Source organism: Phyllobates terribilis, unplaced genomic scaffold, assembly GCF_046119375.1.
Source record: "Phyllobates terribilis strain yellow unplaced genomic scaffold, ASM4611937v1 Scaffold_2__4_contigs__length_985480577, whole genome shotgun sequence".
Classification (NCBI taxonomy): Eukaryota; Metazoa; Chordata; class Amphibia; order Anura; family Dendrobatidae; genus Phyllobates; species Phyllobates terribilis.
Genome location: NW_027362762.1, coordinates 7,155,007 through 7,227,095, shown reverse-complemented (window position 1 = coordinate 7,227,095; position 72,089 = coordinate 7,155,007).

Genomic DNA, 72,089 nt, shown 5'->3' with positions numbered 1-72,089 from the left:
AGATACACGGCTCAGCAGATAGTATCACACAGGAGAGGATTAGATACAGTTGTTCAGCAGACAGTATCACACAGGAGAGGATTAGATACACGGCTCAGCAGATAGTATCACACAGGATAGAATTAGATACACGGCTTAGCAGACAGTATCACACAGGATAGGATTAGATACACGGCTCAGCAGACAGTATTACACAGGAGAGGATTAGATATACAGCTCAGCAGATAGTATCACACAGGATAGGATTAGATACACGGCTCAGCAGACAGTATTACACAGGAGAGGATTAGATACACGGCTCAGCAGATAGTATCACACAGGAGAGGATTAGATACACGGCTCAGCAGATAGTATCACACAGGAGAGGATTAGATACACGGCTCAGCAGACAGTATCACACAGGAGAGGATTAGATACATGGCTCAGCAGACATTATCACACAGGATAGGATTAGATACACGGCTCAGCAGACAGTATCACACAGGAGAGGATTAGATACACGGCTCAGCAGACTGTATCACACAGGAGAGGATTGGATACACGGCTCAGCAGACTGTATCACACAGGAGAGGATTAGATACACGGCTCAGCAGACAGTATCACACAGGATAGGATTAGATACACGGCTCAGCAGACTGTATCACACAGAAGAGGATTAGATACATGGCTCAGCAGACAGTATCACACAGGAGAGGATTAGATACACAGCTCAGCAGACAGTATCACACAGGATAGGATTAGATACACGGCTCAGCAGACAGTATCACCCAGGATAGGATTAGAAACATGGCTCAGCAGACAGTATCACACAGGAGAGGATTAGATACACGGCTCAGCAGACAGTATCACACAGGAGAGGATTAGATACACGGCTCAGCAGACTGTATCACACAGGAGAGGATTAGATACATGGCTCAGCAGACAGTATCACACAGGATAGGATTAGATACATGGCTCAGCAGACAGTATCACACAGGAGAGGATTAGATACACGGCTCAGCAGACTGTATCACACAGGAGAGGATTAGATACACGGCTCAGCAGACAGTATCACACAGGATAGGATTAGATAGACGGCTCAGCAGACAGTATCACAAAGGATAGGATTAGATACACGGCTCATCAGACAGTATCACACAGGAGAGGATTAGATACACGGCTCAACAGACAGTATCACACAGGAGAGGATTAGATACACGGCTCAGCAGACTGTATCACACAGGAGAGGATTAGATACACGGCTCAGCAGACTGTATCACACAGGAGAGGATTAGATACATGGCTCAGCAGACTGTATCACACAGGAGAGGATTAGATACATGGCTCAGCAGACAGTATCACACAGGAGAGGATTAGATACACTGCTCAGCAGACTGTATCACACAGGAGAGGATTAGATACATGGCTCAGCAAACAGTATCACACAGGAGAGGATTAGATACACGGCTCAGCAGTCAGTATCACACAGGAGAGGATTAGATACATGGCTCAGCAGACAGTATCAGACAGGATAGGATTAGATACACGGCTCAGCAGACAGTATCACATAGGATTAGATACACGGCTCAGCAGACAGTATCACATAGGATTAGATACACGGCTCAGCAGACAGTATCACATAGAATTAGATACACGGCTCAACAGACAGTATCACATAGGATTAGATACACGGCTCAGCAGACAGTATCACACAGGAGAGGATTAGATACACGGCTCAGCAGACAGTATCACACAGGATAGGATTAGATACACGGCTCAGCAGACAGTATCACACAGGATAGGATTAGATACACGGCTCAGCAGACAGTATCACATAGGATTAGATACACGGCTCAGCAGACAGTATCACACAGGAGAGGATTAGATACACGGCTCAGCAGACAGTATCACACAGGAGAGGATTAGATACACGGCTCAGTAGACTGTATCACACAGGAGAGGATTAGATACACGGCTCAGCAGATAGTATCACACAGGAGAGGATTAGATACAGTTGTTCAGCAGACAGTATCACACAGGAGAGGATTAGATACACGGCTCAGCAGATAGTATCACACAGGAGAGGATTAGATACACGGCTCAGCAGACTGTATCACACAGGATAGAATTAGATACACGGCTTAGCAGACAGTATCACACAGGATAGGATTAGATACACGGCTCAGCAGACAGTATTACACAGGAGAGGATTAGATATACAGCTCAGCAGATAGTATCACACAGGATAGGATTAGATACACGGCTCAGCAGACAGTATTACACAGGAGAAGATTAGATACACGGCTCAGCAGATAGTATCACACAGGAGAGGATTAGATACACGGCTCAGCAGATAGTATCACACAGGAGAGGATTAGATACAAGGCTCAGCAGACAGTATCACACAGGAGAGGATTAGATACATGGCTCAGCAGACTGTATCACACAGGAGAGGATTGGATACACGGCTCAGCAGACTGTATCACACAGGAGAGGATTAGATACACGGCTCAGCAGACAGTATCACACAGGATAGGATTAGATACACGGCTCAGCAGACTGTATCACACAGGATAGAATTAGATACACAGCTCAGCAGACAGTATCACACAGGATAGGATTAGATACATGGCTCAGTAGACAGTATCACACAGGATAGGATTAGATACACGGCTCAGCAGACAGTATCACACAGGAGAGGATTAGATACATGGCTCAGCAGACAGTATCACACAGGAGAGGATTAGATACACAGCTCAGCAGACAGTATCACACAGGATAGGATTAGATACACGGCTCAGCAGACAGTATCACCCAGGATAGGATTAGATACACGGCTCAGCAGACAGTATCACACAGGAGAGGATTAGATACACGGCTCAGCAGACAGTATCACCCAGGATAGGATTAGATACACGGCTCAGCAGACAGTATCACACAGGATAGGATTAGATACATGGCTCAGCAGTCAGTATCACACAGGAGAGGATTAGATACATGGCTCAGCAGACTGTATCACACAGGAGAGGATTAGATACATGGCTCAGCAAAAAGTATCACACAGGAGAGGATTATATACACGGCTCAGCAGTCAGTATCACACAGGAGAGGATTAGATACATGGCTCAGCAGACTGTATCACACAGGAGAGGATTAGATACATGGCTCAGCAGACTGTATCACACAGGAGAGGATTAGATGCACGGCTCAGCAGACAGTATCACACAGGATAGGATTAGATACACGGCTCAGCAGACAGTATCACACAGGAGAGGATTAGATACACGGCTCAGCAGACTGTATCACACAGGAGAGGATTAGATACACGGCTCAGCAGACAGTATCACACAGGATAGGATTAGATACATGGCTCAGCAGTCAGTATCACACAGGAGAGGATTAGATACATGGCTCAGCAGACTGTATCACACAGGAGAGGATTAGATACATGGCTCAGCAAACAGTATCTCACAGGAGAGGATTATATACACGGCTCAGCAGTCAGTATCACACAGGAGAGGATTAGATACATGGCTCAGCAGACTGTATCACACAGGAGAGGATTAGATACACGGCTCAGCAGTCAGTATCACACAGGAGAGAATTATATACATGGCTCAGCAGACAGTATCACACAGGAAAGGATTAGATACACGGCTCAGCAGACAGTATCACACAGGAGAGGATTATATACATGGCTCATCAGACTGTATCACACAGGACAGGATTAGATACACGGCTCATAAGACAGTATCACACAGGCGAGGATTAGATACACGGCTCAGCAGACAGTATCACACAGGAGAGGATTAGATACACGGCTCAGCAGTCAGTATCACACAGGAGAGGATTAGATACACGGCTCAGCAGTCAGTATCACACAGGAGAGGATTAGATACACGGCTCAGCAGACTGTATCACACAGGAGAGGATTAGATACACGGCTCAGCAGACTGTATCACAAAGGAGAGGATTAGATACACAGCTCAGCAGACAGTATCACACAGGAGAGGATTAGATACACGGCTCAGCAGACTGTATCACACAGGAGAGGATTAGATACACGGCTCAGCAGACTGTATCACACAGGAGAGGATTAGATACAGGGCTCAGCAGACTGTATCACACAGGAGAGGATTAGATAAATGGCTCAGCAGACAGTATCACACAGGAGAGGATTAGATACACGGCTCAGCAGACAGTATCACACAGGAGAGGTTTAGATACACGGCTCAGCAGACTGTATCACACAGGAGAGGATTAGATACACGGCTCAGCAGACAGTATCACACAGGAGAGTATTAGATACATGGCTCAGCAGACTGTATCACACAGGAGAGGATTAGATACACGGCTCAGCAGACAGTATCACACAGGATAGGATTAGATACATGGCTCAGCAGTCAGTATCACACAGGAGAGGATTATATACACGGCTCAGCAGTCAGTATCACACAGGAGAGGATTAGATACACGGCTCATCAGACAGTATCACACAGGAGAGGATTAGATACATGGCTCAGCATACAGTATCACACAGGATAGGATTAGATACACGGCTCAGCAGTCAGTATCACACAGGAGAGGATTAGATACATGGCTCAGCAGACTGTATCACACAGGAGAGGATTAGATACATGGTCAGCAGTCAGTATCACACAGGAGAGGATTAGATACATGGCTCAGCAGACAATATCACACAGGACAGGATTAGATACACGGCTCATAAGACAGTATCACACAGGAGAGGATTATATACACGGCTCAGCAGACAATATCACACAGGAGAGGATTAGATACATGGCTCAGCAGACAATATCACACAGGAGAGGATTAGATACATGGCTCAGCAGACAATATCACACAGGAGAGGATTAGATACATGGCTCAGCAGTCAGTATCACACAGGAGAGGATTAGATACACGGCTCAGCAGTCAGTATCACACAGGAGAGGATTAGATACACGGCTCAGCAGACTGTATCACACAGGAGAGGATTAGATACACGGCTCAGCAGACTGTATCACACAGGAGAGGATTAGATACACGGCTCAGCAGACAGTATCACACAGGAGAGGATTAGATACACGGCTCAGCAGACTGTATCACACAGGAGAGGATTAGATACACGGCTCAGCAGACTGTATCACACAGGAGAGGATTAGATAAATGGCTCAGCAGACAGTATCACACAGGAGAGGATTAGATACACGGCTCAGCAGACAGTATCACATAGGAGAGGATTAGATACACGGCTCAGCAGACAGTATCACACAGGAGAGGATTAGATACACGGCTCAGCAGACAGTATCACACAGGAGAGTATTAGATACATGGCTCAGCAGACTGTATCACACAGGATAGGATTAGATACACGGCTCAGCAGACAGTATCACACAGGAGAGGATTAGATACACAGCTCAGCAGACAGTATCACACAGGAGAGGATTAGATACACGGCTCAGCAGACTGTATCACACAGGAGAGGATTAGATACACGGCTCAGCAGACTGTATCACACAGGAGAGGATTAGATAAATGGCTCAGCAGACAGTATCACACAGGAGAGGATTAGATACACGGCTCAGCAGACAGTATCACACAGGAGAGGATTAGATACACGGCTCAGCAGACAGTATCACACAGGAGAGGATTAGATACACGGCTCAGCATACAGTATCACACAGGAGAGTATTAGATACATGGCTCAGCAGACTGTATCACACAGGAGAGGATTAGATACACGGCTCAGCAGACAGTATCACACAGGATAGGATTAGATACATGGCTCAGCAGACAGTATCACACAGGAGAGGATTAGATACATGGCTCAGCAGACAGTATCACACAGGATAGGATTATATACACGGCTCAGCAGACAGTATCACACAGGATAGGATTAGATACACGGCTCAGCAGTCAGTATCACACAGGAGAGGATTAGATACATGGCTCAGCAGACAGTATCACACAGGATAGGATTAGATACACGGCTCAGCAGACAGTATCACACAGGAGAGGATTAGATACATGGCTCAGCAGACAGTATCACACAGGATAGGATTAGATACACGGCTCAGCAGTCAGTATCACACAGGAGAGGATTAGATACATGGCTCAGCAGACAGTATCACACAGGATAGGATTAGATACACGGCTCAGCAGACAGTATCACACAGGAGAGGATTAGATACATGGCTCAGCAGACTGTATCACACAGGAGAGGATTAGATACACGGCACAGCAGACAGTATCACACAGGAGAGGATTAGATACACGGCTCAGCAGACAGTATCACACAGGAGAGGATTAGATATATGGCTCAGCAGACTGTATCACACAGGAGAGGATTAGATACACGGCTCAGCAGACAGTATCACACAGGATAGGATTAGATACATGGCTCAGCAGACAGTATCACACAGGATAGGATTAGATACACAGCTCAGCAGACAGTATCACACAGGAGAGGATTAGATACATGGCTCAGCAGACAGTATCACACAGGATAGGATTAGATACACGGCTCAACAGACAGTATCACACAGGAGAGGATTAGATACACGGCTCAGCAGTCAGTATCACACAGGAGAGGATTAGATACATGGCTCAGCAGACTGTATCACACAGGAGAGGATTAGATACATGGTCAGCAGACAGTATCACACAGGATAGGATTAGATACACGGCTCAGCAGACAGTATCACACAGGAGAGGATTAGATACATGGCTCAGCAGACTGTATCACACAGGAGAGGATTAGATACATGGCTCAGCAGACAATATCACACAGGAGAGGATTAGATACACGGCTCAGCAGACAGCATCACACAGGAGAGGATTAGATACACGGCTCAGCAGTCAGTATCACACAGGAGAGGATTAGATACACGGCTCAGCAGACAGTATCACACAGGAGAGGATTAGATACATGGTCAGCAGACAGTATCACACAGGATAGGATTAGATACACGGCTCAGCAGACAGTATCACACAGGAGAGGATTAGATACACGGCTCAGCAGACTGTATCACACAGAAGAGGATTAGATACACGGCTCAGCAGATAGTATCACACAGGAGAGGATTGGATACACGGCTCAGCAGACTGTATCACACAGGATAGAATTAGATACACGGCTTAGCAGACAGTATCACACAGGATAGGATTAGATACACGGCTCAGCAGACAGTATTACACAGGAGAGGATTAGATATACAGCTCAGCAGATAGTATCACACAGGATAGGATTAGATACACGGCTCAGCAGACAGTATTACACAGGAGAGGATTAGATACACAGCTCAGCAGATAGTATCACACAGGATAGGATTAGATACACGGCTTAGCAGACAGTATCACACAGGATAGGATTAGATACACGGCTCAGCAGACAGTATCACACAGGAGAGGATTAGATACACGGCTCAGCAGATAGTATCACACAGGAGAGGATTAGATACACGGCTCAGTAGATAGTATCACACAGGAGAGGATTAGATACACGGCTCAGCAGACAGTATCACACAGGAGAGGATTAGATACATGGCTCAGCAGACTGTATCACACAGGAGAGGATTGGATACACGGCTCAGCAGACTGTATCACACAGGAGAGGATTAGATACACGGCTCAGCAGACAGTATCACACAGAAGAGGATTAGATACACGGCTCAGCAGACAGTATCACACAGGATAGGATTAGATACACGGCTCAGCAGACAGTATCACACAGAAGAGGATTAGATACATGGCTCAGCAGACAGTATCACACAGGAGAGGATTAGATACACAGCTCAGCAGACAGTATCACACAGGATAGGATTAGATACACGGCTCAGCAGACAGTATCACCCAGGATAGGATTAGAAACATGGCTCAGCAGACAGTATCACACAGGAGAGGATTAGATACACGGCTCAGCAGACTGTATCACACAGGAGAGGATTAGATACATGGCTCAGCAGACAGTATCACACAGGATAGGATTAGATACATGGCTCAGCAGACAGTATCACACAGGAGAGGATTAGATACACGGCTCAGCAGACTGTATCACACAGGAGAGGATTAGATACACGGCTCAGCAGACAGTATCACACAGGATAGGATTAGATAGACGGCTCAGCAGACAGTATCACACAGGAGAGGATTAGATACACGGCTCAGCAGACTGTATCACACAGGAGAGGATTAGATACACGGCTCAGCAGACTGTATCACACAGGAGAGGATTAGATACATGGCTCAGCAGACTGTATCACACAGGAGAGGATTAGATACATGGCTCAGCAGACAGTATCACACAGGAGAGGATTAGATACACTGCTCAGCAGACTGTATCACACAGGAGAGGATTAGATACATGGCTCAGCAAACAGTATCACACAGGAGAGGATTAGATACACGGCTCAGCAGTCAGTATCACACAGGAGAGGATTGGATACATGGCTCAGCAGACAGTATCAGACAGGATAGGATTAGATACATGGCTCAGCAGAGAGTATCACACAGGATAGGATTAGATACACGGCTCAGCAGACAGTATCACATAGGATTAGATACACGGCTCAGCAGACAGTATCACATAGGATTAGATACACGGCTCAGCAGACAGTATCACATAGAATTAGATACACGGCTCAACAGACAGTATCACATAGGATTAGATACACGGCTCAGCAGACAGTATCACACAGGAGAGGATTAGATACACGGCTCAGCAGACAGTATCACACAGGATAGGATTAGATACACGGCTCAGCAGACAGTATCACACAGGATAGGATTAGATACACGGCTCAGCAGACAGTATCACATAGGATTAGATACACGGCTCAGCAGACAGTATCACACAGGAGAGGATTAGATACACGGCTCAGCAGACAGTATCACACAGGAGAGGATTAGATACACGGCTCAGTAGACTGTATCACACAGGAGAGGATTAGATACACGGCTCAGCAGATAGTATCACACAGGAGAGGATTAGATACAGTTGTTCAGCAGACAGTATCACACAGGAGAGGATTAGATACACGGCTCAGCAGATAGTATCACACAGGAGAGGATTAGATACACGTCTCAGCAGACTGTATCACACAGGATAGAATTAGATACACGGCTTAGCAGACAGTATCACACAGGATAGGATTAGATACACGGCTCAGCAGACAGTATTACACAGGAGAGGATTAGATATACAGCTCAGCAGATAGTATCACACAGGATAGGATTAGATACACGGCTCAGCAGACAGTATTACACAGGAGAGGATTAGATACACGGCTCAGCAGATAGTATCACACAGGAGAGGATTAGATACACGGCTCAGCAGATAGTATCACACAGGAGAGGATTAGATACACGGCTCAGCAGACAGTATCACACAGGAGAGGATTAGATACATGGCTCAGCAGACTGTATCACACAGGAGAGGATTGGATACACGGCTCAGCAGACTGTATCACACAGGAGAGGATTAGATACACGGCTCAGCAGACAGTATCACACAGGATAGGATTAGATACACGGCTCAGCAGACTGTATCACACAGAAGAGGATTAGATACATGGCTCAGCAGACAGTATCACACAGGAGAGGATTAGATACACAGCTCAGCAGACAGTATCACACAGGATAGGATTAGATACACGGCTCAGCAGACAGTATCACCCAGGATAGGATTAGAAACATGGCTCAGCAGACAGTATCACACAGGAGAGGATTAGATACACGGCTCAGCAGACAGTATCACACAGGAGAGGATTAGATACACGGCTCAGCAGACTGTATCACACAGGAGAGGATTAGATACATGGCTCAGCAGACAGTATCACACAGGATAGGATTAGATACATGGCTCAGCAGACAGTATCACACAGGAGAGGATTAGATACACGGCTCAGCAGACTGTATCACACAGGAGAGGATTAGATACACGGCTCAGCAGACAGTATCACACAGGATAGGATTAGATAGACGGCTCAGCAGACAGTATCACACAGGATAGGATTAGATACACGGCTCATCAGACAGTATCACACAGGAGAGGATTAGATACACGGCTCAACAGACAGTATCACACAGGAGAGGATTAGATACACGGCTCAGCAGACTGTATCACACAGGAGAGGATTAGATACATGGCTCAGCAAACAGTATCACACAGGAGAGGATTAGATACACGGCTCAGCAGTCAGTATCACACAGGAGAGGATTAGATACATGGCTCAGCAGACAGTATCAGACAGGATAGGATTAGATACACGGCTCAGCAGACAGTATCACATAGGATTAGATACACGGCTCAGCAGACAGTATCACATAGGATTAGATACACGGCTCAGCAGACAGTATCACATAGAATTAGATACACGGCTCAACAGACAGTATCACATAGGATTAGATACACGGCTCAGCAGACAGTATCACACAGGAGAGGATTAGATACACGGCTCAGCAGACAGTATCACATAGGATTAGATACACGGCTCAGCAGACAGTATCACACAGGAGAGGATTAGATACACGGCTCAGCAGACAGTATCACACAGGAGAGGATTAGATACACGGCTCAGCAGACAGTATCACACAGGATAGGATTAGATACACGGCTCAGCAGACAGTATCACATAGGATTAGATACACGGCTCAGCAGACAGTATCACACAGGAGAGGATTAGATACACGGCTCAGCAGACAGTATCACACAGGAGAGGATTAGATACACGGCTCAGTAGACTGTATCACACAGGAGAGGATTAGATACACGGCTCAGCAGATAGTATCACACAGGAGAGGATTAGATACAGTTGTTCAGCAGACAGTATCACACAGGAGAGGATTAGATACACGGCTCAGCAGATAGTATCACACAGGAGAGGATTAGATACACGGCTCAGCAGACTGTATCACACAGGATAGAATTAGATACACGGCTTAGCAGACAGTATCACACAGGATAGGATTAGATACACGGCTCAGCAGACAGTATTACACAGGAGAGGATTAGATATACAGCTCAGCAGATAGTATCACACAGGATAGGATTAGATACACGGCTCAGCAGACAGTATTACACAGGAGAGGATTAGATACACGGCTCAGCAGATAGTATCACACAGGAGAGGATTAGATACACGGCTCAGCAGATAGTATCACACAGGAGAGGATTAGATACAAGGCTCAGCAGACAGTATCACACAGGAGAGGATTAGATACATGGCTCAGCAGACTGTATCACACAGGAGAGGATTAGATACACGGCTCAGCAGACAGTATCACACAGGATAGGATTAGATACACGGCTCAGCAGACTGTATCACACAGGATAGAATTAGATACACAGCTCAGCAGACAGTATCACACAGGATAGGATTAGATACATGGCTCAGTAGACAGTATCACACAGGATAGGATTAGATACACGGCTCAGCAGACAGTATCACACAGGAGAGGATTAGATACATGGCTCAGCAGACAGTATCACACAGGAGAGGATTAGATACACAGCTCAGCAGACAGTATCACACAGGATAGGATTAGATACACGGCTCAGCAGACAGTATCACCCAGGATAGGATTAGATACACGGCTCAGCAGACAGTATCACACAGGAGAGGATTAGATACACGGCTCAGCAGACAGTATCACCCAGGATAGGATTAGATACACGGCTCAGCAGACAGTATCACACAGGATAGGATTAGATACATGGCTCAGCAGTCAGTATCACACAGGAGAGGATTAGATACATGGCTCAGCAGACTGTATCACACAGGAGAGGATTAGATACATGGCTCAGCAAACAGTATCACACAGGAGAGGATTATATACACGGCTCAGCAGTCAGTATCACACAGGAGAGGATTAGATACATGGCTCAGCAGACTGTATCACACAGGAGAGGATTAGATACATGGCTCAGCAGACTGTATCACACAGGAGAGGATTAGATGCACGGCTCAGCAGACAGTATCACACAGGATAGGATTAGATACACGGCTCAGCAGACAGTATCACACAGGAGAGGATTAGATACACGGCTCAGCAGACTGTATCACACAGGAGAGGATTAGATACATGGCTCAGCAGACAGTATCACACAGGATAGGATTAGATACATGGCTCAGCAGTCAGTATCACACAGGAGAGGATTAGATACATGGCTCAGCAGACTGTATCACACAGGAGAGGATTAGATACATGGCTCAGCAAACAGTATCACACAGGAGAGGATTATATACACGGCTCAGCAGTCAGTATCACACAGGAGAGGATTAGATACATGGCTCAGCAGACTGTATCACACAGGAGAGGATTAGATACACGGCTCAGCAGTCAGTATCACACAGGAGAGAATTATATACATGGCTCAGCAGACAGTATCACACAGGAGAGGATTATATACATGGCTCAGCAGACTGTATCACACAGGACAGGATTAGATACACGGCTCATAAGACAGTATCACACAGGCGAGGATTAGATACACGGCTCAGCAGACAGTATCACACAGGAGAGGATTAGATACACGGCTCAGCAGACAGTATCACACAGGAGAGGATTATATACATGGCTCAGCAGACTGTATCACACAGGACAGGATTAGATACACGGCTCATAAGACAGTATCACACAGGCGAGGATTAGATACACGGCTCAGCAGACAGTATCACACAGGAGAGGATTAGATACATGGCTCAGCAGACAATATCACACAGGACAGGATTAGATACACGGCTCATAAGACAGTATCACACAGGAGAGGATTATATACACGGCTCAGCAGACAGTATCACACAGGAGAGGATTAGATACATGGCTCAGCAGACAATATCACACAGGAGAGGATTAGATACATGGCTCAGCAGTCAGTATCACACAGGAGAGGATTAGATACACGGCTCAGCAGTCAGTATCACACAGGAGAGGATTAGATACACGGCTCAGCAGACTGTATCACACAGGAGAGGATTAGATACACGGCTCAGCAGACTGTATCACAAAGGAGAGGATTAGATACACAGCTCAGCAGACAGTATCACACAGGAGAGGATTAGATACACGGCTCAGCAGACTGTATCACACAGGAGAGGATTAGATACACGGCTCAGCAGACTGTATCACACAGGAGAGGATTAGATACAGGGCTCAGCAGACTGTATCACACAGGAGAGGATTAGATAAAGGGCTCAGCAGACAGTATCACACAGGAGAGGATTAGATACACGGCTCAGCAGACAGTATCACACAGGAGAGGTTTAGATACACGGCTCAGCAGACAGTATCACACAGGAGAGGATTAGATACACGGCTCAGCAGACAGTATCACACAGGAGAGTATTAGATACATGGCTCAGCAGACTGTATCACACAGGAGAGGATTAGATACACGGCTCAGCAGACAGTATCACACAGGATAGGATTAGATACATGGCTCAGCAGTCAGTATCACACAGGAGAGGATTATATACACGGCTCAGCAGTCAGTATCACACAGGAGAGGATTAGATACACGGCTCATCAGACAGTATCACACAGGAGAGGATTAGATACATGGCTCAGCAGACAGTATCACACAGGATAGGATTAGATACACGGCTCAGCAGTCAGTATCACACAGGAGAGGATTAGATACATGGCTCAGCAGACTGTATCACACAGGAGAGGATTAGATACATGGTCAGCAGACAGTATCACACAGGATAGGATTAGATACACGGCTCAGCAGACAGTATCACACAGGAGAGGATTAGATACATGGCTCAGCAGACTGTATCACACAGGAGAGGATTAGATACACGGCAGAGCAGACAGTATCACACAGGAGAGGATTAGATACACGGCACAGCAGACAGTATCACACAGGAGAGGATTAGATACACGGCTCAGCAGACAGTATCACACAGGAGAGGATTAGATACATGGCTCAGCAGACTGTATCACACAGGAGAGGATTAGATACACGGCTCAGCAGACAGTATCACACAGGATAGGATTAGATACATGGCTCAGCAGACAGTATCACACAGGATAGGATTAGATACACGGCTCAGCAGACAGTATCACACAGAATAGGTTTAGATACACAGCTCAGCAGACAGTATCACACAGGAGAGGATTAGATACACAGCTCAGCAGACAGTATCACACAGAATAGGTTTAGATACACGGCTCAGCAGACTGTATCACACAGGAGAGGATTAGATACACGGCTCAGCAGACTGTATCACACAGTAGAGGATTAGATACACGGCACAGCAGACAGTATCACACAGGAGAGGGTTAGATACACGGCACAGCAGACAGTATCACACAGGAGAGGATTAGATACACGGCTCAGCAGACCGTATCACACAGGATAGGATTAGATACACTGCTCAGCAGACAGTATCACACAGGAGAGGATTAGATACACGGCACAGCAGACAGTATCACACAGGAGAGGATTAGATACACGGCTCAACAGACAGTATCACACAGGAGAGGATTAGATACATGGCTCAGCAGACTGTATCACACAGGAGAGGATTAGATACACGGCTGAGCAGACAGTATCACACAGGATAGGATTAGATACATGGCTCAGCAGACAGTATCACACAGGATAGGATTAGATACACAGCTCAGCAGACAGTATCACACAGAATAGGATTAGATACACGGCTCAGCAGATGGTATCACACAGGAGAGGATTAGATACACTGCTCAGCAGACAGTATCACACAGGAGAGGATTAGATACACTGCTCAGCAGACAGTATCACACAGGAGAGGATTAGATACACGGCTCAGCAGATGGTATCACACAGGAGAGGATTAGATACACGGCTCAGCAGATGGTATCACACAGGAGAGGATTAGATACACTGCTCAGCAGACAGTGTCACACAGGAGAGGATTATATACACGGCTCAGCAGTCAGTATCACACAGGAGAGGATTAGATACACAGCTCAGCAGACAGTATCACACAGGATAGGATTAGATACATGGCTCAGCAGACAGTATCACACAGGATAGGATTAGATACACGGCTCAGCAGTCAGTATCACACAGGAGAGGATTAGATACATGGCTCAGCAGACTGTATCACACAGGAGAGGATTAGATACATGGTCAGCAGACAGTATCACACAGGATAGGATTAGATACACGGCTCAGCAGACAGTATCACACAGGAGAGGATTAGATACATGGCTCAGCAGACTGTATCACACAGGAGAGGATTAGATACATGGCTCAGCAGACAATATCACACAGGAGAGGATTAGATACACGGCTCAGCAGTCAGTATCACACAGGAGAGGATTAGATACACGGCTCAGCAGACAGTATCACACAGGAGAGGATTAGATACATGGTCAGCAGACAGTATCACACAGGATAGGATTAGATACACGGCTCAGCAGACAGTATCACACATGAGAGGATTAGATACACGGCTCAGCAGACTGTATCACACAGAAGAGGATTAGATACACAGCTCAGCAGACAGTATCACACAGGAGTGGATTAGATACATGGCTCAGCCCAGTATCACACAGGAGAGGATTAGATGCACGGCTCAGCAGACAGTATCACACAGGATAGGATTAGATACACGGCTCAGCAGACAGTATCACACAGGATAGGATTAGATACACGGCTCAGCAGACAGTATCACACAGGATAGGATTAGATACACGGCTCAGCAGACAGTATCACATAGGATTAGATACACGGCTCAGCAGACAGTATCACATAGGATTAGATACACGGCTCAGCAGACAGTATCACATAGAATTAGATACACGGCTCAGCAGACAGTATCACATAGGATTAGATACACGGCTCAGCAGACAGTATCACACAGGAGAGGATTAGATACACGGCTCAGCAGACAGTATCACACAGGATAGGATTAGATACACGGCTCAGCAGACAGTATCACACAGGATAGGATTAGATACACGGCTCAGCAGACAGTATCACATAGGATTAGATACACGGCTCAGCAGACAGTATCACACAGGAGAGGATTAGATACACTGCTCAGCAGACAGTGTCACACAGGAGAGGATTAGATACACGGCTCAGCAGACAGTATCACACAGGAGAGGATTAGATACACGGCTCAGCAGACAGTATCACATAGGATTAGATACACGGCTCAGCAGACAGTATCACACAGGAGAGGATTAGATACACTGCTCAGCAGACAGTGTCACACAGGATAGGATTAGATACACGGCTCAGCAGACAGTATCACACAGGATAGGATTAGATACACGGCTCAGCAGACAGTATCACATAGGATTAGATACACGGCTCAGCAGACAGTATCACACAGGAGAGGATTAGATACACTGCTCAGCAGACAGTGTCACACAGGAGAGGATTAGATACACGGCTCAGCAGACAGTATCACACAGGATAGGATTAGATACACGGCTCAGCAGACAGTATCACACAGGAGAGGATTAGATACACGGCTCAGCAGACAGTGTCACACAGGAGAGGATTAGATACACGGCTCAGCAGTCAGTATCACACAGGAGAGGATTAGATACAGTTGTTCAGCAGACAGTATCACACAGGAGAGGATTAGATACACGGCTCAGCAGACAGTATCACACAGGAGAGGATTAGATACACGGCTCAGCAGACAGTATCACACAGGATAGGATTAGATACACGGCTCAGCAGACAGTATCACACAGGATAGGATTAGATACACAGCTCAGCGGACAGTATCACACAGGATAGGATTAGATACTCAGCTCAGCAGATAGTATCACACAGGAGAGGATTAGATAGACGGCTCAGCAGACTGTATCACACAGGATAGAATTAGATACACGGCTTAGCAGACAGTATCACACAGGATAGGATTAGATACACGGCTCAGCAGACAGTATTACACAGGAGAGGATTAGATACACGGCTCAGCAGATAGTATCACACAGGATAGGATTAGATACACGGCTCAGCAGACAGTATTACACAGGAGAGGATTAGATACACAGCTCAGCAGATAGTATCACACAGGATAGGATTAGATACACGGCTTAGCAGACAGTATCACACAGGATAGGATTAGATACACGGCTCAGCAGACAGTATCACACAGGAGAGGGTTAGATACACGGCTCAGCAGATAGTATCACACAGGAGAGGATTAGATACACGGCTCAGCAGATAGTATCACACAGGAGAGGATTAGATACACGGCTCAGCAGACAGTATCACACAGGAGAGGATTAGATACATGGCTCATCAGACAGTATCACACAGGAGAGGATTAGATACATGGCTCAGCAGACAGTATCACACAGGATAGGATTAGATACACGGCTCAGCAGTCAGTATCACACAGGAGAGGATTAGATACATGGCTCAGCAGACAGTATCACACAGGATAGGATTAGATACACGGCTCAGCAGACTGTATCACACAGGAGAGGATTGGATACACGGCTCAGCAGACTGTATCACACAGGATAGGATTAGATACATGGCTCAGCAGACAGTAACACACAGAAGAGGATTATATACACGGCTCAGCAGACAGTATCACACAGGAGAGGATTAGATACATGACTCATCAGACAGTATCACACAGGAGAGGATTAGATACATGGCTCAGCAGACAGTATCACACAGGATAGGATTAGATACACGGCTCAGCAGTCAGTATCACACAGGAGAGGATTAGATACATGGCTCAGCAGACAGTATCACACAGGATAGGATTAGATACACGGCTCAGCAGACAGTATCACACAGGAGAGGATTAGATACATGGCTCAGCAGACTGTATCACACAGGAGAGGATTAGATGCACGGCAAAGCAGACAGTATCACACAGGATAGGATTAGATACACGGCTCAGCAGACAGTATCACACAGGATAGGATTAGATACACGGCTCAGCAGACAGTATCACACAGGATAGGATTAGATACACGGCTCAGCAGACAGTATCACACAGGATAGGATTAGATACACGGCTCAGCAGACAGTATCACATAGGATTAGATACACGGCTCAGCAGACAGTATCACATAGGATTAGATACACGGCTCAGCAGACAGTATCACATAGAATTAGATACACGGCTCAGCAGACAGTATCACATAGGATTAGATACACGGCTCAGCAGACAGTATCACACAGGAGAGGATTAGATACACGGCTCAGCAGACAGTATCACACAGGATAGGATTAGATACACGGCTCAGCAGACAGTATCACATAGGATTAGATACACGGCTCAGCAGACAGTATCACACAGGAGAGGATTAGATACACTGCTCAGCAGACAGTGTCACACAGGATAGGATTAGATACACGGCTCAGCAGACAGTATCACACAGGATAGGATTAGATACACGGCTCAGCAGTCAGTATCACACAGGAGAGGATTAGATACATGGCTCAGCAGACAGTATCACACAGGAGAGGATTAGATACATGGCTCAGCAGACAGTATCACACAGGATAGGATTAGATACACGGCTCAGCAGTCAGTATCACACAGGAGAGGATTAGATACACGGTTCAGCAGACAGTATCACACAGGAGAGGATTAGATACACGGCTCAGTAGACTGTATCACACAGGAGAGGATTAGATACACGGCTCAGCAGATAGTATCACACAGGAGAGGATTAGATACAGTTGTTCAGCAGACAGTATCACACAGGAGAGGATTAGATACACGGCTCAGCAGATAGTATCACACAGGAGAGGATTAGATACACGGCTCAGCAGACTGTATCACACAGGATAGAATTAGATACACGGCTTAGCAGACAGTATCACACAGGATAGGATTAGATACACGGCTCAGCAGACAGTATTACACAGGAGAGGATTAGATATACAGCTCAGCAGATAGTATCACACAGGATAGGATTAGATACACGGCTCAGCAGACTGTATCACACAGGATAGAATTAGATACACGGCTTAGCAGACAGTATCACACAGGATAGGATTAGATACACGGCTCAGCAGACAGTATTACACAGGAGAGGATTAGATATACAGCTCAGCAGATAGTATCACACAGGATAGGATTAGATACACGGCTCAGCAGACTGTATCACACAGGATAGAATTAGATACACGGCTTAGCAGACAGTATCACACAGGATAGGATTAGATACACGGCTCAGCAGACAGTATTACACAGGAGAGGATTAGATATACAGCTCAGCAGATAGTATCACACAGGATAGGATTAGATACACGGCTCAGCAGACAGTATTACACAGGAGAGGATTAGATATACAGCTCAGCAGATAGTATCACACAGGAGAGGATTAGATACACAGCTCAGCAGATAGTATCACACAGGATAGGATTAGATACACGGCTTAGCAGACAGTATCACACAGGATAGGATTAGATACACGGCTCAGCAGACAGTATCACACAGGAGAGGATTAGATACACGGCTCAGCAGATAGTATCACACAGGAGAGGATTAGATACACGGCTCAGCAGATAGTATCACACAGGAGAGGATTAGATACATGGCTCAGCAGACTGTATGACACAGGAGAGGATTGGATACACAGCTCAGCAGACAGTATCACACAGGATAGGATTAGATACATGGCTCAGCAGACAGTATCACACAGAAGAGGATTATATACACGGCTCAGCAGTCAGTATCACACAGGAGAGGATTAGATACATGGCTCATCAGACAGTATCACACAGGAGAGGATTAGATACATGGCTCAGCAGACAGTATCACACAGGATAGGATTAGATACATGGCTCAGCAGACAGTATCACACAGAAGAGGATTATATACACGGCTCAGCAGTCAGTATCACACAGGAGAGGATTAGATACATGGCTCATCAGACAGTATCACACAGGAGAGGATTAGATACATGGCTCAGCAGACAGTATCACACAGGATAGGATTAGATACACGGCTCAGCAGTCAGTATCACACAGGAGAGGATTAGATACATGGCTCAGCAGACAGTATCACACAGGATAGGATTAGATACACGGCTCAGCAGACAGTATCACACAGGAGAGGATTAGATACATGGCTCAGCAGACTGTATCACACAGGAGAGGATTAGATACATGGCACAGCAGACAGTATCACACAGGAAAGGATTAGATACACGGCACAGCAGACAGTATCACACAGGAGAGGATTAGATACACGGCTCAGCAGACAGTATCACACAGGAGAGGATTAGATACATGGCTCAGCAGACTGTATCACACAGGAGAGGATTAGATACACGGCTCAGCAGACAGTATCACACAGGATAGGATTAGATACACGGCTCAGCAGTCAGTATCACACAGGAGAGGATTAGATACATGGCTCAGCAGACTGTATCACACAGGAGAGGATTAGATACATGGTCAGCAGACAGTATCACACAGGATAGGATTAGATACACGGCTCAGCAGACAGTATCACACAGGAGAGGATTAGATACATGGCTCAGCAGACTGCATCACACAGGAGAGGATTAGATACACGGCACAGCAGACAGTATCACACAGGAGAGGATTAGATACACGGCACAGCAGACAGTATCACACAGGAGAGGATTAGATACATACACAGCTCAGCAGACAGTATCACACAGGATAGGATTAGATACACAGCTCAGCAGACAGTATCACACAGAATAGGATTAGATACACGGCTCAGCAGATGGTATCACACAGGAGAGGATTAGATACACTGCTCAGCAGACAGTATCACACAGGAGCGGATTAGATACACTGCTCAGCAGACAGTGTCACACAGGAGAGGATTAGATACATGGCTCAGCAGACAGTATCACACAGGATAGGATTAGATACATGGCTCAGCAGACAGTATCACACAGGATAGGATTAGATACATGGCTCAGCAGACAGTATCACACAGGATAGGATTAGATACACGGCTAAGCAGTCAGTATCACACAGGAGAGGATTAGATACATGGCTCAGCAGACTGTATCACACAGGAGAGGATTAGATACATGGTCAGCAGACAGTATCACACAGGATAGGATTATATACACGGCTCAGCAGTCAGTATCACACAGGAGAGGATTAGATACATGGCTCAGCAGACAGTATCACACAGGAGAGGATTAGATACATGGCTCAGCAGACAGTATCACACAGGATAGGATTAGATACACGGCTCAGCAGTCAGTATCACACAGGAGAGGATTAGATACATGGCTCAGCAGACTGTATCACACAGGAGAGGATTAGATACATGGTCAGCAGACAGTATCACACAGGATAGGATTAGATACACGGCTCAGCAGACAGTATCACACAGGAGAGGATTAGATACATGGCTCAGCAGACTGTATCACACAGGAGAGGATTAGATACATGGCTCAGCAGACAATATCACACAGGAGAGGATTAGATACACGGCTCAGCAGACAGTATCACACAGGAGAGGATTAGATACACGGCTCAGCAGTCAGTATCACACAGGAGAGGATTAGATACATGGTCAGCAGACAGTATCACACAGGATAGGATTAGATACACGGCTCAGCAGACAGTATCACACAGGAGAGGATTAGATACACGGCTCAGAAGACTGTATCACACAGAAGAGGATTTGATACACAGCTCAGCAGACAGTATCACACAGGAGTGGATTAGATACATGGCTCAGCAGACTGTATCACACAGGAGAGGATTAGATACATGGCTCAGCAGACTGTATCACACAGGAGAGGATTAGATACATGGCACAGCAGACAGTATCACACAGGAGAGGATTAGATACACGGCACAGCAGACAGTATCACACAGGAGAGGATTAGATACACGGCTCAGCAGACAGTATCACACAGGAGAGGATTAGATACATGGCTCAGCAGACTGTATCACACAGGAGAGGATTAGATACACGGCTCAGCAGACAGTATCACACAGGATAGGATTAGATACACGGCTCAGCAGTCAGTATCACACAGGAGAGGATTAGATACATGGCTCAGCAGACTGTATCACACAGGAGAGGATTACATACATGGTCAGCAGACAGTATCACACAGGATAGGATTAGATACACGGCTCAGCAGACAGTATCACACAGGAGAGGATTAGATACATGGCTCAGCAGACTGCATCACACAGGAGAGGATTAGATACACAGCTCAGCAGACAGTATCACACAGGAGAGGATTAGATACATGGCTCAGCAGACAGTATCACACAGGAGAGGATTAGATACACGGCTCAGCAGACAGTATCACACAGGAGAGGATTAGATACACGGCTCAGCAGACAGTATCACACAGGAGAGGATTAGATACACGGCTCAGCAGACTGTATCACACAGGAGAGGATTAGATACACGGCTCAGCAGACAGTATCACATAGGATAGGATTAGATACACGGCTCAGCAGTCAGTATCACACAGGAGAGGATTAGATACATGGCTCAGCAGACTGTATCACACAGGAGAGGATTAGATACATGGTCAGCAGACAGTATCACACAGGATAGGATTAGATACACGGCACAGCAGACAGTATCACACAGGAGAGGATTAGATACACGGCTCAGCAGACAGTATCACACAGGAGAGGATTAGATACATGGCTCAGCAGACTGTATCACACAGGAGAGGATTAGATACACGGCTCAGCAGACAGTATCACACAGGATAGGATTAGATACACGGCTCAGCAGTCAGTATCACACAGGAGAGGATTAGATACATGGCTCAGCAGACTGTATCACACAGGATAGGATTAGATACACGGCTCAGCAGACAGTATTACACAGGAGAGGATTAGATATACAGCTCAGCAGATAGTATCACACAGGATAGGATTAGATACACGGCTCAGCAGACAGTATTACACAGGAGAGGATTAGATACACAGCTCAGCAGATAGTATCACACAGGATAGGATTAGATACACGGCTTAGCAGACAGTATCACACAGGATAGGATGAGATACACGGCTCAGCAGACAGTATCACACAGGAGAGGATTAGATACACGGCTCAGCAGATAGTATCACACAGGAGAGGATTAGATACACGGCTCAGCAGATAGTATCACACAGGAGAGGATTAGATACATGGCTCAGCAGACTGTATCACACAGGAGAGGATTGGATACACGGCTCAGCAGACTGTATCACACAGGATAGGATTAGATACATGGCTCAGCAGACAGTATCACACAGAAGAGGATTATATACACGGCTCAGCAGTCAGTATCACACAGGAGAGGATTAGATACATGGCTCATCAGACAGTATCACACAGGAGAGGATTAGATACATGGCTCAGCAGACAGTATCACACAGGATAGGATTAGATACACGGCTCAGCAGTCAGTATCACACAGGAGAGGATTAGATACATGGCTCAGCAGACAGTATCACACAGGATAGGATTAGATACACGGCTCAGCAGACAGTATCACACAGGAGAGGATTAGATACATGGCTCAGCAGACTGTATCACACAGGAGAGGATTAGATACATGGCACAGCAGACAGTATCACACAGGAAAGGATTAGATACACGGCACAGCAGACAGTATCACACAGGAGAGGATTAGATACACGGCTCAGCAGACAGTATCACACAGGAGAGGATTAGATACATGGCTCAGCAGACTGTATCACACAGGAGAGGATTAGATACACGGCTCAGCAGACAGTATCACACAGGATAGGATTAGATACACGGCTCAGCAGTCAGTATCACACAGGAGAGGATTAGATACATGGCTCAGCAGACTGTATCACACAGGAGAGGATTAGATACATGGTCAGCAGACAGTATCACACAGGATAGGATTAGATACACGGCTCAGCAGACAGTATCACACAGGAGAGGATTAGATACATGGCTCAGCAGACTGCATCACACAGGAGAGGATTAGATACACGGCACAGCAGACAGTATCACACAGGAGAGGATTAGATACACGGCACAGCAGACAGTATCACACAGGAGAGGATTAGATACACGGCTCAGCAGACAGTATCACACAGGAGAGGATTAGATACATGGCTCAGCAGACAGTATCACACAGGATAGGATTAGATACACAGCTCAGCAGACAGTATCACACAGAATAGGATTAGATACACGGCTCAGCAGATGGTATCACACAGGAGAGGATTAGATACACTGCTCAGCAGACAGTATCACACAGGAGAGGATTAGATACACTGCTCAGCAGACAGTGTCACACAGGAGAGGATTAGATACATGGCTCAGCAGACAGTATCACACAGGATAGGATTAGATACATGGCTCAGCAGACAGTATCACACAGGATAGGATTAGATACATGGCTCAGCAGACAGTATCACACAGGATAGGATTAGATACACGGCTAAGCAGTCAGTATCACACAGGAGAGGATTAGATACATGGCTCAGCAGACTGTATCACACAGGAGAGGATTAGATACATGGTCAGCAGACAGTATCACACAGGATAGGATTATATACACGGCTCAGCAGTCAGTATCACACAGGAGAGGATTAGATACATGGCTCAGCAGACAGTATCACACAGGAGAGGATTAGATACATGGCTCAGCAGACAGTATCACACAGGATAGGATTAGATACACGGCTCAGCAGTCAGTATCACACAGGAGAGGATTAGATACATGGCTCAGCAGACTGTATCACACAGGAGAGGATTAGATACATGGTCAGCAGACAGTATCACACAGGATAGGATTAGATACACGGCTCAGCAGACAGTATCACACAGGAGAGGATTAGATACATGGCTCAGCAGACTGTATCACACAGGAGAGGATTAGATACATGGCTCAGCAGACAATATCACACAGGAGAGGATTAGATACACGGCTCAGCAGACAGTATCACACAGGAGAGGATTAGATACACGGCTCAGCAGTCAGTATCACACAGGAGAGGATTAGATACATGGTCAGCAGACAGTATCACACAGGATAGGATTAGATACACGGCTCAGCAGACAGTATCACACAGGAGAGGATTAGATACACGGCTCAGCAGACTGTATCACACAGAAGAGGATTAGATACACAGCTCAGCAGACAGTATCACACAGGAGTGGATTAGATACATGGCTCAGCAGACTGTATCACACAGGAGAGGATTAGATACATGGCTCAGCAGACTGTATCACACAGGAGAGGATTAGATACATGGCACAGCAGACAGTATCACACAGGAGAGGATTAGATACACGGCACAGCAGACAGTATCACACAGGAGAGGATTAGATACACGGCTCAGCAGACAGTATCACACAGGAGAGGATTAGAAACATGGCTCAGCAGACTGTATCACACAGGAGAGGATTAGATACACGGCTCAGCAGACAGTATCACACAGGATAGGATTAGATACACGGCTCAGCAGTCAGTATCACACAGGAGAGGATTAGATACATGGCTCAGCAGACTGTATCACACAGGAGAGGATTAGATACATGGTCAGCAGACAGTATCACACAGGATAGGATTAGATACACGGCTCAGCAGACAGTATCACACAGGAGAGGATTAGATACATGGCTCAGCAGACTGCATCACACAGGAGAGGATTAGATACACAGCTCAGCAGACAGTATCACACAGGAGAGGATTAGATACATGGCTCAGCAGACAGTATCACACAGGAGAGGATTAGATACACGGCACAGCAGACAGTATCACACAGGAGAGGATTAGATACACGGCTCAGCAGACAGTATCACACAGGATAGGATTAGATACACGGCTCAGCAGACAGTATCACACAGGAGAGGATTAGATACATGGCTCAGCAGACAGTATCACACAGGAGAGGATTAGATACACGGCACAGCAGACAGTATCACACAGGAGAGGATTAGATACACGGCTCAGCAGACAGTATCACACAGGATAGGATTAGATACACAGCTCAGCAGACAGTATCACACAGAATAGGATTAGATACACGGCTCAGCAGATGGTATCACACAGGAGAGGATTAGATACACTGCTCAGCAGACAGTATCACACAGGAGAGGATTAGATACACTGCTCAGCAGACAGTGTCACACAGGAGAGGATTAGATACACGGCTCAGCAGACAGTATCACACAGGATAGGATTAGATACACGGCTAAGCAGTCAGTATCACACAGGAGAGGATTAGATACATGGCTCAGCAGACTGTATCACACAGGAGAGGATTAGATACACAGCTCAGCAGACAGTATCACACAGGATAGGATTATATACACGGCTCAGCAGTCAGTATCACACAGGAGAGGATTAGATACATGGCTCAGCAGACAGAATCACACAGGATAGGATTAGATACACGGCTCAGCAGTCAGTATCACACAGGAGAGGATTAGATACATGGCTCAGCAGACAGTATCACACAGGATAGGATTAGATACACGGCTCAGCAGTCAGTATCACACAGGAGAGGATTAGATACATGGCTCAGCAGACTGTATCACACAGGAGAGGATTAGATACATGGTCAGCAGACATTATCACACAGGATAGGATTAGATACACGGCTCAGCAGACAGTATCACACAGGAGAGGATTAGATACATGGCTCAGCAGACTGTATCACACAGGAGAGGATTAGATACATGGCTCAGCAGACAATATCACACAGGAGAGGATTAGATACACGGCTCAGCAGACAGTATCACACAGGAGAGGATTAGATACACGGCTCAGCAGTCAGCATCACACAGGAGAGGATTAGATACATGGTCAGCAGACAGTATCACACAGGATAGGATTAGATACACGGCTCAGCAGACAGTATCACACAGGAGAGGATTAGATACACGGCTCAGCAGACTGTATCACACAGAAGAGGATTAGATACACAGCTCAGCAGACAGTATCACACAGGAGTGGATTAGATACACGGCTCAGCAGACAGTATCACACAGGATAGGATTAGATACACGGCTCAGTAGACAGTATCACACAGGATAGGATTAGATACACGGCTCAGCAGACAGTATCACACAGGATAGGATTAGATACACGGCTCAGCAGACAGTATCACACAGGATAGGATTAGATACACGGCTCAGCAGACAGTATCACATAGGATTAGATACACGGCTCAGCAGACAGTATCACATAGAATTAGATACACGGCTCAGCAGACAGTATCACATAGGATTAGATACACGGCTCAGCAGACAGTATCACACAGGAGAGGATTAGATACACGGCTCAGTAGACTGTATCACACAGGAGAGGATTAGATACACGGCTCAGCAGATAGTATCACACAGGAGAGGATTAGATACAGTTGTTCAGCAGACAGTATCACACAGGAGAGGATTAGGTACACGGCTCAGCAGACTGTATCACACAGGATAGAATTAGATACACGGCTTAGCAGACAGTATCACACAGGATAGGATTAGATACACGGCTCAGCAGACAGTATTACACAGGAGAGGATTAGATACACAGCTCAGCAGATAGTATCACACAGGATAGGATTAGATACACGGCTCAGCAGACAGTATCACACAGGAGAGGATTAGATACACGGCTCAGCAGATAGTATCACACAGGAGAGGATTAGATACACGGCTCAGCAGATAGTATCACACAGGAGAGGATTAGATACACAGCTCAGCAGACAGTATCACACAGGAGAGGATTAGATACACGGTTCAGCAGTCAGTATCACACAGGAGAGGATTAGATACACAGCTCAGCAGACAGTATCACACAGGATAGGATTAGATACACGGCTCAGCAGACAGTATCACACAGGAGAGGATTAGATACACGGCTCAGCAGACAGTATCACACAGGAGAGGATTGGATACACGGCTCAGCAGACTGTATCACACAGGAGAGGATTAGATACACGGCTCAGCAGACAGTATCACACAGGATAGGATTAGATACACGGCTCAGCAGACAGTATCACACAGGATAGGATTAGATACACGGCTCAGCAGACTGTATCACACAGGATAGAATTAGATACACGGCTCAGCAGACAGTATCACACAGAAGAGGATTAGATACATGGCTCAGCAGACAGTATCACACAGGAGAGGATTAGATACACGGCTCAGCAGACTGTATCACACAGGAGAGGATTAGATACATGGCTCAGCAGACAGTATCACACAGGATAGGATTAGATACATGGCTCAGCAGACAGTATCACACAGGATAGGATTAGATAGACGGCTCAGCAGACAGTATCACACAGGAGAGGATTAGATACACGGCTCAGCAGACTGTATCACACAGGAGAGGATTAGATACACGGCACAGCAGACAGTATCACACAGGAGAGGATTAGATACATACACAGCTCAGCAGACAGTATCACACAGGATAGGATTAGATACACAGCTCAGCAGACAGTATCACACAGAATAGGATTAGATACACGGCTCAGCAGATGGTATCACACAGGAGAGGATTAGATACACTGCTCAGCAGACAGTATCACACAGGAGAGGATTAGATACACTGCTCAGCAGACAGTGTCACACAGGAGAGGATTAGATACATGGCTCAGCAGACAGTATCACACAGGATAGGATTAGATACATGGCTCAGCAGACAGTATCACACAGGATAGGATTAGATACATGGCTCAGCAGACAGTATCACACAGGATAGGATTAGATACACGGCTAAGCAGTCAGTATCACACAGGAGAGGATTAGATACATGGCTCAGCAGACTGTATCACACAGGAGAGGATTAGATACATGGTCAGCAGACAGTATCACACAGGATAGGATTATATACACGGCTCAGCAGTCAGTATCACACAGGAGAGGATTAGATACATGGCTCAGCAGACAGTATCACACAGGAGAGGATTAGATACATGGCTCAGCAGACAGTATCACACAGGATAGGATTAGATACACGGCTCAGCAGTCAGTATCACACAGGAGAGGATTAGATACATGGCTCAGCAGACTGTATCACACAGGAGAGGATTAGATACATGGTCAGCAGACAGTATCACACAGGATAGGATTAGATACACGGCTCAGCAGACAGTATCACACAGCAGAGGATTAGATACATGGTCAGCAGACAGTATCACACAGGATAGGATTAGATACACAGCTCAGCAGACAGTATCACACAGGATAGGATTAGATACACGGCTCAGCAGTCAGTATCACACAGGAGAGGATTAGATACATGGCTCAGCAGACTGTATCACACAGGAGAGGATTAGATACATGGTCAGCAGACAGTATCACACAGGATAGGATTAGATACACGGCTCAGCAGACTGTATCACACAGGAGAGGATTAGATACATGGTCAGCAGACAGTATCACACAGGATAGGATTAGATACACAGCTCAGCAGACAGTATCACACAGGAGAGGATTAGATACATGGCTCAGCAGACAGTATCACACAGGAGAGGATTAGATACACGGCACAGCAGACAGTATCACACAGGAGAGGATTAGATACACGGCTCAGCAGACAGTATCACACAGGATAGGATTAGATACACGGCTCAGCAGACAGTATCACACAGGAGAGGATTAGATACATGGCTCAGCAGACTGCATCACACAGGAGAGGATTAGATACACGGCTCAGCAGACAGTATCACACAGGAGAGGATTAGATACATGGCTCAGCAGACTGCATCACACAGGAGAGGATTAGATACACGGCTCAGCAGACAGTATCACACAGGAGAGGATTAGATACATGGCTCAGCAGACAGTATCACACAGGAGAGGATTAGATACACGGCTCAGCAGACAGTATCACACAGGAGAGGATTAGATACACGGCTCAGCAGACAGTATCACACAGGAGAGGATTAGATACACGGCTCAGCAGACTGTATCACACAGGAGAGGATTAGATACACGGCTCAGCAGACAGTATCACATAGGATAGGATTAGATACACGGCTCAGCAGTCAGTATCACACAGGAGAGGATTAGATACATGGCTCAGCAGACTGTATCACACAGGAGAGGATTAGATACATGGTCAGCAGACAGTATCACACAGGATAGGATTAGATACACGGCACAGCAGACAGTATCACACAGGAGAGGATTAGATACACGGCTCAGCAGACAGTATCACACAGGAGAGGATTAGATACATGGCTCAGCAGACTGTATCACACAGGAGAGGATTAGATACACGGCTCAGCAGACAGTATCACACAGGATAGGATTAGATACACGGCTCAGCAGTCAGTATCACACAGGAGAGGATTAGATACATGGCTCAGCAGACTGTATCACACAGGATAGGATTAGATACACGGCTCAGCAGACAGTATCACACAGGATAGGATTAGATACACGGCTCAGCAGACAGTATTACACAGGAGAGGATTAGATACACAGCTCAGCAGATAGTATCACACAGGATAGGATTAGATACACGGCTTAGCAGACAGTATCACACAGGATAGGATGAGATACACGGCTCAGCAGACAGTATCACACAGGAGAGGATTAGATACACGGCTCAGCAGATAGTATCACACAGGAGAGGATTAGATACACGGCTCAGCAGATAGTATCACACAGGAGAGGATTAGATACATGGCTCAGCAGACTGTATCACACAGGAGAGGATTGGATACACGGCTCAGCAGACTGTATCACACAGGATAGGATTAGATACATGGCTCAGCAGACAGTATCACACAGAAGAGGATTATATACACGGCTCAGCAGTCAGTATCACACAGGAGAGGATTAGATACATGGCTCATCAGACAGTATCACACAGGAGAGGATTAGATACATGGCTCAGCAGACAGTATCACACAGGATAGGATTAGATACACGGCTCAGCAGTCAGTATCACACAGGAGAGGATTAGATACATGGCTCAGCAGACAGTATCACACAGGATAGGATTAGATACACGGCTCAGCAGACAGTATCACACAGGAGAGGATTAGATACATGGCTCAGCAGACTGTATCACACAGGAGAGGATTAGATACATGGCACAGCAGACAGTATCACACAGGAAAGGATTAGATACACGGCACAGCAGACAGTATCACACAGGAGAGGATTAGATACACGGCTCAGCAGACAGTATCACACAGGAGAGGATTAGATACATGGCTCAGCAGACTGTATCACACAGGAGAGGATTAGATACACGGCTCAGCAGACAGTATCACACAGGATAGGATTAGATACACGGCTCAGCAGTCAGTATCACACAGGAGAGGATTAGATACATGGCTCAGCAGACTGTATCACACAGGAGAGGATTAGATACATGGTCAGCAGACAGTATCACACAGGATAGGATTAGATACACGGCACAGCAGACAGTATCACACAGGAGAGGATTAGATACACGGCACAGCAGACAGTATCACACAGGAGAGGATTAGATACACGGCTCAGCAGACAGTATCACACAGGAGAGGATTAGATACATGGCTCAGCAGACAGTATCACACAGGATAGGATTAGATACACAGCTCAGCAGACAGTATCACACAGAATAGGATTAGATACACGGCTCAGCAGATGGTATCACACAGGAGAGGATTAGATACACTGCTCAGCAGACAGTATCACACAGGAGAGGATTAGATACACTGCTCAGCAGACAGTGTCACACAGGAGAGGATTAGATACATGGCTCAGCAGACAGTATCACACAGGATAGGATTAGATACATGGCTCAGCAGACAGTATCACACAGGATAGGATTAGATACATGGCTCAGCAGACAGTATCACACAGGATAGGATTAGATACACGGCTAAGCAGTCAGTATCACACAGGAGAGGATTAGATACATGGCTCAGCAGACTGTATCACACAGGAGAGGATTAGATACATGGTCAGCAGACAGTATCACACAGGATAGGATTATATACACGGCTCAGCAGTCAGTATCACACAGGAGAGGATTAGATACATGGCTCAGCAGACAGTATCACACAGGAGAGGATTAGATACATGGCTCAGCAGACAGTATCACACAGGATAGGATTAGATACACGGCTCAGCAGTCAGTATCACACAGGAGAGGATTAGATACATGGCTCAGCAGACTGTATCACACAGGAGAGGATTAGATACATGGTCAGCAGACAGTATCACACAGGATAGGATTAGATACACGGCTCAGCAGACAGTATCACACAGGAGAGGATTAGATACATGGCTCAGCAGACTGTATCACACAGGAGAGGATTAGATACATGGCTCAGCAGACAATATCACACAGGAGAGGATTAGATACACGGCTCAGCAGACAGTATCACACAGGAGAGGATTAGATACACGGCTCAGCAGTCAGTATCACACAGGAGAGGATTAGATACATGGTCAGCAGACAGTATCACACAGGATAGGATTAGATACACGGCTCAGCAGACAGTATCACACAGGAGAGGATTAGATACACGGCTCAGCAGACTGTATCACACAGAAGAGGATTAGATACACAGCTCAGCAGACAGTATCACACAGGAGTGGATTAGATACATGGCTCAGCAGACTGTATCACACAGGAGAGGATTAGATACATGGCTCAGCAGACTGTATCACACAGGAGAGGATTAGATACATGGCACAGCAGACAGTATCACACAGGAGAGGATTAGATACACGGCACAGCAGACAGTATCACACAGGAGAGGATTAGATACACGGCTCAGCAGACAGTATCACACAGGAGAGGATTAGAAACATGGCTCAGCAGACTGTATCACACAGGAGAGGATTAGATACACGGCTCAGCAGACAGTATCACACAGGATAGGATTAGATACACGGCTCAGCAGTCAGTATCACACAGGAGAGGATTAGATACATGGCTCAGCAGACTGTATCACACAGGAGAGGATTAGATACATGGTCAGCAGACAGTATCACACAGGATAGGATTAGATACACGGCTCAGCAGACAGTATCACACAGGAGAGGATTAGATACATGGCTCAGCAGACTGCATCACACAGGAGAGGATTAGATACACAGCTCAGCAGACAGTATCACACAGGAGAGGATTAGATACATGGCTCAGCAGACAGTATCACACAGGAGAGGATTAGATACACGGCACAGCAGACAGTATCACACAGGAGAGGATTAGATACACGGCTCAGCAGACAGTATCACACAGGATAGGATTAGATACACGGCTCAGCAGACAGTATCACACAGGAGAGGATTAGATACATGGCTCAGCAGACAGTATCACACAGGAGAGGATTAGATACACGGCACAGCAGACAGTATCACACAGGAGAGGATTAGATACACGGCTCAGCAGACAGTATCACACAGGATAGGATTAGATACACAGCTCAGCAGACAGTATCACACAGAATAGGATTAGATACACGGCTCAGCAGATGGTATCACACAGGAGAGGATTAGATACACTGCTCAGCAGACAGTATCACACAGGAGAGGATTAGATACACTGCTCAGCAGACAGTGTCACACAGGAGAGGATTAGATACACGGCTCAGCAGACAGTATCACACAGGATAGGATTAGATACACGGCTAAGCAGTCAGTATCACACAGGAGAGGATTAGATACATGGCTCAGCAGACTGTATCACACAGGAGAGGATTAGATACACAGCTCAGCAGACAGTATCACACAGGATAGGATTATATACACGGCTCAGCAGTCAGTATCACACAGGAGAGGATTAGATACATGGCTCAGCAGACAGAATCACACAGGATAGGATTAGATACACGGCTCAGCAGTCAGTATCACACAGGAGAGGATTAGATACATGGCTCAGCAGACAGTATCACACAGGATAGGATTAGATACACGGCTCAGCAGTCAGTATCACACAGGAGAGGATTAGATACATGGCTCAGCAGACTGTATCACACAGGAGAGGATTAGATACATGGTCAGCAGACATTATCACACAGGATAGGATTAGATACACGGCTCAGCAGACAGTATCACACAGGAGAGGATTAGATACATGGCTCAGCAGACTGTATCACACAGGAGAGGATTAGATACATGGCTCAGCAGACAATATCACACAGGAGAGGATTAGATACACGGCTCAGCAGACAGTATCACACAGGAGAGGATTAGATACACGGCTCAGCAGTCAGCATCACACAGGAGAGGATTAGATACATGGTCAGCAGACAGTATCACACAGGATAGGATTAGATACACGGCTCAGCAGACAGTATCACACAGGAGAGGATTAGATACACGGCTCAGCAGACTGTATCACACAGAAGAGGATTAGATACACAGCTCAGCAGACAGTATCACACAGGAGTGGATTAGATACACGGCTCAGCAGACAGTATCACACAGGATAGGATTAGATACACGGCTCAGTAGACAGTATCACACAGGATAGGATTAGATACACGGCTCAGCAGACAGTATCACACAGGATAGGATTAGATACACGGCTCAGCAGACAGTATCACACAGGATAGGATTAGATACACGGCTCAGCAGACAGTATCACATAGGATTAGATACACGGCTCAGCAGACAGTATCACATAGAATTAGATACACGGCTCAGCAGACAGTATCACATAGGATTAGATACACGGCTCAGCAGACAGTATCACACAGGAGAGGATTAGATACACGGCTCAGTAGACTGTATCACACAGGAGAGGATTAGATACACGGCTCAGCAGATAGTATCACACAGGAGAGGATTAGATACAGTTGTTCAGCAGACAGTATCACACAGGAGAGGATTAGGTACACGGCTCAGCAGACTGTATCACACAGGATAGAATTAGATACACGGCTTAGCAGACAGTATCACACAGGATAGGATTAGATACACGGCTCAGCAGACAGTATTACACAGGAGAGGATTAGATACACAGCTCAGCAGATAGTATCACACAGGATAGGATTAGATACACGGCTCAGCAGACAGTATCACACAGGAGAGGATTAGATACACGGCTCAGCAGATAGTATCACACAGGAGAGGATTAGATACACGGCTCAGCAGATAGTATCACACAGGAGAGGATTAGATACACAGCTCAGCAGACAGTATCACACAGGAGAGGATTAGATACACGGTTCAGCAGTCAGTATCACACAGGAGAGGATTAGATACACAGCTCAGCAGACAGTATCACACAGGATAGGATTAGATACACGGCTCAGCAGACAGTATCACACAGGAGAGGATTAGATACACGGCTCAGCAGACAGTATCACACAGGAGAGGATTGGATACACGGCTCAGCAGACTGTATCACACAGGAGAGGATTAGATACACGGCTCAGCAGACAGTATCACACAGGATAGGATTAGATACACGGCTCAGCAGACAGTATCACACAGGATAGGATTAGATACACGGCTCAGCAGACTGTATCACACAGGATAGAATTAGATACACGGCTCAGCAGACAGTATCACACAGAAGAGGATTAGATACATGGCTCAGCAGACAGTATCACACAGGAGAGGATTAGATACACGGCTCAGCAGACTGTATCACACAGGAGAGGATTAGATACATGGCTCAGCAGACAGTATCACACAGGATAGGATTAGATACATGGCTCAGCAGACAGTATCACACAGGATAGGATTAGATAGACGGCTCAGCAGACAGTATCACACAGGAGAGGATTAGATACACGGCTCAGCAGACTGTATCACACAGGAGAGGATTAGATACACGGCACAGCAGACAGTATCACACAGGAGAGGATTAGATACATACACAGCTCAGCAGACAGTATCACACAGGATAGGATTAGATACACAGCTCAGCAGACAGTATCACACAGAATAGGATTAGATACACGGCTCAGCAGATGGTATCACACAGGAGAGGATTAGATACACTGCTCAGCAGACAGTATCACACAGGAGAGGATTAGATACACTGCTCAGCAGACAGTGTCACACAGGAGAGGATTAGATACATGGCTCAGCAGACAGTATCACACAGGATAGGATTAGATACATGGCTCAGCAGACAGTATCACACAGGATAGGATTAGATACATGGCTCAGCAGACAGTATCACACAGGATAGGATTAGATACACGGCTAAGCAGTCAGTATCACACAGGAGAGGATTAGATACATGGCTCAGCAGACTGTATCACACAGGAGAGGATTAGATACATGGTCAGCAGACAGTATCACACAGGATAGGATTATATACACGGCTCAGCAGTCAGTATCACACAGGAGAGGATTAGATACATGGCTCAGCAGACAGTATCACACAGGAGAGGATTAGATACATGGCTCAGCAGACAGTATCACACAGGATAGGATTAGATACACGGCTCAGCAGTCAGTATCACACAGGAGAGGATTAGATACATGGCTCAGCAGACTGTATCACACAGGAGAGGATTAGATACATGGTCAGCAGACAGTATCACACAGGATAGGATTAGATACACGGCTCAGCAGACAGTATCACACAGGAGAGGATTAGATACATGGCTCAGCAGACTGTATCACACAGGAGAGGATTAGATACATGGCTCAGCAGACAATATCACACAGGAGAGGATTAGATACACGGCTCAGCAGACAGTATCACACAGGAGAGGATTAGATACACGGCTCAGCAGTCAGTATCACACAGGAGAGGATTAGATACATGGTCAGCAGACAGTATCACACAGGATAGGATTAGATACACGGCTCAGCAGACAGTATCACACAGGAGAGGATTAGATACACGGCTCAGAAGACTGTATCACACAGAAGAGGATTTGATACACAGCTCAGCAGACAGTATCACACAGGAGTGGATTAGATACATGGCTCAGCAGACTGTATCACACAGGAGAGGATTAGATACATGGCTCAGCAGACTGTATCACACAGGAGAGGATTAGATACATGGCACAGCAGACAGTATCACACAGGAGAGGATTAGATACACGGCACAGCAGACAGTATCACACAGGAGAGGATTAGATACACGGCTCAGCAGACAGTATCACACAGGAGAGGATTAGATACATGGCTCAGCAGACTGTATCACACAGGAGAGGATTAGATACACGGCTCAGCAGACAGTATCACACAGGATAGGATTAGATACACGGCTCAGCAGTCAGTATCACACAGGAGAGGATTAGATACATGGCTCAGCAGACTGTATCACACAGGAGAGGATTACATACATGGTCAGCAGACAGTATCACACAGGATAGGATTAGATACACGGCTCAGCAGACAGTATCACACAGGAGAGGATTAGATACATGGCTCAGCAGACTGCATCACACAGGAGAGGATTAGATACACAGCTCAGCAGACAGTATCACACAGGAGAGGATTAGATACATGGCTCAGCAGACAGTATCACACAGGAGAGGATTAGATACACGGCTCAGCAGACAGTATCACACAGGAGAGGATTAGATACACGGCTCAGCAGACAGTATCACACAGGAGAGGATTAGATACACGGCTCAGCAGACTGTATCACACAGGAGAGGATTAGATACACGGCTCAGCAGACAGTATCACATAGGATAGGATTAGATACACGGCTCAGCAGTCAGTATCACACAGGAGAGGATTAGATACATGGCTCAGCAGACTGTATCACACAGGAGAGGATTAGATACATGGTCAGCAGACAGTATCACACAGGATAGGATTAGATACACGGCACAGCAGACAGTATCACACAGGAGAGGATTAGATACACGGCTCAGCAGACAGTATCACACAGGAGAGGATTAGATACATGGCTCAGCAGACTGTATCACACAGGAGAGGATTAGATACACGGCTCAGCAGACAGTATCACACAGGATAGGATTAGATACACGGCTCAGCAGTCAGTATCACACAGGAGAGGATTAGATACATGGCTCAGCAGACTGTATCACACAGGATAGGATTAGATACACGGCTCAGCAGACAGTATTACACAGGAGAGGATTAGATATACAGCTCAGCAGATAGTATCACACAGGATAGGATTAGATACACGGCTCAGCAGACAGTATTACACAGGAGAGGATTAGATACACAGCTCAGCAGATAGTATCACACAGGATAGGATTAGATACACGGCTTAGCAGACAGTATCACACAGGATAGGATGAGATACACGGCTCAGCAGACAGTATCACACAGGAGAGGATTAGATACACGGCTCAGCAGATAGTATCACACAGGAGAGGATTAGATACACGGCTCAGCAGATAGTATCACACAGGATAGGATTAGATACACGGCTCAGCAGTCAGTATCACACAGGAGAGGATTAGATACATGGCTCAGCAGACTGTATCACACAGGAGAGGATTAGATACATGGTCAGCAGACAGTATCACACAGGATAGGATTAGATACACGGCTCAGCAGACAGTATCACACAGGAGAGGATTAGATACATGGCTCAGCAGACTGTATCACACAGGAGAGGATTAGATACATGGCTCAGCAGACAATATCACACAGGAGAGGATTAGATACACGGCTCAGCAGACAGTATCACACAGGAGAGGATTAGATACACGGCTCAGCAGTCAGTATCACACAGGAGAGGATTAGATACATGGTCAGCAGACAGTATCACACAGGATAGGATTAGATACACGGCTCAGCAGACAGTATCACACAGGAGAGGATTAGATACACGGCTCAGAAGACTGTATCACACAGAAGAGGATTTGATACACAGCTCAGCAGACAGTATCACACAGGAGTGGATTAGATACATGGCTCAGCAGACTGTATCACACAGGAGAGGATTAGATACATGGCTCAGCAGACTGTATCACACAGGAGAGGATTAGATACATGGCACAGCAGACAGTATCACACAGGAGAGGATTAGATACACGGCACAGCAGACAGTATCACACAGGAGAGGATTAGATACACGGCTCAGCAGACAGTATCACACAGGAGAGGATTAGATACATGGCTCAGCAGACTGTATCACACAGGAGAGGATTAGATACACGGCTCAGCAGACAGTATCACACAGGATAGGATTAGATACACGGCTCAGCAGTCAGTATCACACAGGAGAGGATTAGATACATGGCTCAGCAGACTGTATCACACAGGAGAGGATTACATACATGGTCAGCAGACAGTATCACACAGGATAGGATTAGATACACGGCTCAGCAGACAGTATCACACAGGAGAGGATTAGATACATGGCTCAGCAGACTGCATCACACAGGAGAGGATTAGATACACAGCTCAGCAGACAGTATCACACAGGAGAGGATTAGATACATGGCTCAGCAGACAGTATCACACAGGAGAGGATTAGATACACGGCTCAGCAGACAGTATCACACAGGAGAGGATTAGATACACGGCTCAGCAGACAGTATCACACAGGAGAGGATTAGATACACGGCTCAGCAGACTGTATCACACAGGAGAGGATTAGATACACGGCTCAGCAGACAGTATCACATAGGATAGGATTAGATACACGGCTCAGCAGTCAGTATCACACAGGAGAGGATTAGATACATGGCTCAGCAGACTGTATCACACAGGAGAGGATTAGATACATGGTCAGCAGACAGTATCACACAGGATAGGATTAGATACACGGCACAGCAGACAGTATCACACAGGAGAGGATTAGATACACGGCTCAGCAGACAGTATCACACAGGAGAGGATTAGATACATGGCTCAGCAGACTGTATCACACAGGAGAGGATTAGATACACGGCTCAGCAGACAGTATCACACAGGATAGGATTAGATACACGGCTCAGCAGTCAGTATCACACAGGAGAGGATTAGATACATGGCTCAGCAGACTGTATCACACAGGATAGGATTAGATACACGGCTCAGCAGACAGTATCACACAGGAGAGGATTAGATACACAGCTCAGCAGATAGTATCACACAGGATAGGATTAGATACACGGCTTAGCAGACAGTATCACACAGGATAGGATGAGATACACGGCTCAGCAGACAGTATCACACAGGAGAGGATTAGATACACGGCTCAGCAGATAGTATCACACAGGAGAGGATTAGATACACGGCTCAGCAGATAGTATCACACAGGAGAGGATTAGATACATGGCTCAGCAGACTGTATCACACAGGAGAGGATTAGATACACGGCTCAGCAGACTGTATCACACAGGATAGGATTAGATACATGGCTCAGCAGACAGTATCACACAGAAGAGGATTATATACACGGCTCAGCAGTCAGTATCACACAGGAGAGGATTAGATACATGGCTCATCAGACAGTATCACACAGGAGAGGATTAGATACATGGCTCAGCAGACAGTATCACACAGGATAGGATTAGATACACGGCTCAGCAGTCAGTATCACACAGGAGAGGATTAGATACATGGCTCAGCAGACAGTATCACACAGGATAGGATTAGATACACGGCTCAGCAGACAGTATCACACAGGAGAGGATTAGATACATGGCTCAGCAGACTGTATCACACAGGAGAGGATTAGATACATGGCACAGCAGACAGTATCACACAGGAAAGGATTAGATACACGGCACAGCAGACAGTATCACACAGGAGAGGATTAGATACACGGCTCAGCAGACAGTATCACACAGGAGAGGATTAGATACATGGCTCAGCAGACTGTATCACACAGGAGAGGATTAGATACACGGCTCAGCAGACAGTATCACACAGGATAGGATTAGATACACGGCTCAGCAGTCAGTATCACACAGGAGAGGATTAGATACATGGCTCAGCAGACTGTATCACACAGGAGAGGATTAGATACATGGTCAGCAGACAGTATCACACAGGATAGGATTAGATACACGGCTCAGCAGACAGTATCACACAGGAGAGGATTAGATACATGGCTCAGCAGACTGCATCACACAGGAGAGGATTAGATACACGGCACAGCAGACAGTATGACACAGGAGAGGATTAGATACACGGCACAGCAGACAGTATCACACAGGAGAGGATTAGATACACGGCTCAGCAGACAGTATCACACAGGAGAGGATTAGATACATGGCTCAGCAGACAGTATCACACAGGATAGGATTAGATACACAGCTCAGCAGACAGTATCACACAGAATAGGATTAGATACACGGCTCAGCAGATGGTATCACACAGGAGAGGATTAGATACACTGCTCAGCAGACAGTATCACACAGGAGAGGATTAGATACACTGCTCAGCAGACAGTGTCACACAGGAGAGGATTAGATACATGGCTCAGCAGACAGTATCACACAGGATAGGATTAGATACATGGCTCAGCAGACAGTATCACACAGGATAGGATTAGATACATGGCTCAGCAGACAGTATCACACAGGATAGGATTAGATACACGGCTAAGCAGTCAGTATCACACAGGAGAGGATTAGATACATGGCTCAGCAGACTGTATCACACAGGAGAGGATTAGATACATGGTCAGCAGACAGTATCACACAGGATAGGATTATATACACGGCTCAGCAGTCAGTATCACACAGGAGAGGATTAGATACATGGCTCAGCAGACAGTATCACACAGGAGAGGATTAGATACATGGCTCAGCAGACAGTATCACACAGGATAGGATTAGATACACGGCTCAGCAGTCAGTATCACACAGGAGAGGATTAGATACATGGCTCAGCAGACTGTATCACACAGGAGAGGATTAGATACATGGTCAGCAGACAGTATCACACAGGATAGGATTAGATACACGGCTCAGCAGACAGTATCACACAGGAGAGGATTAGATACATGGCTCAGCAGACTGTATCACACAGGAGAGGATTAGATACATGGCTCAGCAGACAATATCACACAGGAGAGGATTAGATACACGGCTCAGCAGACAGTATCACACAGGAGAGGATTAGATACACGGCTCAGCAGTCAGTATCACACAGGAGAGGATTAGATACATGGTCAGCAGACAGTATCACACAGGATAGGATTAGATACACGGCTCAGCAGACAGTATCACACAGGAGAGGATTAGATACACGGCTCAGCAGACTGTATCACACAGAAGAGGATTAGATACACAGCTCAGCAGACAGTATCACACAGGATTGGATTAGATACATGGCTCAGCAGACTGTATCACACAGGAGAGGATTAGATACATGGCTCAGCAGACTGTATCACACAGGAGAGGATTAGATACATGGCACAGCAGACAGTATCACACAGGAGAGGATTAGATACACGGCACAGCAGACAGTATCACACAGGAGAGGATTAGATACACGGCTCAGCAGACAGTATCACACAGGAGAGGATTAGAAACATGGCTCAGCAGACTGTATCACACAGGAGAGGATTAGATACACGGCTCAGCAGACAGTATCACACAGGATAGGATTAGATACACGGCTCAGCAGTCAGTATCACACAGGAGAGGATTAGATACATGGCTCAGCAGACTGTATCACACAGGAGAGGATTAGATACATGGTCAGCAGACAGTATCACACAGGATAGGATTAGATACACGGCTCAGCAGACAGTATCACACAGGAGAGGATTAGATACATGGCTCAGCAGACTGCATCACACAGGAGAGGATTAGATACACAGCTCAGCAGACAGTATCACACAGGAGAGGATTAGATACATGGCTCAGCAGACAGTATCACACAGGAGAGCATTAGATACACGGCACAGCAGACAGTATCACACAGGAGAGGATTAGATACACGGCTCAGCAGACAGTATCACACAGGATAGGATTAGATACACGGCTCAGCAGACAGTATCACACAGGAGAGGATTAGATACATGGCTCAGCAGACAGTATCACACAGGAGAGGATTAGATACACGGCACAGCAGACAGTATCACACAGGAGAGGATTAGATACACGGCTCAGCAGACAGTATCACACAGGATAGGATTAGATACACAGCTCAGCAGACAGTATCACACAGAATAGGATTAGATACACGGCTCAGCAGATGGTATCACACAGGAGAGGATTAGATACACTGCTCAGCAGACAGTATCACACAGGAGAGGATTAGATACACTGCTCAGCAGACAGTGTCACACAGGAGAGGATTAGATACACGGCTCAGCAGACAGTATCACACAGGATAGGATTAGATACACGGCTAAGCAGTCAGTATCACACAGGAGAGGATTAGATACATGGCTCAGCAGACTGTATCACACAGGAGAGGATTAGATACACAGCTCAGCAGACAGTATCACACAGGATAGGATTATATACACGGCTCAGCAGTCAGTATCACACAGGAGAGGATTAGATACATGGCTCAGCAGACAGTATCACACAGGATAGGATTAGATACACGGCTCAGCAGTCAGTATCACACAGGAGAGGATTAGATACATGGCTCAGCAGACTGTATCACACAGGAGAGGATTAGATACATGGTCAGCAGACAGTATCACACAGGATAGGATTAGATACACGGCTCAGCAGACAGTATCACACAGGAGAGGATTAGATACATGGCTCAGCAGACTGTATCACACAGGAGAGGATTAGATACATGGCTCAGCAGACAATATCACACAGGAGAGGATTAGATACACGGCTCAGCAGACAGTATCACACAGGAGAGGATTAGATACACGGCTCAGCAGTCAGCATCACACAGGAGAGGATTAGATACACGGCTCAGCAGACTGTATCACACAGAAGAGGATTAGATACACAGCTCAGCAGACAGTATCACACAGGAGTGGATTAGATACACGGCTCAGCAGACAGTATCACACAGGATAGGATTAGATACACGGCTCAGTAGACAGTATCACACAGGATAGGATTAGATACACGGCTCAGCAGACAGTATCACACAGGATAGGATTAGATACACGGCTCAGCAGACAGTATCACACAGGATAGGATTAGATACACGGCTCAGCAGACAGTATCACATAGGATTAGATACACGGCTCAGCAGACAGTATCACATAGAATTAGATACACGGCTCAGCAGACAGTATCACATAGGATTAGATACACGGCTCAGCAGACAGTATCACACAGGAGAGGATTAGATACACGGCTCAGTAGACTGTATCACACAGGAGAGGATTAGATACACGGCTCAGCAGATAGTATCACACAGGAGAGGATTAGATACAGTTGTTCAGCAGACAGTATCACACAGGAGAGGATTAGGTACACGGCTCAGCAGACTGTATCACACAGGATAGAATTAGATACACGGCTTAGCAGACAGTATCACACAGGATAGGATTAGATACACGGCTCAGCAGACAGTATTACACAGGAGAGGATTAGATACACAGCTCAGCAGATAGTATCACACAGGATAGGATTAGATACACGGCTCAGCAGACAGTATCACACAGGAGAGGATTAGATACACGGCTCAGCAGATAGTATCACACAGGAGAGGATTAGATACACGGCTCAGCAGATAGTATCACACAGGAGAGGATTAGATACACAGCTCAGCAGACAGTATCACACAGGAGAGGATTAGATACACGGTTCAGCAGTCAGTATCACACAGGAGAGGATTAGATACACAGCTCAGCAGACAGTATCACACAGGATAGGATTAGATACACGGCTCAGCAGACAGTATCACACAGGAGAGGATTAGATACACGGCTCAGCAGACAGTATCACACAGGAGAGGATTGGATACACGGCTCAGCAGACTGTATCACACAGGAGAGGATTAGATACACGGCTCAGCAGACAGTATCACACAGGATAGGATTAGATACACGGCTCAGCAGACAGTATCACACAGGATAGGATTAGATACACGGCTCAGCAGACTGTATCACACAGGATAGAATTAGATACACGGCTCAGCAGACAGTATCACACAGAAGAGGATTAGATACATGGCTCAGCAGACAGTATCACACAGGAGAGGATTAGATACACGGCTCAGCAGACTGTATCACACAGGAGAGGATTAGATACATGGCTCAGCAGACAGTATCACACAGGATAGGATTAGATACATGGCTCAGCAGACAGTATCACACAGGATAGGATTAGATAGACGGCTCAGCAGACAGTATCACACAGGAGAGGATTAGATACACGGCTCAGCAGACTGTATCACACAGGAGAGGATTAGATACACGGCTCAGCAGACTGTATCACACAGGAGAGGATTAGATACATGGCTCAGCAGACTGTATCACACAGGAGAGGATTAGATACATGGCTCAGCAGACAGTATCACACAGGATAGGATTAGATAGATGGCTCAGCAGACAGTATCACACAGGAGAGGATTAGATACACTGCTCAGCAGACTGTATCACACAGGAGAGGATTAGATACATGGCTCAGCAAACAGTATCACACAGGAGAGGATTAGATACACGGCTCAGCAGACAGTATCACACAGGAGAGGATTAGATACACAGCTCAGCAGACTGTATCACACAGGAGAGGATTAGATACATGGCTCAGCAGACTGTATCACACAGGAGAGGATTAGATACATGGCTCAGCAGTCAGTATCACACAGGAGAGGATTAGATACACGGCTCAGCAGACAGTATCACACAGGATAGGATTAGATACATGGCTCAGCAGACAGTATCACACAGGAGAGGATTAGATACACAGCTCAGCAGACTGTATCACACAGGAGAGGATTAGATACATGGCTCAGCAGACTGTATCACACAGGAGAGGATTAGATACATGGCTCAGCAGACAGTATCACACAGGATAGGATTAGATACATGGCTCAGCAGACTGTATCACACAGGATAGGATTAGATAGACGGCTCAGCAGACAGTATCACACAGGAGAGGATTAGATACACGGCTCAGCAGACTGTATCACACAGGAGAGGATTAGATACATGGCTCAGCAGACTGTATCACACAGGATAGGATTAGATAGACGGCTCAGCAGACAGTATCACACAGGAGAGGATTAGATACACGGCTCAGCAGACTGTATCACACAGGAGAGGATTAGATACACGGCTCAGCAGACTGTATCACACAGGAGAGGATTAGATACATGGCTCTGCAGACTGTATCACACAGGAGAGGATTAGATACATGGCTCAGCAAACAGTATCACACAGGAGAGGATTATATACACGGCTCAGCAGTCAGTATCACACAGGAGAGGATTAGATACAGGGCTCAGCAGACAGTATCACACAGGATAGGATTAGATACATGGCTCAGCAGTCAGTATCACACAGGAGAGGATTAGATACATGGCTCAGCAGACTGTATCACACAGGAGAGGATTAGATACATAGCTCAGCAAACAGTATCACACAGGAGAGGATTATATACACGGCTCAGCAGTCAGTATCACACAGGAGAGGATTAGATACACAGCTCAGCAGACAGTATCACACATGAGAGGATTATATACACGGCTCAGCAGTCAGTATCACACAGGAGAGGATTAGATACACGGCTCAGCAGACAGTATCACACAGGACAGGATTAGATACACGGCTCAGCAGTCAGTATCACACAGGAGAGGATAAGATACATGGCTCAGCAGACAGTATCACACAGGATAGGATTAGATACACGGCTCAGCAGACAGTATCACACAGGATAGGATTAGATACACAGCTCAGCAGACAGTATCACACAGGAGAGGATTAGATACACGGCTCAGCAGACAGTATCACACAGGAGAGGATTAGATACATGGCTCAGCAGACAGTATCACACAGGATAGGATTAGATACACAGCTCAGCAGACAGTATCACACAGGACAGGATTAGATACACGGCTCAGCAAACAGTATCACACAGGAGAGGATTATATACACGGCTCAGCAGACACTATCACACAGGACAGGATTAGATACACGGCTCAGCAGACAGTATCACACAGGAGAGGATTAGATACATGGCTCAGCAGACAGTATCACACAGGATAGGATTAGATACACAGCTCAGCAGACAGTATCACACAGGAGAGGATTAGATACACGGCTCAGCAGACAGTATCACACAGGATAGGATTAGATACATGGCTCAGCAGACTGTATCACACAGGACAGGATTAGATACACGGCTCAGCAGACAGTATCACACAGGAGAGGATTATATACATGGCTCAGCAGACTGTATCACACAGGACAGGATTAGATACACGGCTCAGCAGACAGTATCACACAGGAGAGGATTATATGCATGGCTCAGCAGACTGTATCACACAGGACAGGATTAGATACACGGCTCAGCAGACAGTATCACACTGGATAGGATTAGATACACGGCTCAGCAGACTGTATCACACAGGACAGGATTAGATACACGGCTCAGCAGTCAGTATCACACAGGAGAGGATAAGATACATGGCTCAGCAGACAGTATCACACAGGATAGGATTAGATACACAGCTCAGCAGACAGTATCACACAGGACAGGATTAGATACACGGCTCAGCAAACAGTATCACACAGGAGAGGATTATATACACGGCTCAGCAGACAGTATCACACAGGAGAGGATTAGATACATGGCTCAGCAGACTGTATCACACAGGAGAGGATTAGATACACGGCTCAGCAGACAGTATCACACAGGATAGGATTAGATACACGGCTCACAAGACAGTATCACACAGGCGAGGATTAGATACACGGCTCAGCAAACAGTATCACACAGGAGAGGATTATATACACGGCTCAGCAGTCAGTATCACACAGGAGAGGATTAGATACACGGCTCAGCAGACAGTATCACACAGGATAGGATTAGATACATGGCTCAGCAAACAGTATCACACAGGAGAGGATTAGATACATGGCTCAGCAGACAGTATCACACAGGAGAGGATTAGATACACGGCTCAGCAGACTGTATCACACAGGAGAGGATTAGATACACGGCTCAGCAGACTGTATCACACAGGAGAGGATTAGATACATGGCTCTGCAGACTGTATCACACAGGAGAGGATTAGATACATGGCTCAGCAAACAGTATCACACAGGAGAGGATTAGATACACAGCTCAGTAGACAGTATCACACATGAGAGGATTATATACACGGCTCAGCAGTCAGTATCACACAGGAGAGGATTAGATACACGGCTCAGCAGACAGTATCACACAGGACAGGATTAGATACACGGCTCAGCAGTCAGTATCACACAGGAGAGGATAAGATACATGGCTCAGCAGACAGTATCACACAGGATAGGATTAGATACATGGCTCAGCAGTCAGTATCACACAGGAGAGGATTAGATACATGGCTCAGCAGACTGTATCACACAGGAGAGGATTAGATACATAGCTCAGCAAACAGTATCACACAGGAGAGGATTATATAAACGGCTCAGCAGTCAGTATCACACAGGAGAGGATTAGATACACAGCTCAGCAGACAGTATCACACATGAGAGGATTATATACACGGCTCAGCAGACAGTATCACACAGGACAGGATTAGATACACGGCTCAGCAGTCAGTATCACACAGGAGAGGATAAGATACATGGCTCAGCAGACAGTATCACACAGGATAGGATTAGATACACGGCTCAGCAGACAGTATCACACAGGATAGGATTAGATACACAGCTCAGCAGACAGTATCACACAGGAGAGGATTAGATACACGGCTCAGCAGACAGTATCACACAGGAGAGGATTAGATACATGGCTCAGCAGACAGTATCACACAGGATAGGATTAGATACACAGCTCAGCAGACAGTATCACACAGGACAGGATTAGATACACGGCTCAGCAAACAGTATCACACAGGAGAGGATTATATACACGGCTCAGCAGACACTATCACACAGGACAGGATTAGATACACGGCTCAGCAGACAGTATCACACAGGAGAGGATTAGATACATGGCTCAGCAGACAGTATCACACAGGATAGGATTAGATACACAGCTCAGCAGACAGTATCACACAGGAGAGGATTAGATACACGGCTCAGCAGACAGTATCACACAGGATAGGATTAGATACATGGCTCAGCAGACTGTATCACACAGGACAGGATTAGATACACGGCTCAGCAGACAGTATCACACAGGAGAGGATTATATACATGGCTCAGCAGACTGTATCACACAGGACAGGATTAGATACACGGCTCAGCAGACAGTATCACACAGGAGAGGATTATATGCATGGCTCAGCAGACTGTATCACACAGGACAGGATTAGATACACGGCTCAGCAGACAGTATCACACTGGATAGGATTAGATACACGGCTCAGCAGACTGTATCACACAGGACAGGATTAGATACACGGCTCAGCAGTCAGTATCACACAGGAGAGGATAAGATACATGGCTCAGCAGACAGTATCACACAGGATAGGATTAGATACACAGCTCAGCAGACAGTATCACACAGGAGAGGATTAGATACACGGCTCAGCAGACAGTATCACACTGGATAGGATTAGATACACGGCTCAGCAGACTGTATCACACAGGACAGGATTAGATACACGGCTCAGCAGACAGTATCACACAGGAGAGGATTAGATACATGGCTCAGCAGACTGTATCACACAGGAGAGGATTAGATACACGGCTCAGCAGACAGTATCACACAGGATAGGATTAGATACATGGCTCAGCAAACAGTATCACACAGGAGAGGATTAGATACATGGCTCAGCAGTCAGTATCACACAGGAGAGGATTAGATACACGGCTCAGCAGTCAGTATCACACAGGAGAGGATTAGATACACGGCTCAGCAGACTGTATCACACAGGAGAGGATTAGATACACGGCTCAGCAGACTGTATCACACAGGAGAGGATTAGATACACAGCTCAGCAGACAGTATCACACAGGAGAGGATTAGATACACGGCTCAGCAGACTGTATCACACAGGAGAGGATTAGATACATGGCTCAGCAGACTGTATCACACAGGAGAGGATTAGATACATGGCTCAGCAGACAGCATCACACAGGATAGGATTAGATACACAGCTCAGCAGACAGTATCACACAGGAGAGGATTAGATACATGGCTCAGCAGACAGTATCACACAGGAGAGGATTAGATACACTGCTCAGCAGACAGTATCACACAGGATAGGATTAGATACATGGCTCAGCAAACAGTATCACACAGGAGAGGATTAGATACATGGCTCAGCAGTCAGTAGCACACAGGAGAGGATTAGATACACGGCTCAGCAGACAGTATCACACAGGATAGGATTAGATACATGGCTCAGCAGTCAGTATCACACAGGAGAGGATTAGATACATGGCTCAGCAGACTGTATCACACAGGAGAGGATTAGATACACGGCTCAGCAGAAAGTATCACACAGGAGAGGATTAGATACACGGCTCAGCAGTCAGTAGCACACAGGAGAGGATTAGATACAAGGCTCAGCAGACAGTATCACACAGGATAGGATTAGATACATGGCTCAGCAGTCAGTATCACACAGGAGAGGATTAGATACATGGCTCAGCAGACTGTATCACACAGGAGAGGATTAGATACATGGCTCAGCAAACAGTATCACACAGGAGAGGATTAGATACACGGCTCAGCAGACTGTATCACACAGGACAGGATTAGATACACGGCTCAGCAGACAGTATCACACAGGAGAGGATTAGATACACGGCTCAGCAGACAGTATCACACAGGAGAGGATTAGATACACAGCTCAGCAGACAGTATCACACAGGATAAGATTAGATACACGGCTCAGCAGACAGTATCACACAGGAGAGGATTAGATACACGGCTCAGCAGACTGTATCACACAGGAGAGGATTAGATACATGGCTCAGCAGACAGTATCACACAGGATAGGATTAGATACATGGCTCAGCAGACAGTATCACACAGGAGAGGATTAGATACACGGCTCAGCAGTCAGTATCACACAGGAGAGGATAAGATACATGGCTCAGCAGACTGTATCACACAGGAGAGGATTAGATACACGGCTCAGCAGACAGTATCACACAGGATAGGATTAGATACACAGCTCAGCAGACAGTATCACACAGGATAGGATTAGATACACGGCTCAGCAGACAGTATCACACAGGATAGGATTAGATACACGGCTCAGCAGACAGTATCACACAGGAGAGGATTAGATACACGGCTCAGCAGACTGTATCACACAGGAGAGGATTAGATACATGGCTCAGCAGACAGTATCACACAGGAGAGGATTAGATAGACGGCTCAGCAGACTGTATCACACAGGAGAGGATTAGATACACGGCTCAGCAGACTGTATCACACAGGAGAGGATTAGATACACGGCTCAGCAGACTGTATCACACAGGAGAGGATTAGATACATGGCTCAGCAGACTGTATCACACAGGAGAGGATTAGATACATGGCTCAGCAGACTGTATCACACAGGAGAGGATTATATACACGGCTCAGCAGACAGTATTACACAGGAGAGGATTAGATACACGGCTCAGCAGACAGTATCACACAGGAGAGGATTAGATACATGGCTCAGCAGACTGTATCACACAGGAGAGGATTAGATAAACGGCTCAACAGACTGTATCACACAGGAGAGGATTAGATACACAGCTCAGCAGACAGTATCACACAGGAGAGGATTAGATACACAGCTCAGCAGACAGTATCACACAGGATAGGATTAGATACATGGCTCAGCAGACTGTATCACACAGGAGAGGATTAGATACACGGCTCAGCAGACAGTATCACACAGGCGAGGATTAGATACACGGCTCAGCAAACAGTATCACACAGGAGAGGATTATATACATGGCTCAGCAGACAGTATCACACAGGAGAGGATTAGATACATGGCTCAGCAGACAGTATCACACAGGAGAGGATTAGATACATGGCTCAGCAGACAGTATCACACAGGAGAGGATTAGATACACGGCTCAGCAGACAGTATCACACAGGAGACGATTAGATACATGGCTCAGCAGTCAGTATCACACAGGAGAGGATTAGATACACGGCTCAGCAGTCAGTATCACACAGGAGAGGATTAGATACACGGCTCAGCAGACAGTATCACACAGGAGAGGATTAGATACACGGCTCAGCAGACTGTATCACACAGGAGAGGATTAGATACACGGCTCAGCAGACAGTATCACACAGGATAGGATTAGATACATGGCTCAGCAGACAGTATCACACAGGAGAGGATTAGATACACGGCTCAGCAGTCAGTATCACACAGGAGAGGATAAGATACATGGCTCAGCAGACTGTATCACACAGGAGAGGATTAGATACACGGCTCAGCAGACAGTATCACACAGGAGAGGATTAGATACACGGCTCAGCAGACAGTATCACACAGGATAGGATTAGATACACAGCTCAGCAGACAGTATCACACAGGATAGGATTAGATACACGGCTCAGCAGACATTATCACACAGGATAGGATTAGATACACGGCTCAGCAGACAGTATCACACAGGAGAGGATTAGATACACGGCTCAGCAGACTGTATCACACAGGAGAGGATTAGATACATGGCTCAGCAGACAGTATCACACAGGAGAGGATTAGATAGACGGCTCAGCAGACTGTATCACACAGGAGAGGATTAGATACACGGCTCAGCAGACTGTATCACACAGGAGAGGATTAGATACACGGCTCAGCAGACTGTATCACACAGGAGAGGATTAGATACATGGCTCAGCAGACTGTATCACACAGGAGAGGATTAGATACATGGCTCAGCAGACTGTATCACACAGGAGAGGATTAGATACATGGCTCAGCAGACAGTATCACACAGGATAGGATTAGATACACAGCTCAGCAGACAGTATCACACAGGAGAGGATTAGATACATGGTCAGCAGACAGTATCACACAGGAGAGGATTAGATACATGGCTCAGCAGACAGTATCACACAGGAGAGGATTAGATACACTGCTCAGCAGACAGTATCACACAGGATAGGATTAGATACATGGCTCAGCAAACAGTATCACACAGGAGAGGATTAGATACACGGCTCAGCAGTCAGTAGCACACAGGAGAGGATTAGATACACGGCTCAGCAGACAGTATCACACAGGATAGGATTAGATACATGGCTCAGCAGTCAGTATCACACAGGAGAGGATTAGATACACGGCTCAGCAGACTGTATCACACAGGAGAGGATTAGATACACGGCTCAGCAGAAAGTATCACACAGGAGAGGATTAGATACACGGCTCAGCAGTCAGTAGCACACAGGAGAGGATTAGATACACGGCTCAGCAGACAGTATCACACAGGATAGGATTAGATACATGGCTCAGCAGTCAGTATCACACAGGAGAGGATTAGATACATGGCTCAGCAGACTGTATCACACAGGAGAGGATTAGATACATGGCTCAGCAAACAGTATCACACAGGAGAGGATTAGATACACGGCTCAGCAGACTGTATCACACAGGACAGGATTAGATACACGGCTCAGCAGACTGTATCACACAGGAGAGGATTAGATACACGGCTCAGCAGACTGTATCACACAGGAGAGGATTAGATACACAGCTCAGCAGACAGTATCACACAGGAGAGGATTAGATACACGGCTCAGCAGACTGTATCACACAGGAGAGGATTAGATACATGGCTCAGCAGACTGTATCACACAGGAGAGGATTAGATACATGGCTCAGCAGACAGTATCACACAGGAGAGGATTAGATACACGGCTCAGCAGACAGTATCACACAGGATAGGATTAGATACACGGCTCAGCAGACGGTATCACACAGAATAGAATTAGATACATGGCTGAGCAGACTGTATCACACAGGAGAGGATTAGATACATGGTCAGCAGACAGTATCACACAGGAGAGGATTAGATACATGGCTCAGCAGACAGTATCACACAGGAGAGGATGAGATACACTGCTCAGCAGACAGTATCACACAGGATAGGATTAGATACATGGCTCAGCAAACAGTATCACACAGGAGAGGATTAGATACACGGCTCAGCAGACAGTATCACACAGGAGAGGATTAGATACACGGCTCAGCAGACAGTATCACACAGGATAGGATTAGATACATGGCTCAGCAGTCAGTATCACACAGGAGAGGATTAGATACACGGCTCAGCAGACTGTATCACACAGGAGAGGATTAGATACACGGCTCAGCAGAAAGTATCACACAGGAGAGGATTAGATACACGGCTCAGCAGTCAGTAGCACACAGGAGAGGATTAGATACACGGCTCAGCAGACAGTATCACACAGGATAGGATTAGATACATGGCTCAGCAGTCAGTATCACACAGGAGAGGATTAGATACACGGCTCAGCAGACAGTATCACACAGGATAGGATTAGATACACGGCTCAGCAGACAGTATCACACAGGATAGGATTAGATACATGGCTCAGCAGACTGTATCACACAGGAGAGGATTAGATACATGGCTCAGCAAACAGTATCACACAGGAGAGGATTAGATACACGGCTCAGCAGACTGTATCACACAGGACAGGATTAGATACACGGCTCAGCAGACTGTATCACACAGGAGAGGATTAGATACACGGCTCAGCAGACTGTATCACACAGGAGAGGATTAGATACACAGCTCAGCAGACAGTATCACACAGGAGAGGATTAGATACACGGCTCAGCAGACTGTATCACACAGGAGAGGATTAGATACATGGCTCAGCAGACTGTATCACACAGGAGAGGATTAGATACATGGCTCAGCAGACAGTATCACACAGGAGAGGATTAGATACACGGCTCAGCAGACAGTATCACACAGGATAGGATTAGATACATGGCTCAGCAGACAGTATCACACAGGAGAGGATTAGATACATGGCTCAGCAGACAGTATCACACAGGATAGGATTAGATACATGGCTCAGCAAACAGTATCACACAGGAGAGGATTAGATACACGGCTCAGCAGACAGTATCACACAGGATAGGATTAGATACATGGCTCAGCAAACAGTATCGCACAGGAGAGGATTAGATACACGGCTCAGCAGTCAGTAGCACACAGGAGAGGATTAGATACACGGCTCAGCAGACAGTATCACACAGGATAGGATTAGATACATGGCTCAGCAGTCAGTATCACACAGGAGAGGATTAGATACATGGCTCAGCAGACTGTATCACACAGGAGAGGATTAGATACACGGCTCAGCAGAAAGTATCACACAGGAGAGGATTAGATACACGGCTCAGCAGTCAGTAGCACACAGGAGAGGATTAGATACACGGCTCAGCAGACAGTATCACACAGGATAGGATTAGATACATGGCTCAGCAGTCAGTATCACACAGGAGAGGATTAGATACATGGCTCAGCAGACTGTATCACACAGGAGAGGATTAGATACATGGCTCAGCAAACAGTATCACACAGGAGAGGATTAGATACACGGCTCAGCAGACTGTATCACACAGGACAGGATTAGATACACGGCTCAGCAGACAGTATCACACAGGAGAGGATTAGATACACGGCTCAGCAGTCAGTATCACACAGGAGAGGATAAGATACATGGCTCAGCAGACTGTATCACACAGGAGAGGATTAGATACACGGCTCAGCAGACAGTATCACACAGGAGAGGATTAGATACACGGCTCAGCAGACAGTATCACACAGGATAGGATTAGATACACGGCTCAGCAGACAGTATCACACAGGAGAGGATTAGATACACAGCTCAGCAGACAGTATCACACAGGATAAGATTAGATACACGGCTCAGCAGACAGTATCACACAGGAGAGGATTAGATACACGGCTCAGCAGACTGTATCACACAGGAGAGGATTAGATACATGGCTCAGCAGACAGTATCACACAGGATAGGATTAGATACATGGCTCAGCAGACAGTATCACACAGGAGAGGATTAGATACACGGCTCAGCAGTCAGTATCACACAGGAGAGGATAAGATACATGGCTCAGCAGACTGTATCACACAGGAGAGGATTAGATACACGGCTCAGCAGACAGTATCACACAGGATAGGATTAGATACACAGCTCAGCAGACAGTATCACACAGGATAGGATTAGATACACGGCTCAGCAGACAGTATCACACAGGATAGGATTAGATACACGGCTCAGCAGACAGTATCACACAGGAGAGGATTAGATACACGGCTCAGCAGACTGTATCACACAGGAGAGGATTAGATACATGGCTCAGCAGACAGTATCACACAGGAGAGGATTAGATACACGGCTCAGCAGACAGTATCACACAGGAGAGGATTAGATACACGGCTCAGCAGTCAGTATCACACAGGAGAGGATAAGATACATGGCTCAGCAGACTGTATCACACAGGAGAGGATTAGATACACGGCTCAGCAGACTGTATCACACAGGAGAGGATTAGATACACGGCTCAGCAGACAGTATCACACAGGATAGGATTAGATACACGGCTCAGCAGACAGTATCACACAGGAGAGGATTAGATACACAGCTCAGCAGACAGTATCACACAGGATAAGATTAGATACACGGCTCAGCAGACAGTATCACACAGGAGAGGATTAGATACACGGCTCAGCAGACTGTATCACACAGGAGAGGATTAGATACATGGCTCAGCAGACAGTATCACACAGGATAGGATTAGATACATGGCTCAGCAGACAGTATCACACAGGAGAGGATTAGATACACGGCTCAGCAGTCAGTATCACACAGGAGAGGATAAGATACATGGCTCAGCAGACTGTATCACACAGGAGAGGATTAGATACACGGCTCAGCAGACAGTATCACACAGGATAGGATTAGATACACAGCTCAGCAGACAGTATCACACAGGATAGGATTAGATACACGGCTCAGCAGACAGTATCACACAGGATAGGATTAGATACACGGCTCAGCAGACAGTATCACACAGGAGAGGATTAGATACACGGCTCAGCAGACTGTATCACACAGGAGAGGATTAGATACATGGCTCAGCAGACAGTATCACACAGGAGAGGATTAGATAGACGGCTCAGCAGACTGTATCACACAGGAGAGGATTAGATACACGGCTCAGCAGACTGTATCACACAGGAGAGGATTAGATACACGGCTCAGCAGACTGTATCACACAGGAGAGGATTAGATACATGGCTCAGCAGACTGTATCACACAGGAGAGGATTAGATACATGGCTCAGCAGACTGTATCACACAGGAGAGGATTAGATACATGGCTCAGCAGTCAGTATCACACAGGAGAGGATTATATACACGGCTCAGCAGACAGTATTACCCAGGAGAGGATTAGATACACGGCTCAGCAGACAGTATCACACAGGAGAGGATTAGATAAACGGCTCAGCAGACTGTATCACACAGGAGAGGATTAGATACACAGCTCAGCAGACAGTATCACACAGGAGAGGATTAGATACACAGCTCAGCAGACAGTATCACACAGGATAGGATTAGATACATGGCTCAGCAGACTGTATCACACAGGAGAGGATTAGATACACGGCTCAGCAGACAGTATCACACAGGATAGGATTAGATACATGGCTCAGCAGACAGTATCACACAGGAGAGGATTAGATACACGGCTCATAAGACAGTATCACACAGGAGAGGATTAGATACACGGCTCAGCAGACAATATCACACAGGAGAGGATTAGATACATGGCTCAGCAGTCAGTATCACACAGGAGAGGATTAGATACACGGCTCAGCAGTCAGTATCACACAGGAGAGGATTAGATACACGGCTCAGCAGACTGTATCACACAGGAGAGGATTAGATACACGGCTCAGCAGACTGAATCACACAGGATAGGATTAGATACACAGCTCAGCAGACAGTATCACACAGGAGAGGATTAGATACACGGCTCAGCAGACTGTATCACACAGGAGAGGATTAGATACATGGCTCAGCAGACTGTATCACACAGGATAGGATTAGATACATGGCTCAGCAAACAGTATCACACAGGAGAGGATTAGATACACGGCTCAGCAGTCAGTAGCACACAGGAGAGGATTAGATACACGGCTCAGCAGACAGTATCACAGAGGATAGGATTAGATACATGGCTCAGCAGTCAGTATCACACAGGAGAGGATTAGATACATGGCTCAGCAGACTGTATCACACAGGAGAGGATTAGATACATGGCTCAGCAAACAGTATCACACAGGAGAGGATTATATACACGGCTCAGCAGTCAGTATCACACAGGAGAGGATTAGATACATGGCTCAGCAGACTGTATCACACAGGAGAGGATTAGATACATGGCTCAGCAAACAGTATCACACAGGAGAGGATTAGATACATGGCTCAGCAGACTGTATCACACAGGAGAGGATTAGATACATGGCTCAGCAGACAGTATCACACAGGAGAGGATTAGATACACGGCTCAGCAGTCAGTATCACACAGGAGAGGATTAGATACACGGCTCAGCAGACAGTATCACACAGGAGAGGATTAGATACACGGCTCAGCAGACTGTATCACACAGGAGAGGATAAGATATATGGCTCAGCAGACTGTATCACACAGGAGAGGATTAGATACACGGCTCAGCAGACAGTATCACACAGGAGAGGATTAGATACACGGCTCAGCAGACAGTATCACACAGGAGAGGATTAGATACACGGCTCAGCAGACTGTATCACACAGGAGAGGATTAGATACATGGCTCAGCAGACAGTATCACACAGGATAAGATTAGATACACGGCTCAGCAGACAGTATCACACAGGAGAGGATTAGATACACGGCTCAGCAGACTGTATCACACAGGAGAGGATTAGATACATGGCTCAGCAGACAGTATCACACAGGATAGGATTAGATACATGGCTCAGCAGACAGTATCACACAGGAGAGGATTAGATACACGGCTCAGCAGACAGTATCACACAGGATAGGATTAGATACACGGCTCAGCAGACAGTATCACACAGGATAGGATTAGATACACGGCTCAGCAGACAGTATCACACAGGAGAGGATTAGATACACGGCTCAGCAGTCAGTATCACACAGGAGAGGATAAGATACATGGCTCAGCAGACTGTATCACACAGGAGAGGATTAGATACACGGCTCAGCAGACAGTATCACACAGGAGAGGATTAGATACACGGCTCAGCAGACAGTATCACACAGGATAGGATTAGATACACAGCTCAGCAGACAGTATCACACAGGATAGGATTAGATACACGGCTCAGCAGACATTATCACACAGGATAGGATTAGATACACGGCTCAGCAGACAGTATCACACAGGAGAGGATTAGATACACGGCTCAGCAGACTGTATCACACAGGAGAGGATTAGATACATGGCTCAGCAGACAGTATCACACAGGAGAGGATTAGATAGACGGCTCAGCAGACTGTATCACACAGGAGAGGATTAGATACACGGCTCAGCAGACTGTATCACACAGGAGAGGATTAGATACACGGCTCAGCAGACTGTATCACACAGGAGAGGATTAGATACATGGCTCAGCAGACTGTATCACACAGGAGAGGATTAGATACACGGCTCAGCAGACTTTATCACACAGGAGAGGATTAGATACATGGCTCAGCAGACAGTATCACACAGGATAGGATTAGATACACAGCTCAGCAGACAGTATCACACAGGAGAGGATTAGATACATGGCTCAGCAGACAGTATCACACAGGAGAGGATTAGATACACTGCTCAGCAGACAGTATCACACAGGATAGGATTAGATACATGGCTCAGCAAACAGTATCACACAGGAGAGGATTAGATACACGGCTCAGCAGTCAGTAGCACACAGGAGAGGATTAGATACACGGCTCAGCAGACAGTATCACACAGGATAGGATTAGATACATGGCTCAGCAGTCAGTATCACACAGGAGAGGATTAGATACACTGCTCAGCAGACAGTATCACACAGGATAGGATTAGATACATGGCTCAGCAAACAGTATCACACAGGAGAGGATTAGATACACGGCTCAGCAGTCAGTAGCACACAGGAGAGGATTAGATACACGGCTCAGCAGACAGTATCACACAGGATAGGATTAGATACATGGCTCAGCAGTCAGTATCACACAGGAGAGGATTAGATACATGGCTCAGCAGACTGTATCACACAGGAGAGGATTAGATACACGGCTCAGCAGAAAGTATCACACAGGAGAGGATTAGATACACGGCTCAGCAGACAGTATCACACAGGATAGGATTAGATACATGGCTCAGCAGTCAGTATCACACAGGAGAGGATTAGATACATGGCTCAGCAGACTGTATCACACAGGAGAGGATTAGATACATGGCTCAGCAAACAGTATCACACAGGAGAGGATTAGATACACGGCTCAGCAGACTGTATCACACAGGACAGGATTAGATACACGGCTCAGCAGACAGTATCACACAGGAGAGGATTAGATACACGGCTCAGCAGTCAGTATCACACAGGAGAGGATAAGATACATGGCTCAGCAGACTGTATCACACAGGAGAGGATTAGATACACGGCTCAGCAGACAGTATCACACAGGAGAGGATTAGATACACGGCTCAGCAGACAGTATCACACAGGAGAGGATTAGATACACAGCTCAGCAGACAGTATCACACAGGAGAGGATAAGATACACGGCTCAGCAGATAGTATCACACAGGAGAGGATTAGATACACGGCTCAGCAGACAGTATCACACAGGATAGGATTAGATACACAGCTCAGCAGACAGTATCACACAGGATAGGATTAGATACACGGCTCAGCAGACAGTATCACACAGGAGAGGATTAGATAGACGGCTCAGCAGACTGTATCACACAGGAGAGGATTAGATACACGGCTCAGCAGACTGTATCACACAGGAGAGGATTAGATACACGGCTCAGCAGACTGTATCACACAGGAGAGGATTAGATACATGGCTCAGCAGACTGTATCACACAGGAGAGGATTAGATACATGGCTCAGCAGACTGTATCACACAGGAGAGGATTAGATACATGGCTCAGCAGTCAGTATCACACAGGAGAGGATTATATACACGGCTCAGCAGACAGTATTACACAGGAGAGGATTAGATACACGGCTCAGCAGACAGTATCACACAGGAGAGGATTAGATACATGGCTCAGCAGACTGTATCACACAGGAGAGGATTAGATAAACGGCTCAGCAGACAGTATCACACAGGAGAGGATTAGATACACAGCTCAGCTGACAGTATCACACAGGAGAGGATTAGATACACAGCTCAGCAGACAGTATCACACAGGATAGGATTAGATACATGGCTCAGCAGACTGTATCACACAGGAGAGGATTAGATACACGGCTCAGCAGACAGTATCACACAGGATAGGATTAGATACATGGCTCAGCAGACAGTATCACACAGGAGAGGATTAGATACACGGCTCATAAGACAGTATCACACAGGCGAGGATTAGATACACGGCTCAGCAAACAGTATCACACAGGAGAGGATTATATACACGGCTCAGCAGTCAGTATCACACAGGATAGGATTAGATACACGGCTCAGCAGACAATATCACACAGGATAGGATTAGATACACGGCTCAGCAGACAATATCACACAGGAGAGGATTAGATACACAGCTCAGCAGTCAGTATCACACAGGAGAGGATTAGATACACGGCTCAGCAGACTGTATCACACAGGAGAGGATTAGATACACGGCTCAGCAGACTGAATCACACAGGATAGGATTAGATACACAGCTCAGCAGACAGTATCACACAGGAGAGGATTAGATACACGGCTCAGCAGACTGTATCACACAGGAGAGGATTAGATACATGGCTCAGCAGACTGTATCACACAGGATAGGATTAGATACATGGCTCAGCAAACAGTATCACACAGGAGAGGATTAGATACACGGCTCAGCAGTCAGTAGCACACAGGAGAGGATTAGATACACGGCTCAGCAGACAGTATCACACAGGATAGGATTAGATACATGGCTCAGCAGTCAGTATCACACAGGAGAGGATTAGATACATGGCTCAGCAGACTGTATCACACAGGAGGGGATTAGATACATGGCTCAGCAAACAGTATCACACAGGAGAGGATTATATACACGGCTCAGCAGTCAGTATCACACAGGAGAGGATTAGATACATGGCTCAGCAGACTGTATCACACAGGAGAGGATTAGATACATGGCTCAGCAAACAGTATCACACAGGAGAGGATTAGATACACGGCTCAGCAGACTGTATCACACAGGACAGGATTAGATACACGGCTCAGCAGACAGTATCACACAGGAGAGGATTAGATACACGGCTCAGCAGTCAGTATCACACAGGAGAGGATAAGATACATGGCTCAGCAGACTGTATCACACAGGAGAGGATTAGATACACGGCTCAGCAGACAGTATCACACAGGAGAGGATTAGATACACGGCTCAGCAGACAGTATCACACAGGAGAGGATTAGATACACAGCTCAGCAGACAGTATCACACAGGATAAGATTAGATACACGGCTCAGCAGACAGTATCACACAGGAGAGGATTAGATACACGGCTCAGCAGACTGTATCACACAGGAGAGGATTAGATACATGGCTCAGCAGACAGTATCACACAGGATAGGATTAGATACATGGCTCAGCAGACAGTATCACACAGGAGAGGATAAGATACATGGCTCAGCAGACTGTATCACACAGGAGAGGATTAGATACACGGCTCAGCAGACAGTATCACACAGGAGAGGATTAGATACACGGCTCAGCAGACAGTATCACACAGGATAGGATTAGATACACAGCTCAGCAGACAGTATCACACAGGATAGGATTAGATATACGGCTCAGCAGACATTATCACACAGGATAGGATTAGATACACGGCTCAGCAGACAGTATCACACAGGAGAGGATTAGATACACGGCTCAGCAGACTGTATCACACAGGATAGGATTAGATACACGGCTCAGCAGACAGTATCACACAGGATAGGATTAGATACACGGCTCAGCAGACATTATCACACAGGATAGGATTAGATACACGGCTCAGCAGACTGTATCACACAGGAGAGGATTAGATACATGGCTCAGCAGACAGTATCACACAGGAGAGGATTAGATAGACGGCTCAGCAGAGAGTATCACACAGGAGAGGATTAGATACACGGCTCAGCAGACTGTATCACACAGGATAGGATTAGATACACGGCTCAGTAGACATTATCACACAGGATAGGATTAGATACACGGCTCAGCAGACAGTATCACACAGGATAGGATTAGATACACGGCTCAGCAGACATTATCACACAGGATAGGATTAGAAACACGGCTCAGCAGACTGTATCACACAGGAGAGGATTAGATACATGGCTCAGCAGACAGTATCACACAGGAGAGGATTAGATACACGGCTCAGCAGTCAGTATCACACAGGAGAGGATAAGATACATGGCTCAGCAGACTGTATCACACAGGAGAGGATTAGATACACGGCTCAGCAGACAGTATCACACAGGAGAGGATTAGATACACGGCTCAGCAGACAGTATCACACAGGATAGGATTAGATACACAGCTCAGCAGACAGTATCACACAGGATAGGATTAGATACACGGCTCAGCAGACATTATCACACAGGATAGGATTAGATACACGGCTCAGCAGACAGTATCACACAGGAGAGGATTAGATACACGGCTCAGCAGACTGTATCACACAGGAGAGGATTAGATACATGGCTCAGCAGACAGTATCACACAGGAGAGGATTAGATAGACGGCTCAGCAGACTGTATCACACAGGAGAGGATTAGATACACGGCTCAGCAGACTGTATCACACAGGAGAGGATTAGATACACGGCTCAGCAGACTGTATCACACAGGAGAGGATTAGATACATGGCTCAGCAGACTGTATCACACAGGAGAGGATTAGATACACGGCTCAGCAGACTTTATCACACAGGAGAGGATTAGATACATGGCTCAGCAGACAGTATCACACAGGATAGGATTAGATACACAGCTCAGCAGACAGTATCACACAGGAGAGGATTAGATACATGGCTCAGCAGACAGTATCACACAGGAGAGGATTAGATACACTGCTCAGCAGACAGTATCACACAGGATAGGATTAGATACATGGCTCAGCAAACAGTATCACACAGGAGAGGATTAGATACACGGCTCAGCAGTCAGTAGCACACAGGAGAGGATTAGATACACGGCTCAGCAGACAGTATCACACAGGATAGGATTAGATACATGGCTCAGCAGTCAGTATCACACAGGAGAGGATTAGATACATGGCTCAGCAGACTGTATCACACAGGAGAGGATTAGATACACGGCTCAGCAGAAAGTATCACACAGGAGAGGATTAGATACACGGCTCAGCAGACAGTATCACACAGGATAGGATTAGATACATGGCTCAGCAGTCAGTATCACACAGGAGAGGATTAGATACATGGCTCAGCAGACTGTATCACACAGGAGAGGATTAGATACATGGCTCAGCAAACAGTATCACACAGGAGAGGATTAGATACACGGCTCAGCAGACTGTATCACACAGGACAGGATTAGATACACGGCTCAGCAGACAGTATCACACAGGAGAGGATTAGATACACGGCTCAGCAGTCAGTATCACACAGGAGAGGATAAGATACATGGCTCAGCAGACTGTATCACACAGGAGAGGATTAGATACAGGGCTCAGCAGACAGTATCACACAGGAGAGGATTAGATACACGGCTCAGCAGACAGTATCACACAGGAGAGGATTAGATACACAGATCAGCAGACAGTATCACACAGGAGAGGATAAGATACACGGCTCAGCAGATAGTATCACACAGGAGAGGATTAGATACACGGCTCAGCAGACAGTATCACACAGGATAGGATTAGATACACAGCTCAGCAGACAGTATCACACAGGATAGGATTAGATACACGGCTCAGCAGACAGTATCACACAGGAGAGGATTAGATAGACGGCTCAGCAGACTGTATCACACAGGAGAGGATTAGATACACGGCTCAGCAGACTGTATCACACAGGAGAGGATTAGATACACGGCTCAGCAGACTGTATCACACAGGAGAGGATTAGATACATGGCTCAGCAGACTGTATCACACAGGAGAGGATTAGATACATGGCTCAGCAGACTGTATCACACAGGAGAGGATTAGATACATGGCTCAGCAGTCAGTATCACACAGGAGAGGATTATATACACGGCTCAGCAGACAGTATCACACAGGAGAGGATTAGATACATGGCTCAGCAGACTGTATCACACAGGAGAGGATTAGATAAACGGCTCAGCAGACAGTATCACACAGGAGAGGATTAGATACACAGCTCAGCTGACAGTATCACACAGGAGAGGATTAGATACACAGCTCAGCAGACAGTATCACACAGGATAGGATTAGATACATGGCTCAGCAGACTGTATCACACAGGAGAGGATTAGATACACGGCTCAGCAGACAGTATCACACAGGATAGGATTAGATACATGGCTCAGCAGACAGTATCACACAGGAGAGGATTAGATACACGGCTCATAAGACAGTATCACACAGGCGAGGATTAGATACACGGCTCAGCAAACAGTATCACACAGGAGAGGATTATATACACGGCTCAGCAGTCAGTATCACACAGGATAGGATTAGATACACGGCTCAGCAGACAATATCACACAGGATAGGATTAGATACACGGCTCAGCAGACAATATCACACAGGAGAGGATTAGATACACGGCTCAGCAGTCAGTATCACACAGGAGAGGATTAGATACACGGCTCAGCAGACTGTATCACACAGGAGAGGATTAGATACACGGCTCAGCAGACTGAATCACACAGGATAGGATTAGATACACAGCTCAGCAGACAGTATCACACAGGAGAGGATTAGATACACGGCTCAGCAGACTGTATCACACAGGAGAGGATTAGATACATGGCTCAGCAGACTGTATCACACAGGATAGGATTAGATACATGGCTCAGCAAACAGTATCACACAGGAGAGGATTAGATACACGGCTCAGCAGTCAGTAGCACACAGGAGAGGATTAGATACACGGCTCAGCAGACAGTATCACACAGGATAGGATTAGATACATGGCTCAGCAGTCAGTATCACACAGGAGAGGATTAGATACATGGCTCAGCAGACTGTATCACACAGGAGAGGATTAGATACATGGCTCAGCAAACAGTATCACACAGGAGAGGATTATATACACGGCTCAGCAGTCAGTATCACACAGGAGAGGATTAGATACATGGCTCAGCAGACTGTATCACACAGGAGAGGATTAGATACATGGCTCAGCAAACAGTATCACACAGGAGAGGATTAGATACACGGCTCAGCAGACTGTATCACACAGGACAGGATTAGATACACGGCTCAGCAGACAGTATCACACAGGAGAGGATTAGATACACGGCTCAGCAGTCAGTATCACACAGGAGAGGATAAGATACATGGCTCAGCAGACTGTATCACACAGGAGAGGATTAGATACACGGCTCAGCAGACAGTATCACACAGGAGAGGATTAGATACACGGCTCAGCAGACAGTATCACACAGGAGAGGATTAGATACACAGCTCAGCAGACAGTATCACACAGGATAAGATTAGATACACGGCTCAGCAGACAGTATCACACAGGAGAGGATTAGATACACGGCTCAGCAGACTGTATCACACAGGAGAGGATTAGATACACGGCTCAGCAGACAGTATCACACAGGAGAGGATTAGATACACGGCTCAGCAGACAGTATCACACAGGATAGGATTAGATACACAGCTCAGCAGACAGTATCACACAGGATAGGATTAGATATACGGCTCAGCAGACATTATCACACAGGATAGGATTAGATACACGGCTCAGCAGACAGTATCACACAGGAGAGGATTAGATACACGGCTCAGCAGACTGTATCACACAGGATAGGATTAGATACACGGCTCAGCAGACAGTATCACACAGGATAGGATTAGATACACGGCTCAGCAGACATTATCACACAGGATAGGATTAGATACACGGCTCAGCAGACTGTATCACACAGGAGAGGATTAGATACATGGCTCAGCAGACAGTATCACACAGGAGAGGATTAGATAGACGGCTCAGCAGAGAGTATCACACAGGAGAGGATTAGATACACGGCTCAGCAGACTGTATCACACAGGATAGGATTAGATACACGGCTCAGTAGACATTATCACACAGGATAGGATTAGATACACGGCTCAGCAGACAGTATCACACAGGATAGGATTAGATACACGGCTCAGCAGACATTATCACACAGGATAGGATTAGAAACACGGCTCAGCAGACTGTATCACACAGGAGAGGATTAGATACATGGCTCAGCAGACAGTATCACACAGGAGAGGATTAGATAGACGGCTCAGCAGACTGTATCACACAGGAGAGGATTAGATACATGGCTCAGCAGACTGTATCACACAGGAGAGGATTAGATACATGGCTCAGCAGACTGTATCACACAGGAGAGGATTAGATACACGGCTCAGCAGACTGTATCACACAGGAGAGGATTAGATACATGGCTCAGCAGACTGTATCACACAGGAGAGGATTAGATACATGGCTCAGCAGACTGTATCACACAGGAGAGGATTAGATACATGGCTCAGCAGTCAGTATCACACAGGAGAGGATTAGATACATGGCTCAGCAGACAGTATCACACAGGAGAGGATTAGATACATGGCTCAGCAGTCAGTATCACACAGGAGAGGATTAGATACATGGCTCAGCAGACTGTATCACACAGGAGAGGATTAGATACATGGCTCAGCAGACAGTATCACACAGGAGAGGATTATATACACGGCTCAGCAGTCAGTATCACACATGAGAGGATTAGATACATGGCTCAGCAGACTGTATCACACAGGAGAGGATTAGATACACGGCTCAGCAGACAGTATCACACAGGAGAGGATTATATACATGGCTCAGCAGACAGTATCACACCAGACAGGATTAGATACACGGCTCAGCAGTCAGTAGCACACAGGAGAGGATTAGATACACGGCTCAGCAGACAGTAGCACACAGGAGAGGATTAGATACATGGCTCAGCAGTCAGTATCACACAGGAGAGGATTAGATACATGGCTCAGCAGACTGTATCACACAGGAGAGGATTAGATACAGATACATGGCTCAGCAGATAGTATCACACAGGATACGATTAGATACATGGCTCAGCAGTCAGTATCACACAGGAGAGGATTAGATACTTGGCTCAGCAGACTGTATCACACAGGAGAGGATTAGATACATGGCTCAGCAAACAGTATCACACAGGAGAGGATTATATACACGGCTCAGCAGTCAGTATCACACAGGAGAGGATTAGATACATGGCTCAGCAGACTGTATCACACAGGACAGGATAAGATACACGGCTCAGCAGACAGTATCACACAGGAGAGGATTATATACATGGCTCAGCAGACTGTATCACACAGGACAGGATTAGATACACGGCTCAGCAGTCAGTATCACACAGGAGAGGATTAGATACATGGCTCAGCAGACAGTATCACACAGGATAGGATTAGATACATGGCTCAGCAGTCAGTATCACACAGGAGAGGATTAGATACATGGCTCAGCAGACTGTATCACACAGGAGAGGATTAGATACACGGCTCAGCAGACAGTATCGCACAGGACAGGATTAGATACACGGCTCAGCAGACAGTATCACACAGGAGAGGATTATATACATGGCTCAGCAGACTGTATCACACAGGACAGGATTAGATACACGGCTCAGCAGTCAGTATCACACAGGAGAGGATAAGATACATGGCTCAGCAGACAGTATCACACAGGATAGGATTAGATACACGGCTCAGCAGACAGTATCACACAGGAGAGGATTAGATACATGGCTCAGCAGACAGTATCACACAGGAGAGGATTAGATACACAGCTCAGCAGACAGTATCACACAGGACAGGATTAGATACACGGCTCAGCAAACAGTATCACACAGGAGAGGATTATATACACGGCTCAGCAGACAGTATCACACAGGAGAGGATTAGATACACGGCTCAGCAGACAGTATCACACAGGAGAGGATTAGATACACGGCTCAGCAGACAGTATCACACAGGAGAGGATTAGATACATGGCTCAGCAGACAGTATCACACAGGAGAGGATTAGATACACGGCTCAGCAGACAGTATCACACAGGAGAGGATTAGATACACGGCTCAGCAGACTGTATCACACAGGAGAGGATTAGATACATGGCTCAGCAGACAGTATCACACAGGAGAGGATTAGATACACGGCTCAGCAGTCAGTAGCACACAGGAGAGGATTAGATACACGGCTCAGCAGACAGTATCACACAGGATAGGATTAGATACATGGCTCAGCAGTCAGTATCACACAGGAGAGGATTAGATACACTGCTCAGCAGACAGTATCACACAGGATAGGATTAGATACATGGCTCAGCAAACAGTATCACACAGGAGAGGATTAGATACACGGCTCAGCAGTCAGTAGCACACAGGAGAGGATTAGATACACGGCTCAGCAGACAGTATCACACAGGATAGGATTAGATACATGGCTCAGCAGTCAGTATCACACAGGAGAGGATTAGATACATTGCTCAGCAGACTGTATCACACAGGAGAGGATTAGATACACGGCTCAGCAGAAAGTATCACACAGGAGAGGATTAGATACACGGCTCAGCAGACAGTATCACACAGGATAGGATTAGATACTTGGCTCAGCAGTCAGTATCACACAGGAGAGGATTAGATACATGGCTCAGCAGACTGTATCACACAGGAGAGGATTAGATACATGGCTCAGCAAACAGTATCACACAGGAGAGGATTAGATACACGGCTCAGCAGACTGTATCACACAGGACAGGATTAGATACACGGCTCAGCAGACAGTATCACACAGGAGAGGATTAGATACATGGCTCAGCAGACTGTATCACACAGGAGAGGATTAGATACACGGCTCAGCAGACAGTATCACACAGGAGAGGATTAGATACACGGCTCAGCAGACAGTATCACACAGGAGAGGATTAGATACACAGCTCAGCAGACAGTATCACACAGGAGAGGATAAGATACACGGCTCAGCAGATAGTATCACACAGGAGAGGATTAGATACACGGCTCAGCAGACAGTATCACACAGGATAGGATTAGATACACAGCTCAGCAGACAGTATCACACAGGATAGGATTAGATACACGGCTCAGCAGACAGTATCACACAGGAGAGGATTAGATAGACGGCTCAGCAGACTGTATCACACAGGAGAGGATTAGATACACGGCTCAGCAGACTGTATCACACAGGAGAGGATTAGATACACGGCTCAGCAGACTGTATCACACAGGAGAGGATTAGATACATGGCTCAGCAGACTGTATCACACAGGAGAGGATTAGATACATGGCTCAGCAGACTGTATCACACAGGAGAGGATTAGATACATGGCTCAGCAGTCAGTATCACACAGGAGAGGATTATATACACGGCTCAGCAGACAGTATTACACAGGAGAGGATTAGATACACGGCTCAGCAGACAGTATCACACAGGAGAGGATTAGATAAACGGCTCAGCAGACTGTATCACACAGGAGAGGATTAGATACACAGCTCAGCTGACAGTATCACACAGGAGAGGATTAGATACACAGCTCAGCAGACAGTATCACACAGGATAGGATTAGATACACAGCTCAGCAGACAGTATTACACAGGAGAGGATTAGATACATGGCTCAGCAGACTGTATCGCACAGGAGAGGATTAGATAAACGGCTCAGCAGACTGTATCACACAGGAGAGGATTAGATACACAGCTCAGCTGACAGTATCACACAGGAGAGGATTAGATACACAGCTCAGCAGACAGTATCACACAGGATAGGATTAGATACATGGCTCAGCAGACTGTATCACACAGGAGAGGATTAGATACACGGCTCAGCAGACAGTATCACACAGGATAGGATTAGATACATGGCTCAGCAGACAGTATCACACAGGAGAGGATTAGATACACGGCTCATAAGACAGTATCACACAGGCGAGGATTAGATACACGGCTCAGCAAACAGTATCACACAGGAGAGGATTATATACACGGCTCAGCAGTCAGTATCACACAGGATAGGATTAGATACACGGCTCAGCAGACAATATCACACAGGATAGGATTAGATACACGGCTCAGCAGACAATATCACACAGGAGAGGATTAGATACACGGCTCAGCAGACAGTATCACACAGGAGAGGATTAGATACACGGCTCAGCAGACAGTATCACACAGGAGAGGATTAGATACATGGCTCAGCAGACAGTATCACACAGGAGAGGATTAGATACACGGCTCAGCAGACAGTATCACACAGGAGAGGATTAGATACACGGCTCAGCAGACTGTATCACACAGGAGAGGATTAGATACACGGCTCAGCAGACAGTATCACACAGGAGAGGATTAGATACACGGCTCAGCAGTCAGTAGCACACAGGAGAGGATTAGATACACGGCTCAGCAGACAGTATCACACAGGATAGGATTAGATACATGGCTCAGCAGTCAGTATCACACAGGAGAGGATTAGATACACTGCTCAGCAGACAGTATCACACAGGATAGGATTAGATACATGGCTCAGCAAACAGTATCACACAGGAGAGGATTAGATACACGGCTCAGCAGTCAGTAGCACACAGGAGAGGATTAGATACACGGCTCAGCAGACAGTATCACACAGGATAGGATTAGATACATGGCTCAGCAGTCAGTATCACACAGGAGAGGATTAGATACATTGCTCAGCAGACTGTATCACACAGGAGAGGATTAGATACACGGCTCAGCAGAAAGTATCACACAGGAGAGGATTAGATACACGGCTCAGCAGACAGTATCACACAGGATAGGATTAGATACTTGGCTCAGCAGTCAGTATCACACAGGAGAGGATTAGATACATGGCTCAG